This window comes from Hordeum vulgare, chromosome 3H (genome assembly GCF_904849725.1).
Source record: "Hordeum vulgare subsp. vulgare chromosome 3H, MorexV3_pseudomolecules_assembly, whole genome shotgun sequence".
NCBI lineage: Eukaryota > Viridiplantae > Streptophyta > Magnoliopsida > Poales > Poaceae > Hordeum > Hordeum vulgare.
Window position 1 is genome coordinate 617,184,527 of NC_058520.1, and position 71,807 is coordinate 617,256,333.

Genomic DNA, 71,807 nt, shown 5'->3' on the forward strand with positions numbered 1-71,807 from the left:
GAGTAATGTCGGTCCAAGCCGCTTCAATCCAACAATACTGCGGAATCAAGAAAAGACTAAGGAGGGCAGCAAGACGCACATCACCGCCCATAAAAACTTTTGCGTTCTACTCGAGATTACATCTACGCATGAACCTAGCTCATGATTCCACTGTTGGGGAACGTCGCATGGGAAACAAAAAAATTCTTACGTGCACGAAGACTTATCATGGTGATGTTCATCTACGAGAGGGGATTTCCGATCTACGTACCCTTGTAGATCGCACAGCAGAAGCGTTACTGAACGCGGTTGATGTAGTGGAACGTCCTCACGTCCCTCGATCCGCCCCGCGAACCGTCCCACGAACCGTCCCGCGATCCGTCCCACGATCTAGTGCCGAACGAACGGCACCTCCGCGTTCAGCACACGTATAGCACGACGATGATCTCGGCCTTCTTGATCCAGCAAGAGAGACGGAGAGGTAGATGAGTTCTCCGGCAGTGTGACGGTGCTCCGGAGGTTGGTGGTGATCTAATCTCGGCAGGGCTCCGCCCGAGCTCCACAGAAACGCGATCTAGAGGTAAAACCGTGGAGTCATGTGGTCGGGCTGCCTTGGAAAAGTTGTCTCAAATCAGCCCTAATTGTTCCATATATATATAGGAGGAGGGAGGGGAGGCTTGCCTTGAGGCTCAAGGAGCCCCAAGGGCTGCGCCACCAAGGGAGGAGGAGTCCTCCTCCAATCCTAGTCCAACTAGGATTGGAAAGTGGAGTCCTTCTCTCCTTTCCCACCTCCTTTTTTTCCCCTTTGATTATCTATATGGCGCATAGGGCCTTCTTGGGCTGTCCCACCAGCCCACCAAGGGCTGGTGCACCACCCCAAAGTCCTATGGGCTTCCCCGGGATGGGTTGCCCCCCCCCCCCCCCGGTGAACACCCGGAACCCATTCGTCATTCCCGGTACATTCCCGGTAACTCCGAAAACCTTCCAGTAATCAAATCAGGTCATCCTATATATCAATCTTCGTTTCCGGACCATTCTGGAAACCCTCGTGACGTCCGTGATCTCATCCGGGACTCCGAACAACATTCGGTAACCAACCATATAACTCAAATACGCATAAAACAACGTCGAACCTTAAGTGTGCAGACCCTGCGGGTTCGAGAACTATGTAGACATGACCCGAGTGACTTCTCGGTCAATATCCAATAGCGCGACCTGGATGCCCATATTGGATCCCACATATTCTACGAAGATCTTATCGTTTGAACCTTAGTGCCAAGGATTCATATAATCCCGTATGTCATTCCCTTTGTCCTTCGGTATGTTACTTGCCCGAGATTCGATCGTCAGTATCCGCAACCTATTTCAATCTCATTTACCGGCAAGTCTCTTTACTCGTTCCGTAATACAAGATCCCGCAACTTACACTAAGTTACATTGCTTGCAAGGCTTGTGTGTGATGTTGTATTACCGAGTGGGCCCCAAGATACCTCTCCGTCACACGGAGTGACAAATCCGAGTCTCGATCCATACTAACTCAATGAACACCTTCGGAGATACCTGTAGAGCATCTTTATAGTCACCCAGTTACGTTGCGACGTTTGATACACACAAAGCAGTCCTCCGGTGTCAGTGAGTTATATGATCTCATGGTCATAGGAACAAATACTTGACAGGCAGAAAACAGTAGCAACAAAATGACACGATCAACATGCTACGTCTATTAGTTTGGGTCTAGTCCATCACGTGATTCTCCTAATGACGTGATCCAGTTATCAAGCAACAACACCTTGTATATAATCAGAAGACCCTGACTATCTTTGATCAACTGGCTAGCCAACTAGAGGCTTGCTAGGGACAGTGTTTTGTCTATGTATCCACACATGTATATAAGTCTTCATTCAATACAATTATAGCATGGATACTAAACGATTATCTTGATACAGGAATTATAATAATAACTATATTTATTATTGCCTCTAGGGCATAATTCCAACAAAATCATGGCACTCGGGCCCTAGTGACAAGCATTAAGCATGGCAAAGTAGTAGCAACATCAATCTCAGAACATAGTGGATACTAGGGATCAATCCGCATCAAAACTAACTCGATTACTTGATAGATCTAATCCAACCCATCACCGTCCAGCAAGCCTACGATGAGATTACTCACGAACGATGAAGAGCATCATGGAATTGGCAATGAAGGAAGGTTGGTGATGACGATGGCGACGATCTCCCCTCTCCGGAGCCAAGAACGGACTCCAGATCTGCCCTCCAGAGGAAGAACAGGTGGTGGCGGCGCCTCCGTATCGTAAAACGCGATGAACTCTTCTCCTTGTTTTTTTTGGGCGAAAGGGACTAAATAGAGCTGGAGTTGGAGGCGGCGGAGCCCCGATGGCCCCACAAGCCTGCTAGGCGCGGCCAGGGGGCCGCGCCTCCCTGGCTTGTGGGCTCTTCGCTCCACGCCTCCGGTTGATTCTTGCGCCAGTATTTTTTATATATTTCACAAAAAATCCTCGTAAATTTCCAGGTCATTCCGAGAACATTTATTTCTGCGCAAAAACAACACCATGGCAATTCTGCTGAAAACAGCGTTACTCCGGGTTAGTTCCATTCAAATCATGCAAATTAGAGTCTAAAACAAGGGCAAAAGAGTTTGGAAAAGTAGATACGATGGAGACGTATCAGTGGGCTGGCCGAAGCCTCCCCTAAGGGCCCATGCGGCTGGAGTGGAGGGATAAGGCAAAAAGCCAAAAGGTGGAAAGAGTTTCCAAATTAGGAAGGAGCCCTAATAGGATTCCACCTCCCTTGTGGGAGCTGGATTCCTCCCTTGTTTGGTTCGGCCAAACCTCCTTGGAGTAGGGGCCAAGGCTGCCTCGTCTCCCCTTCCTCCTATATATATATTGAGGGATTTTGAGGGCAGTCCCTTACCCTAATTGCCACGTGCTCCCTCTACTTCATCTAGATATGTTTCTCCTCTAGTCTAGTTTAGCATTGCTTGGCGAAGCCCTGCTGGATTAGTTCACCACCACCACCACCACCACGCCGTCGTGTTGGATAACTCATCTACCTCTCCGCCCCTCTTGCTGGATCAAGAAGGCAGGGATCGTCATCGAGTTGTATGTGTGTTGAACGCGGAGGTGTCGTCTGTTCGGCACTAGATCGGGATGGATCGTGATGGGATCGTGGGACGGATCATGATGAGATCACGGGACGGGCTGCGATTTGGATCGCGAAGATGTTCCACTACATCAACCACATTATATATGCTTCCGCTTAGCGATCTAGAAGGGTATGTAGATTCACTCTCCCGTCTCGTAGATGATCATCACCATGGATAGGTATGGCGTGTGCGTAGGAAAAATTTTGTTTCCCATGCAACGTTCCCCAACAGAATGATGGTGTGTCCGAACGTCATAGCCGCACCCTATTGGATATGGTGCATACTATGATGTCTCTTATCGAATTACCACTATCGTTTTTGGGTTAGGCATTAGAGACAACCATATTCCCTTTAAATAGGGCACCACGTAATTCCATTGAGATGCCACCGTATGGACTATGGTTTGGAGAAACCTAAGCTCTCGTTTCTTAAAACTTTGGGTTGCGACGCTTATGTGAAAAAGTTTCAGCCTAATAAGCTCGAACACAAAGCGGATAAATGCACCTTCATAGTGTTGGAAATATGCCCTAGAGCCAATAATAAATTACTTATTATTATATTTCTTAGTTCATGATAATCGTTTATTATCCATGCTATAATTGTATTGATTGGAAACACAATACTTGTGTGGATACATAGACAAAACACTGTCCCTAGTAAGCCTCTAGTTGATTAGCTCGTTGATCAAAGATGGTCAAGGTTTCCTGGCCATAGGCAAGTGTTGTCACTTGATAACGGGATCACATCATTAGGAGAATCATGTGATGGACAAGACCCAAACTAATAGACGTAGCATGTTGATCGTGTCATTTTGTTGCTACTGTTTTCTGCGTGTCAAGTATTTGTTCCTATGACCATGAGATCATATAACTCACGGACACCGGAGGAATGCTTTGTGTGTATCAAACGTCGCAACATAACTGGGAGACTATAAAGATGGTCTACAGGTATCTCCGAAGGTGTTCGTTGAGTTAGTATGGATCGAGACTGGGATTTGTCACTCCGTGTGACGGAGAGGTATCTCGGGGCCCACTCGGTAATACAACATCACACACAAGCCTTGCAAGCAATGTAACTTAGTGTAAGTTGCGGGATCTTGTATTACGGAATGAGTAAAGAGACTTGCCGGTAAACGAGATTGAAATAGGTATACGGATACTGACGATCGAATCTCGGGCAAGTAACATACCGAAGGACAAAGGGAATGACATACGGGATTATATGAATCCTTGGCACTGAGGTTCAAACGATAAGATCTTCATAGAATATGTAGGATCCAATATGGACATCCAGGTCCCGCTATTGGATATTGACCGAGGAGTCTCTCGGGTCATGTCTACATAGTTCTCGAACCCGCAGGGTCTGCACACTTAAGGTTCGACGTTGTTTTATGCGTATTTGAGTTATATGGTTGGTTACCGAATGTTGTTCGGAGTCCCGGATGAGATCACGGACGTCACGAGGGTTTCCGGAATGGTCCGGAAACGAAGATTGACATATAAGATGACCTCATTTGATTGCCTGAAGGTTTTCGGAGTTACCGGGAATGTACCGGGAATGACGAATGGGTTCCGGGAGTTCACCGGGGGGGCAACCCACCCCGGGGAAGCCCATAGGCATTGGGGGTGGCGCACCAGCCCTTAGTGGGCTGGTAGGACAGCCCAAAAGAGCCCTATGCGCCGTAGGAAGAAAAATCAAAGAGAAAAGAAAAAAAAGAGGAGGTGGGAAAAGGGGGAAGGACTCCTCCTTCCAAACCTAGTTGGACTCGGTTTGGAAGGGGAGGGTTCCCCGCTTAGGTTCGGCCGACCCCCTTGGGAGTCCTTGGACCCCAAGGCAAGGCTCCCCCCTCCTCCGCCTGTATATACGGAGATTTTAGGGCTGATTTGACACAACTTTGCCACGGCAGCCCGACCACATATCTCCACGGTTTTACCTCTAGATCGCGTTTCTGCGGAGCTCGGGCGGAGCCCTGCTGAGACGAGATCATCACCAACCTCCGGAGCGCCGTCACGCTGCCGGAGAACTCTTCTACCTCTCCGTCTCTCTTGCTGGATCAAGAAGGCCGAGATCATCGTCGAGCTGTACGTGTGCTGAACGCGGAGGTGCCGTCCGTTCGGCACTAGATCGTGGGACTGATCGCGGGACGGTTCGCGGGGCGGATCGAGGGACGTGAGGACGTTCCACTACATCAACCGCGTTCACTAACGCTTCTGCTGTACGGTCTACAAGGGTACGTAGATCAACCATCCCCTCTCGTAGATGGACATCACCATGATAGGTCTTCGTGCGCGTAGGAAAATTTTTGTTTCCCATGCGATGTTCCCCAACACATAGGACACCCAAAACAGTTGGGTATACCTCCTATCTCAGATCCAAAAGCAAAGTGTTTATTTCTAGAAATGGGTCCTTTCTCGAGAAAAAATTCTCTTGAAAGAATTGAGTGGGAGGATGGTGGAAACTTGATGAGGTTATTGAACCGTCACATCAACCAATGAGTAGCAGGGCGCGGGAAGATGTTCCTGTGGCGCCTACACTAGTCGAAGTGGAAATCTTTTGATGGTGATCATGAAGCTTCGAATCAAGTCACTACCAAACCTCGTAGATTGACAAGGAAACGTACTGCTCCAGAGTAGTACGGTAATCCTGTCTTGGAGGTCATGTTGCTGGTCAACAATGAACCTACGAGCTATGGAGAAGTGATGGTGGGCCCGTATTCCGACGAATGGCTGAAGGTCATGAAATCCGAGATAGGATCCATGTATGAAAACAATGTTCGGACTTTGGAAGAACTACTTGATGGTCGTAAGGCTGTTAAGTAGAAGTGGATCTTTAAAAGGAAGACAGACGATGATGGTGAATGTCAACATTTAGAAAGCTCGACTTGTTGCAAAGAGATTTCCGACAAGTTAAAAGAGTTGACTACGATGGGACTTTCTCACTCGTAGCAATGCTAAAGTCTGTTGGAATTATGTTAGTAGTTGCTTCTTTTTTCAATTATGAAATCTGGCACATGGATGTCAAAACATCATTTCCGTGAGGAGAGGTGGTATGTGATACAACCAGAAGGTTTTGTCGATCCTAAGGATGCTAACAAGTATGCAAGCTCCAGCGACTTCTATGGACTGGAGCAAGCATCTCGGAGTTGGAATATACGCTTTGATGAGATAATCAAAGTTTTTGGGATTATACAAGGTTTATGAGAAACTTGTATTTCCAAGAAAGTGAGTGGGAGCACTATAGAATTTCTGATGACTATATGTGGTTGACATATTGTTGATCGGAAATGATGTAGAATTTCTGAAAAGCATATATGGTTGTTTGAAAAGTGTTATTCAAACAAAACCCTGAATTAAGCCTACTTGAACGTTGAGCATCAAGATCTATGGAGATACATCATGACGCTTGATAAAACTTTTGATGAATGCATACCTTGACAAGTTTTGAAGGAGTTCAAAGTAGATCGGTCAAAAAAAGGAGTTTTTGGTTGTGTTGTAAAGGTGTGAAATTGGAGTAAGACTCAAATCTCGACCACGACAGAAGAAAGAGAAAGGACGAAGGTCGTCCCCTATGCCTGATCCATAGGCTCTATAGTATGTCATGTTGTGTACGACACCTGCTGTGTGCCTTGCCATGAGTCAGTCAAGGGGTACAAGAGTGATCTAGGAATGGATCATTGGACAGCGGTCAAAGTTATCCTTAGTAACTAGTGGACTAAGGAATTTTTCATGATTATGGATGTGATAAAAGAGTTCTTCGTAAAGGGTTACGTTGATGCAAGCTTTGGCACTAATTCGGATAACTCTGAGTAGTAAACCGGATTCATATAATGGAGCAGTCATTTGGAACTGTTCCAAGCGAATCTTGGTAGAAGAATCTACAGTATGATAGAGAGTTTTGTAATGTACACACGGGTCTGAATGTTTCACGCCCGTTGACTAAAAACCTCTCTCACAAGTAAGACATGATCAAACCTCCGAACTGTATGGGTGTAAGATTCATTACAATCACATAGTGATGTGAACTAGATTATTGACTCTAGTGCAGGTGAGAGATTGTTGGGAATATGTCCTATAGGCAATAATAAATTGGTTATTATTATATTTCCTTGTTCATGATAATCATTTATTATCCATGCTAGAATTTTATTGATTGGAAACTCAAATACACGTGTGGATACATAGACAACACACTGTCCCTAGTGAGCCTCTGAAGGACTAGCTCGTTCATAAAAGATGGTCAAGGTTTCCTCGCCATAGACATAAGATGTCATTTGATTACGAGATCACATCATTGGGAGAATGATGTGATGGACAAGACCCAAACTATGAACGTAGCATATGGTCGTGTCAGTTTATTGCTATTGTTTTCTGTATGTCATTGTATCTGTTCCTATGACCATGAGATCATGCAACTCCCGGACACCACCCACTCAGTTGCCTCTCACCTTTTTTCATTGTTTTAAAGAATAGAAAAGGTGAGTTGATGTATGATGACGAAGGTTGGGGGTCAAAAAACAAATAAATGTGTTCTATTTATTCACTTTCTTTTTATTTGTTTGTGCATGTCAGACATAATACTCAATCATCTATATATGAGATCTTGCAACTCCCGGACACCGGAGGAATACCTTGTGTGTATCAAGCGTCACAACGTAACTAGATGACTATAAAGGTGCTCTACAGGTATCTCCCAAGTTGTCTGTTGGGTTGACATGGATCAAGACTGGGATTTGTCACTCCGTGTGATGGAGAGGTATCTCGGGGCCCACTCGGTAATACAACATCACAACAAGCCTTGCAAGCAATGTGAATAAGCAGTTAGTTAAGGGATCTTGTATTACGGAATGAGTAAAGAGACTTGCCGGTAACGTGATTGAACTAGGTATAGAGATACCGACGATCGAATCTCTGGTAAGTAACATGCCGAAGGACAAAGGGAACATCATACGGGTTTAACCGAATCCTTGACATAGAGGTTTGACCGATAAAAATCTTCATAGAATTTGTAGGAGCCCACATGGGCATCCAGGTCCCGCTATTGGTTATTGACCGGAGAGTGTCTCAGGTCATTACTACATAGTTCTTGAACCCGCAGGGTCTGCACACTTAAGGTTCGGTGATGTTTCGGTATAGTTGAGTTATGTATGTTGGTGACCAAAGGTTGTTTGGAGTCCCAGATAAGATCACGGACGTCATGAAGAGCTCCCGAATGGTCCGGAGGTAAATATTGGTATATAGGAAAGTGGTTTTTGAACTCCGGAAAAGTTTATCACATTTCCAGTAGAGTACCAGGAGTGACAAATGGGTTTCGGGGGTCCACCGGGTGGGCCCACCCACCCCAAAGGGTCTCATAGGCTGTGGGACGATGTGGACCAGACCCTAGTGGGCTGGCCGAACCCCCCACTAAAGCCCAATGCGGCTAGGAGGTGGGAAGGAAAGAAACAAGTGGGGAAGGGAGGAATCCTACTAGGAGTAGGATTGGAGGTGGACTCTTCCACCTCCTCCACTTTGGTTGAACCCTTTGAGGGTTTTGAGGCTCCCTCTTACCCTCCTTCTCTCCTATATATACTAGAGGATTTGAGGGCAGCCCTACCCTAATAAGCCACGTGTTTCCCTCTCTCTCTCTCTAGGTCGTTTTCTCCTCTAGATTAGTTTAGTAGAGCTTGGCGAAGCCCTGCTGGATTAGTTCACCACCACCACGCCGTCATGCTAGAGAACCCATCTAGCTCTCCGCCCCTCTTGCTGGATCAAGAAGGCAGAGATCATCATCGATCTGTACGTGTGCTGGACGTGGAGGTGTTGTCCGTTCGGCACTAGATCGGGATGGATCGTCATGGGATAGCGGGACGGATCATGATGAGATTGTGGGACGGGCTACGATTTGGATCGCAAAGATGTTCCACTACATCAACCGTGTTATATACACTTTCGCTTACGATCTACAAGGGTATGTAGATACACTCCCCCCTATATATTCCCAAATATTCCGCAAAAAATCAGAAGAGCCTCGAAAATACTTTTCCGCCGCCGCAAGCTTCCGTTTCCGCGAGATCTCATCTGGAGACCCTTCCTGGCACCCTGTCAGAGGGGACTTTGGAGGTGGAGGGCTTCTTCATCATCATCATCGCCCCTCCAATGACTCGTGAGTAGTTCACTTCAGACCTACGGGTCCGTAGTTAGTAGCTAGATGGCTTCTTCTCTCTCTTAGATCTTCAATACAAAGTTCTCCATGATCTTCATGGATATCTATCCGATGTAATCTTTTTTGGCGGTGTGTTTGTCGAGATCCGATGAATTGTGGACTTGTGATCAGATTATCTATGAAATATATTTGAGTCTTTGCTGATTTCTTATATGCATGATTTGATATCCTTGTAAGTCTCTCGGAGTCTTGGGTTTTGTTTGGCCAACTAGATCCATGATTCTTGCAATGGGAGAAGTGCTTGGTTTTGGGTTCTTCCATGTGGTGACCTTTCCCAGTGCAGTAGGGGCAGCAAGGCACACATCAAGCAGTTGCCATCAAGGGTAAAAAGATGGGGTTTTTATCATTGGTTTGAGATTATCCCTCTACGTCATCTCATCTTGCTTAAGGCGTTACTCTGTTCTTATGGACTTAATACACTAGATGCATGTTGGATAGCGGTCGACGTGTGGAGTAATAGTAGTAGATGCAGAAAGTATCGGTCTACTTGTTTCGGACGTGATGCCTATAGAAATAATCATTGCATAGATATTGTCACGACTCTGCATAGTTCTATCAATTGCTCGACAGTAATTTGTTCACCCACCGTCTACTTGCTTTCATGAGAGAAGCCACTAGTAAACACTACGGCCCCCGGGTCTATTCACATCCATCGTTTACATCTCCGCTTTTACTTTGCTTTGTTACTTTGTTGCTTTCAGTTCTCACTTGGCAAACAATCTATAAGGGATTGACAACCCCTTCATAGCGTTGGGTGCAAGCTTTTGTGTTTGTGCAGGATCTTGAGATACTCTTCCGCCGGATTGATACCTTGGTTCTCAAACTAAGGAAAATACTTACCGTCGCTGTGCTACATCACCCTTTCCGCTTCGAGGGAACACCAACGCAAGGCTCCAAGGCCACGGGGGAAATCCTTTGCATACTTGCCTAGGAAGTCCCTTAAGGCGTAGCCGTAGCTGAAGGATTCCTGGTGCCGCCGACACAACTACTTCCTGGCGCCGTTGCAAGGGATACACCGCAGAACAATCAGAAGTATTTCCGGCCCGCTGTCGGGGATCTTTTTGAGGTAGCAGTGTTGCACACGTTGCTGACGGAACAAAGGGGAGCTCGTGGTGCATGTCCAATGTGGCAAAGCGCACCGGATGCAGCGTCGTCCGTGTTGTGGGGCACTGTTGTTGCAGCATCCGCCGTACAGCAAGGTCTTGTATTCGCCTCCGCTGAGCTGGTCCCCATTGTTTCGCAGCAGCTCCATCCGACATCCAGGCAAGCCTCTGTCGCGTCACCATGTTTGCAGATCCGTTCCAGCATCTGTCGTGCTGCGATACAGCACTTGGGTGCAAGCCATACGGGACGGGAAAGCCAGTGTTGCGATGAAGCAATCGTCGATGACCGTCGGCGCTACAGAGCAACACTCGCCGGTGTTGCATGCAGGATGGGGCGGGAAGCCGGTGCTGCAGTGAAGCACTCGTCGACGGTCGAAGGTGCTCCGTCACGACACTCGTTGGTGCTGCGATGAAACACTCGTCGGCGGCCGGCACTGCTACGACAGAGACTCGCCGGTGCTGCATGCCGGATATGTGGGATGGTGCTGCGTTGAAGCACTCGGTGGCGGCCGTTGGCGCTACGGGCGGTGCAGTCGCCGGTGCTACATGTTGGATGTGTCGCGACGCCTAAGGCAACTGGTGTTGTGATGCAGCTTTCATCGGAGACCGTTGCTGCTGCGATGCAGCCCTTGCCAACATTGTTGCGGCGGCGGAGCTCCTCGCTAAGTCCACTGCGAATGAGCGACGAAGGCATGACGGGGTGCTACTTTGTGATGTTGCACTTTACTCAGGAGTAGGAGATGACGCGTTGAGTCAATCTAACGGTTGTACGTGATGGATCGAACGGCAACCGGGCGAAGCCACTTAATATTTGTTTTTTCGCATATATTTCCATCGTGTAGGAAAAGAAAGAAGAACAACAAAAATTTAATGGCCCATACAGGTCTCGAACGGGACGACACTCTAACCAGCTGAGCTAAAATTATACTAGGCCTTTCCATTTAAAAATCTTCTTTAGACTTATATATTAGGTATAATCACCACAAACGCTAGCGAAAATTAGTTTGTGCTAAAGTTATCTGATGGTTTGCGTGATTTTACTTGCATCGTGTTGTTCGATCCTCCTATGAACAGTCTTCCGTTATGCACAAGGATTACCCTATTAGCTCTATGGACGATCTTTCGTTAGGCCTTGTTCGATTGCACTGGATTTTAGGTGGATTAAAGGGGATTGTGAAGAATTACATCCCTTTTAAATCAAATTCGTCTTCAATCCCCTTCAAACCTCTCCAATCCTCTTGGAAAAAGAAGTAAATGAACAAGCCTTTATTGGTCTTTGCTCAAGCTCTCATTTTCCTTTTCTCTATAGTTTCATTGGCTGTGGTTTTTTTTTTAAATACCGAGTTCCGTACCAGACCATACCTTGTTTTGTGGATTATCCCTATTCATCTTGAGATATAGCTCATGAATTTATTTGCAAATGGTGGATCTCAACAAGACTCGATGGTGTGTGTATCTTGCAGGATTTATTGATCAGTCTCTATCCAGGGCCGGCCCTGGGCCAGGGCAGCAGGGGCGACGGTCTGGACCCAACCAAACTAGGGGCCCCGACTCAGCACATACAACCAGCCATAAATTTCTGCAGGCTCATTATTGATGCGAATATAAATGACCTGGGAGACCCATATAAGAGGCATGCGTGGCTGTATTTGCTGCGGATTCCTGTGACCCATCGTACATACATATCTGACCAAACGGGTCGGGCCGGCACGGCACGCCCGTGCTAAACGTGTCTGGCTCGGCACGGCCCGCCTAGGCACGTTTAGTAATCGGGCCGTGTCGTGTCAGCCCGTGGGCTGCGCCTTCAGGCCCAAGCACGGCCCGGTTACTAAACGGGCCGGCCTGTTGGCCCGATTAACACATTGGGCTGTATAATTTTAGCCTCATGGGCTTACTTTTAGGCATATTAGGCCATATATTATGTATATATATATTAAAAATATCTAAAAATATGTATAAAAAAAAATAGGTCGTGTCGTGTCGGTCCGCGTGCCCAGCCTCCTGTCGCGTGTCTGGCATGGCCCGTTTAAGTCGTGTCGGACCGGGCCCGTGTCGTGCTTGGCCTGCGGGTTGTCGGGCCGGCCCGACTAGCACGGCCCGTTTGGCCAGGTATGCATACATGCACCTTAGCACTTATTTGCGCGGTGTCGTGAAGGTTTTTTTTATCGCATCTTCAATTTCTTCTATCCAATCTAGCAACTCATACATACACACGTGTGATCAAAGGCCCCTGGATGATTCATTTGACCTCTTTTTTTCCGGAGGACGGAGCATATCAGTGTGGAGTTAATATGGCATATCGCTGCAGTTGTTGCTCTCAGTCTCAATGTTTTAACCTCAGTCTCAACCTGGTGAACTGCAATTAATTTTTATTCTTGTAAAAACAACACTTACAGCCTTGCAAGAGATAGTTGGTCGTCGGTCATGTAGTGTGAATTTGGATATATAGTTTGGAGATTGTTGCTGCTAATTTACTCCAATATTCAGTGTTGCCTCAGAAACACTTGTTTAGTTCCGAAAAAAGAGAGTAAATGAGCAGATCAATTAAATATCATTAATCTTATACTATTATTAATGATTTTTGCATCAAAAAGTGCATGAAAATTCATTGTGATATATTTGATCTAAAACATGGATGGATTTTGTTTGTCAAATATTATTTACATTTAGGGGGGCAAATTTACTAGGAAAATTTATTGTTGTTTATGATGGCTTTACAATAGAAAAAAAACTAACACCACTAGGCCCATTTATGGATTTTGCCCTAGGGCCGGCCCTGTCTCTATCTTATGCGTCTTATCACCTCAGTCTAACAACATGCATGGCGAATCCAAATTATTATTGCTTTTCCTTGACCGCAAAATGCAGCAATAAATCGTCATAATTTGACAGCCTATGTTTGCAGGTATTCGAGCCTGTTGGAATCTTCTTTCTATCACTGTTTCTCACTTTCTGTGATGTGATGTGTGCACAAATATTCCCACAGCAACTACACAATAGTAAAGCCATATACGCAGGCCGCCGAATAATGACAATGATATATTACTTCTTCATAATTATGGCTTGAGGATACTAATGTCTCTCCAACCATCCAACCACCCAAATGATAAGATGAGGATTGAGGGGGTTAAAACACCCAAATGTGTTCTATTTATTTATTTCGTATTTGTTTGCGCATGTCCTAAAAATCATAGGTTTCTGTAAGAATACTTAATACTCAATAATCAATATCAACAATAGGCATTGAGCTTTTCAAAGCATGAAAAACTCCGATCAGGTCAGCTGAAAATTAACGATACTGGAGGCTTCAAGATTTCTTATGATATCTTTGCTTCAAACTTCAAAGGAATCATATAGAAAATTTGAAGGATTCTATTTGTTAGAATATTCTCCTACGGGGCTGATAGGACTGGGAACCATAAGGACATTTTCTATGGCCTACTTGACATGTACTCCCTCCGTCCCAAAATAAGGGACTCGAGTTTGTACTAACTTACTAAAATTAGTATAAACTCGTTTGTACTAAATTTATACTAAAATTAGTATAAACTCGTGTGTACTAATTTTATACTAAAGTTAATACAAACTCGAGTCACTTATTTTTGAATAGAGGGAGTATTATTTTCCTATCCCCTTGACATGTATTCGTAAGGAAATTTTATGTCCGTCCAAATCTCGTGGAAATAAATTTGTTGGTTCAGTGACAACTATGTGCTTGCACCTAATACTTTAGAAAATTCTTCTGTTTTGTTTCTCGTGCAGTAAATGAACATACATATTGTACCCATTACTATATCTTCAATTCCCAGGATTCAACACAACATGACATGAAATTTTTATGTTGATTTTTTCAGTTCCCCGTGTTTTTAATATACTGCCAACTGGTGTGGAATGTAATCTTCAAAAATAGTGGGAGTGTGATAGTTATTGAATGCATGGCGGGTGGATGCTATGTTTTTTTGTAAAATTCAGCTTATAAAACTACAACTGAAAAGGTGCCAGACCTGTGGCAACAAAGAGCTGCCAAGATTTCTTAAATAAATAAAAAATTCGGTAACCTCCCCTTAAGAATACATAACTTTTTTTTCACTCTCTTGACATTCAAAAACAATGATTGAGGTTTAACTGCCGAATATATTCACTAAGGGCATGCGCAAAAGAGAGCTGTCTCTATTTATTTATTTTTGGCTAAGATATCAGAATTTAATTTGATTTTGATTTAATTTGAAATTCATAATTTACCAAGAAATGAAACTAGAAAGTCAAGCATCCCTAAACTTGGCCGTTATGGCTGCATTCTCTCCGTTTCAAGATACTCCCTCTGTCCAAAAATAATTGTCAGAAAAACAGATAAAATTAGATGTATCTAGAACTAAAATACGTGTAGATGCATCCATTTCTTCGACAAGTATTTTCGAACGAAGGGAGTACAAGGTGACTTTTTATACACAAAAAATTCCTATGCCAGATCAAATTTAGAATGAAACGTCTATATGTTTGGAAAATTTTGATATTTTTGTAAACTTGTTCAAACATAGAAATATTTGACTTTTGAAGAAAAAAATCAGTACGGCGTATATTTTGAAAAGGGAAGTTAGTTGGTACATCAACAATACGATATACCCACAAAATGCTGATGTAGTTCCTTTCGTAGTTCCTTTGATGTAAGAAAGATGCTACTAGAGAGAAAGGGAATCAAATTATGGGAGGAGGCGGCCCTATCCTTATTCCTCTTCCCCACGCGGTTGCTCCTGTCCATCCTTTTTCCAGAGTGCAGCATCTCTCATCTCCTTCTTTATCTTCTCCTCCTCCTCCTTCCTTGATGCTCACTCGCCTATAAATAACCCACGCTGCCTGCCATTGTTACTCAAGCCAGCAAGCAGGAAGCACACAGGAAGCTCCTAGCCAATACCAATCAAAGCCTCTAACCCCAATCCCAAGCAACCTCGAAGATGTCTTGCTGCGGAGGAAACTGTGGCTGCGGCAGCGCCTGCAAGTGCGGCAACGGCTGCGGCGGCTGCAACATGTACCCAGAGGTTGAGGCCACTGGCGCCACCCTCCTCGTCGCCGCCGCCGCCACCCACAAGGCGTACGTACCATCTCTTTCCTCATACATCATGCGCTCTCTCGCTATAATATGACTATGTGTTGATCTTGCTATGGATGGGGTACGTGCAGGAGCTCCGGCGGGATGGAGATGGCGGCGGAGAACGGCGGCTGCGGCTGCACCCAGTGCAAGTGCGGCACCAGCTGCGGCTGCTCCTGCTGCAGCTGCTAGATCGATCGTCGATCATGCATGCACCGTGCGTGCATGATATCTATGATCGACCTATCCATATACTACCATGTAACGCTACATGATCAAGGGTCTTTGTATGTATGTAAACACCAGCTGCCTGCATGAGCAGAGCGGGTGCCATGCCATGCATGTATAAACCCCTAAATAAAATCTCCTGTGGTTTAACCTATACATGTGTTTGTGTTATAGACTTATAGACCAGCTTGTGGCCCATGTTTACTACTCCCTCCGTTTTGGGCACTATCTAAAATGTCTACAACGCCTTATAAAACTGAAAAGAGGGAGTATCAACTTGCAGGTGCCTGGGGTTGTTAATAGACCAGCTGAATGGTCTCTTGAAGCAATCGTATGCACAGCTTGGAATCGGTATATCTTTATATATATATATGTATCTATTTTACAGGTGTGTATCATCGGCCACACCTGGCCAAAAAAAGATGGATGGAGAAGTGTAAATTTACAGCGGTACTGCTCTGTAAAACGAGAATCCAATCAAGGCCGTAAGGGCGATTGTTACATGTGAATATTATTGGCCGAAGTTGAGTATGAGATGAATATAATACTCCCTACGTTCTAAAAATAAATGTCGCAGATTTTATATTAAATTAGTATAAATTTTATACTAGATCATCGAGACTTATTTTAGGACGGATGGAATACAAACTTAACACTTATTATCGCGTCTTAGTTCACTGTACTATCTGCCATGGTTGACGTTGGGCGTGTTCCCCTTAGTAGTAGTACAACAGTGCCCTAGCTACGCCATCTATATCATGAACAATTAAAACTTCACGAAATAGGTGGCCTGGTGACTTATGCCTTGGTGCCTATAGTGTACGCTTGTTTGTGATGACGAAGAAACAAACATTATTGTTTTAGAGGTTACACATGGAGTGAATCTACAACACCATTAAAACAAAATTTAAGACATTGGATTTCCAGAAGATTTCCTTGATATAAATTTTGAGTTGTGCTCTACAACACCCCACCCAGAGATCCTATATATTTGGCATGCTAGCTTTGTGCTCTACAACAGCCCACCCGAAAGGTCCTACTCCCTCCGTTTCATAATATAAGTCTTTTTAAAGATTTCACTAGAGGACTACATACGGATATATATAGACATACTTTAAAGTGTAGATTCACTCATTTTGTTTCGTATGTAGACCCCTGGTGAAATCTTTAAAAAGACTTATATTTAAAAACAAAGGGAGTATTTGGCATGCTAGCTACTGGCCATCGAGCCAGTGTTCATCGCGCCCTTTTGGTCAGGCTCATGCGCGGAGCGAGACGTCCCATGTTTTCCATTTCGGTCTTCTGTTTTTTCCTGATTTTGTTTTATTTCTTACTTAAAATAATTCAGGATTTCAAAAAAGATCCAAAAAAATTTTAAAAAGAATTTTGGAAATTTGCTAAAGAAATCATAAAATGTGTGTGCATTCAAAAACAAAACAGTCGTTATTTCTAAAGACATGTTCGCATATTCAAAAAAAATGTTCATGAATTTGAATAAATTGTTCATGAATTCAAAAAAAAATTAGCAACTTTAAACAAATACAAGAATTGATTTTCAATTACAAAAAAGGTTCATCGGCTCAAAAAATGTTAACTGATTCGTAAAATGCATAGTAATTTCAAAAACTATTTGTCAACGTAATAATCTTCATGAATATAGAAAATTGATCACAAATTTAAAAATGTTAGTCCATTTAAAAATTATTCGCCGATTCAAATGTTCATGAGCTATAAAAAATGTCCATAATTTAATAAAACAAATGTGTAAGAATTCAAAAAATGTTCACGACTAAATAAAATGTTTACGAATTTTCTAACATATTCGTGAATTTTAAAACTATTCACAAATTTTTAAAACAATTTTCGTGAAATTGGAAAACTCTCACGATTTAAATAATGGTAAGATTTCCAAAAAAATCATGAATTTGAAAATAAGTTCAAGAAAAAGGAAAAATAAAAATAAAAACTAACATGAAAATAATAATAGTAACGAAAAACGAAAAAGAAAATAACTAACAAAAATGAAAACGTGGAACTAGACCGAAAGGGAAAGGAAAAACTAGTGTGGAAAGGTTCTAGAACCTTCCCAAAACTAAAATGGGTATGCGCTAGTGTCTTGCATGCCCCCCCCCCCCCCACCACCACCACCACACACACACACACAGCCCCTAAAAAGCTTCACTACTTTTAAGCAGATAAATTGTCTAGATTTAAATTTACTTGAGAAGGGTAATATAGAACATTCACATGATAAAAACACTTCGAAAAAAGATGGCAGGCCCTCGAGAAACCATGGCAGCATGCGGGACTCATGTCCGTCACCTTCCCAACCCTAATCATTACCCCAGTCGTCCAAGTATCTATCAGAATTGTTAGACTCCTCCACTTGATCTTACTCCTCACATTCTCATCATGCTACATAGTATAACGACATCTCACCCCCTTGTATTTGTATCGCACGGTGTTCCAACCAGGTTATTCATTGATGCACATGAATGATAATTATGATACAAATAAAAGGTAACTCATTGTCGCTTACAACTAATAGCAAAAGGCTACTAGGAGTAGAGTTTGACATAGGCCAGAGTAAGTGCATTATAGGCCTTAATGCTAGTCCTTACAATAACTAACTCAAACAAAATATACGCGAACAATCAGACATCGACTGACTCCACATGGTTTCCAAACAAAACTAACTAACAGATTAATAAATTGTTTATTCATTGCTCTCACTACGAGGTTATGCATGAAAGTACTACTCTTTCTATACCTAAATACTCATAGTTGGGGAAAACTAGACTAGTTCTTCCCAACTACATGTATTTAGGCACAAAGGGAGTACGTAACAAGTACTAGCTAGTATTTCGGTCTCTCCTAGCAAATGTTGCAATAGCAAACAGCCTTGATGGCGTTCTTCTTCTCACAGTGGTAGTCCTTGAGGCTGGCCTTCCTATCACGTGCAAATACCTCGCATGTGGCCTTGCATAGTGGCTTGGTGCAGAAAACCTCCCCGCCATCGTCAACAACCGTGCAATTCTCTGCATAACACCAAGAAAAAACTCCAAACCATTATATTAGAAGACTAGTGGTCAACACACACATGAGATTAGATTGTACTTGTTTGACGAACACAACTAAACACACCTGCAGAAATAGGAGTAGCCACAAGTGCTAGCACCACGAGGAAGCAAACAATTGCAACCCGTGTGTCCATCCCGAGGGTCCTTTCCATTTTTGAACCAGGAAGGGAAATATGTACGTGTTCTCTTTGTCTGTTTTAATTTGGCTATGGGACTAGTAATGTTTATGTCTTGGGGTGTGTGGAGTCTTGTCTTATATAGACTTATTGAGAGGGACAGAAATAAAAGCATTAAAACGCTTGCTAAACTTAGCAGAAGAGATAGAGGCGCGTCACACCCAAAAAATGGGACCAGTTAATGATGGGTGAGAAATTAAATGACAAAACGCAAAGAATGTGTCAGTAATGTTTATCCTATAGTTATGGGCTTTAGTTTATATCGGAAAAATGGAATCATCTTTTTGTCGGCGGTGACATAGATCAAATATGTTCTTTTTGATCTTGTTGAATGTGTAGGTTCGATCTGCTTGCTTCACAGACGATAGCCTTTGGTCTGACGTCTGGTTAAACGAGACAATAAGCTCCCCTTGCAGAGGTATGAGCAGCTCCCTTTCCAAATTAACTTTGTTCAACACTTCAGTTTACATGAATTATTACAGGATCATGAGGGTATGGCATGAATCATTATGTCTCTTTTTTAAAATTATTACGTCTGATTAGGTACACTTGAAGGCTCATCTGGCCCAAAACAATAGCACGCGCCCCAGCAAGCAACCTGGGCCTCGTAGCACAGCCCAGGCCCAGTCAGTCAGTCAGTGTCGCCTCGTGCCCTAGCGGAAAACAGCAGCAGCAGGTGTTCTGCATCTCAACCTACTCGCCGCCGCCGCCGCCGCCGGTAATCCCAACAACGTTCGTCCATTCGTCGACGGGAGAATAGAAGAGAAGAGAAGAGAAGAAAAGGGAAGGTAAGGGAAGGGAAGATATGAAGCCGGTGGTGGGTATCGTGGTGTCGAACAAGATGCAGAAGTCGGTGGTGGTGGCGGTGGACCGCCTCTTCCACAACAAGGTGTACAACCGCTACGTCAAGCGCACCTCCAAGTTCATGGCGCACGACGAGGCCGAGACCTGCAACATCGGCGACAGGGTACGTACCAACGTTTCCAGAGCTTCTTCCGCCTCTTAATGGTTCTGCAGTCTTTCTTGCCCAATTATTACGTCTGATTAGGTACACATGATCGACCTGTGTGGAGCAGACCAAGCTGGACTTTCTTTGTCGAGTCGAGTAGCAAATCCAGAGGGTTCAGAATAGGGATCCGGGATTATACTGTTCAAAGTGACTAGTGTAGTTTTCTACTTATTGAGTATGATGAAATTCAGAGTTCAGAGTAGGGATCCTGTCTGGTAATGATGTCAAGTGTGTATGAGATTTTATTATTTTAGACTTCAGAACAGAGAGCTCTGCCATCGTCTGTCTGGCCACAATGTTGTCGCCACGCATCTTCCCCGCCTATGCTCGACAGGTGAGTGAAAGGGATCAACATGGTAGAAACAGGGCGCAACTGCGTGAGGATGAGGACGAGCTCATCAGGATTCGGTGGGCACGATGGTGGTGAGAAGCGGGTGCAGAGACACACGATACACTGGTTGTGGTGGAATGTATGCGGGCAGCGTCGCACCAGTTTTGACCGTTACATCTACGAAAATCAACAACCATTCTTCTTTGGTTTTCCTCCTGCGTGCTCTCTTAGGTTTACATAATCAAATGTTGTCATTGTTTCGAGGCAACGTTTGGAGGGAAGCATGCGCTAATCCAAAGTTCAAAAATGGTGCACCATAGTAGTAGAGATACGTCAACCTATAGAAGCTAGCTACATTGAGCAGTTTATTTGTTAGCGTATTCTCTTAGCAGAACTTCAAATAAGATAGACCTGGTTGACTTTCTTAGGCTTGTAAGCTCAAGTTCCGTTAAGCTAGCTAGTTTATTGGAGAAACCAAATTATCATTTCGTTTGCCATCTTTAGAGTAAACAATCTTGCCTCTTGAACACTTGAGTGATGATGGTTGTTGTTGTAGCAATGGTGATATTTTTCTCCTTCCATCCTACATAATATTCTAGGATACCATGGTTTCATTTGAAAAGATTGCTTGGTCTTGGTGTTGTGTGCATGTCATTGTCATGTCAGTTAAGGCTGCAATTTGCTCATAATATGTTTTCTGCCGAACAAATTTTGCTTCCAGCACCGAAAGATCCACATTATGTAGGAGTGGTTTGATTTTATAAAGAAGCTCGTGTGACTCTGAATATAAAAGGTTATACGGTTGCTCTATCGAATATATTAACGAGCTTGCCTTGTTTTGTCCTGTGGTATAATCTATTTATCGACTTACTTGCTGGAGTGGAGACTAGTGTTTGTTTTGCAGTATGATTCAATCATTCACTCTAGGTGTAACATAACATAAACTAGAACAGTTTTCTCCTTCTTGTCAATGATGGTTGCATCAATGCCTCTCCAGGTTAGGCTGGATCCTTCTAGGCCGTTGAGCAAAAACAAGCATTGGATTGTTGCCGAGGTTCTTCGCAGAGCTAAGATGTATGTTGCACAGCCACCTGCAGCAAAAGCTTCTGGTGCGACAACTCAACAAACTAGCCCCAAGTCATCTGCCTGAAGATCCCCAGAGCCCAACACATACATGTCTTTAAGAATGTCTCTTCTTTACTGACTGACAGCATGTCCGGAGAACCATATCACTGAATAAACAACGGCTGGTACAAACTGGTGGTCTTTGTGGTTCTCGTCATGTTCAGCTTATCAGTTTATTTGCTTGCAATCCGAAACATGGTGATTGGGAATTATGTTGGACCCTATAGCTTCGAGTTTGCCCCAGCAAAATCATTGGTGCAACTTAACCATTTCCTCATAATAGTTATCCATACATGGTGGAGGGCATGGTGACATTCATGCCGGAGCTGGGGCCATTCGATGTCAGTGGTAGCTAGCTAGTGTGTTCATTGTGGCTGCTGGATTATTGCCGTCGACCGGTGACATTAAATACTCCTAGTTCTTTTGTCCTTGTGAAACATTTGTTCCATGTACCGCGCTCGAATGTATGATCTTGGTTAGATCTATCATCATGATGTAATCCCGGATTTTATGCGGGTGTGCTGATGATTCTATCTGAATAATATATTGGTTGTGCATGGCAAAATGTTTGATTACATCCGGGCTTTTACGAAAAAGAGGAGCTATTCGTACCGAAAAATAGTTCATCTCTGACAATTGGGAGAATTAGTTTGGAATAACAGCTCAGTGCCTCGGTCAGTTGTGTTGAGCCAACTATTATAGGGAGTAGCATATAATTTTCTGGTTGGGCTGTGAACCTAATCTTTCTTCACATGGTTTCTTTTTTTCTCTTGTGGATCAGTATAAGCTGTATGATTTTCCAGCTGATACAAATTGCTTCAACTAGTGTTTTTTGTTCTGACATTACTGGATATTTCTGTCTTATAAAATGCCGTTTGGGCAGCTCAGTCAACAAAGGTTTCGTGGTGTAGTTGGTTATCACGTCAGTCTAACACACTGAAGGTCTCCGGTTCGAACCCGGGCGAAGCCATTTTATATTTCTTTGTCGCATGTTTTTCCATCGCGTAGAAAAAATAAAAAAAAGAATTAAAAGTGGCCCATACACGTCTCGAACCTGTGACCTTCGCGTTATTAGCACGACGCTCTAACCAGCTGAGCTAATAGGCCTTGTTGGTTTCTATCTTTTTTAAGTTTCCTATATATTTACTCGTAATAAATCTTTAGTCTCGGTTCATAACACAAACCGGGACTAAATGTGAGCTAATAGGCCTTGTTGGTATCTGTCCTTTTTTATGTTTGCTATATATTTACTCGTAATAAACCTTTAGTCACGGTTCATAACACAAACCGGGACTAAATGTGAGTTTTTAGTACCGATTCGTGCCACGAACCAAGACTAAAGGTGCTAGTGGAGCCCCAGCCTGTCACCACCCCTTTAGTCCCGGTTCGTGTCACGAACCGGTACTAGAGGTTCAACGCGAACCAGGACTAATGATGCCCTCCCTCCTATCCGTTGGAACGGACACTAATGGTCACATTAGTGTCCGTTCGTTTACAAATCGGGACTAATGTATCTCACGTAAAGTAGTTTTTCTACTAGTGATCTCACCTTTTTGCATTACTTTCATCCGTAATTAACTCGAAGTGACTTCATCTGTGATGTGTGCTCAAATTTTAATTTGTGATCTATTTATTGACACATTTTTCTTATTTGATTGCACATGCCATGAAAAAACAAAATGCCTATAATCATAATAATACTCAATCAAGTATAATAGGATTGGTTTTGAGTTTTTTCAAACCATGCCAAATAAAGAAAAAAAATTCCAATGAGGCTAATGAACACGAGGCCGGCTAGAATTTATCAGTACCAAAGGCTTGAATAATCTATATCTAAGGAAAAGAATGTCGGGACTTCCGACCAATCATGTCTTCTTTGGTTCAAAGGATTGTACAAAACTCTTGTGGGGTTCTATTTGTTAGATTGTTTTCCGATGGGACTTGTTTGATCTTGTAGGGCTGGACACGATAAAAATATATCATATGACCTACTTTGCAATAGTGCATACGCCGGCAAGTCATGCATAGAGTACATGTACCACACATGCATTTTGAAGTTTTTTTTCTAGCGGCATCGTATGTCTTGACCCCATTATCCCAAGCTTCTTCCAATTCATCCTTAAGCGGCTGCAGGTACGCATTCATATTCTTCTCTGGATAATTGGGCCCTGGAATTATCAACATCAGAAATATGTTCTTTCTTTGCATAATCTGTCCGGGGGAGATTGAGTGAAATGACAAATACAGGCCAACAACTATATTTGGTTGACGTCATGTCGAAGGGATTAAAACCATCTGTGGCGATGCAGACTCGAGGATTCATTGGATCTGCCGCTTTATCCTGATGCAATCCATCGAAATGTTTTCACGCTTCCCCATCCGATGTGTGTACCACCATCTTATTCCCATCCGCATCTAGTTCGGTTCTTTTGACCAATTTGTGCCATGTCATCTGTCTGGCTGTCTCTTCGACCATGAAAAGATGTTGAAGTCTTGATACGATTGGCATATACCGAAGAACACTAACTGCGATTTTGGTCTGTCTCTTCTCACCCATACCGTTGTCTACCACGAGATACCTGCAAGACTCGCAATTGGGACAATAGTCCAAGTGTGCATACTCCTTCCTAAATAAGACGCATCCTTTCTCACATGCATCTATCTTCTCATAGGGCATCTTAAGTACACGAAGTATTTTGTCCGACTGGTACAGGTTTGCAGGCATGACATGACCTTTGGGTAGGAAGCGTCCAAATAGTGTCATCATCGCGTCGTAGCATTCTCTTCCCAAGTTGAACTGAGCCTTCAGAGCCATTACTTGTGCAATTGCATCCAGCTGACAGAGCTCATTGTGCTCATGGAGAGGACGTTTTGAAGACTCCAACATTTCATAAAGCCTTTGCAGATTCCTCCATCTCATCTTCCGAATCCCGAGCATCATCAAAGTCTTGCACCATGTCTTTGATCCCGGTACCATGCTCGTCGGTGCGACGACGGACCACCTCAGCTCTTGTGCGTTGTATAGACTCACCATGAAATGTCAACACCGTATAATTAGGCTTAAAACCCCTCCTCTGCAGGTGTTTAATCATTACAGCCTCTGTCGTCTTTTTATAGTTGTCGCATCCAGGACAGGGGCAATAGTTTCTTTCCTGGCCATTTGCGAATGCGGCTTTCACAAATTTCTTTGTTTTTACAAACCATTCTTTCGTCATCTCTTTCTGACTAGGGTGACCGGTATACATCCACGCACGATCACTCATCTTGCCTAGCTACTAAAGACAGAAGAAATATATTTATATATAATTTAGCATTTATATTCATTGAATAATCAGGTTCACCATTTTTATTACGTCCAGGCAACCTACACGCTAATAGGTAAAGATAGGTCCTAATCCCACCCGAGTATGTGTAGATTGGGTTCGTTTTCCCATGCTCTGCTCCGGATCCAACGCAAAATTTCGGCAGCACCTCCCCGCTGTTCTCCTGATACACGTCTCCGCAATAAACAGAGAGGATGTGCATCCGGAGAACAACAGGGAGGCACTGATGAAATTCCGCATCGGATCCAGAGCACAACATACGGGAAAATGAACCCAATCTACACATACTTGGGCTGTCCACGGATAATGTTGGACAATTCGAAAGGATCGCGGTTATAAATATGCAAAGACATGCATATTTATAGATGTCGCCCTTTCGAACGGGAGACACATACTGGTCACGCATACTGATAAATTAATTTAATTACCTAAATCTAGAAACTTTCATCCGGAAACCGAGCCACAGTAAATGAAGGGGCGAGGAGGAGATGAAATTTGTACTGACCCACGAATGCAGGGGCGGAGCTCGTACAACGCACGGCGAGGTCTTCGCACAGCAGACCTCACATCGACGAGACAACTATCACATGTAAATCCACCTAATCAACACAAATATTCTAATTATGTCTAATTATGTCATTTTTTAGGAAAATAAACTAAGAATATAATATTCATGAGCTAACCAAGGTTTTTAGCTTATTATGTCATTTTGGAGGATAATTAGCTAAACAAGCTAAAAAATAAGGAGGAGAGAAGAAGGAGAAGAAGGAGGGCTCCTTCTCCTCCTCCTCCTTCTCCTTCTTCTTCTCTTCTTCTTCTTTTCATTTTTCCTCTTTCTTCTCCTCTTCTCCTCCTCTTCTTCTTCTTCTTCCTCTTATTTCTATTTCTATTTTTCTTTATCCTCTTCTTCTACTTAATCTTTTTTTTTCTCTTCTTCTCCTTCTTATTTTTTTTCTTCTTCTCTTCTTCCCTTCTTCTCTTCTTATCTTCTTCTCTTCTTCTTCCTCTTCTTTCTATTAAGCTAACTAACTAGTGGCAGATGGTCTTTATATGAAAAGCTAAGAATATAGGGCTCATCAACCGGTACACCGACTACTACAACAACTACAATAATTCAACAACAACTACAATAACAACAACAACTACAACAACTACAATAACAAGAACAACTACTACAACAACAATAAAAAATCAACTTTGTAGTTATAATCTAATTCCAAAAAACTAAATACCAAACAATAAAAAATCAACTTTCCCGTGCGGGGGGGGGGGGGGGGCTCACCGGGAGGGGCGGCTGTGGCGTCGTGGGTGGCGGGGCCGGGGGTGTTGGGGGTGGCGGGGCGGCGGCGCGACGGTGGTGGCTCAGGTGGGCGTCGGGGAGAGGTGGGGCAGCTGCGCCAGGGGGCTGTGGGGCACCGGGGCGGCGACGAGGGCGGTGGGGCGGCGGGGGGGGGGGGCTGTGAGGCACCAGGGCGGCGGCGCGACGGTGGTGGCGGCGGTGGGCGTCGGGGAGAGGGGCGGGGTGTGGAGCCGTTACACAGTGGGTGAGAGAGAGAGGGGCGGGGTGGAGCCGTTACAGACGGAGTTAGCTCTTTGTCGTCTGCCTCCGGACTCTTTGTCGTCCGCTAGCAGACGGCAAAGAAGGGACTCCAATTTGACCTAACGTCCCCGCGGTCAGGTGGACGCCACCTATATATTTGCCGTCTGTTGTGCGACTCTTTACCGTCTGCGGCTGATGGCAAAGACGTGACTGATGGCAAAGACACTTGATGCCATCAGCCAGTTCTGTATCGTCTGCTTTGTGGCAGCTGACGGCAAAGACACTCTTTGCCATCAGCTAGCAGGCGACAAAGATATGGCAGACGGCAAAAAACTGATTTCCAGTAGTGTGGTTCTAAATTTGTACAAGAGTTGAGGTTCAGGTCATTTAAACTTCGGGATTTCACATACAAAGTCTGCCATGTATGAAATTAGTAGTGCATACAAGACCATAGTGAAATTGAAGTGCATCTTTGTTATACTTTGATACCAACAAAAAATAGATCTAACATTAAATAGTTTTGGAATCCTCATAGCTATTATGATGATATGCCAACATGATTGGAGATAATTCTGCGTTTGGTAGTGCAAAATTTCTAAGCAAGCACAAACTGCACATGTGGTGTGTCAGAATGACAGGAGGAAAAACTCACCGATGGTTAGGGTCACCTAGCCACCAAGGCGCATCTACTCTTCCCTTGAACAACCTCCAGTGTCGTTGTTACAACAACCTCGGCAACATCGGTGTCCTTCTCCACCACCTCACCTGCATCCTTCACATGCTTCAGCGCAACTGACCAAGACCAGCTCCTCTCTTTCCTAACATCGGACGCCTGGCCAAGGAGTGAGTACATGTAGAATATTGAGGAGCAAGGCACACTGAGCAAACAAGGTTATATAGATTGCAAATTTAATATCTATCATACTACCTCTTATATTTCTGAAGCAAGGAATTACACACAAAAATGTATAGATGATCTTTGGCAAAAATAAGATCAGTGAAGCAACGTAACCCACTAAAATATCTCTGATTATTGTTGTCCAGAATCTAGAAGAAACAATAATTATTTTAGGCGAAAAATGAACCAACTCACAACAACCTCCACAAATTCACTAAACATTTCCAAAGGCTGCTTCTAGATGAAGTAATTGGTAGTAAAAAAGTGTCACTAAAATACCTTCTAGATAAGTGAAGCATGCTCGGTCCTTATACAAGAAAAATGGAGATAATATATTTTTTACAATGTTTCTGTAAGAGAAAATCAACAATATGCTTGCATTAGACAGGTTGAGACAAAGCACCTTCAGGCAAGGGTAGTTATCACTTCTCCACTTTCTCTATACACACATTGTTTTGCAAAAACCAAATATATCTTTTGTTAGGAAGAAACTTATTTTGCAACATTGAGTTGTAACATACAACCACCAAGGAAAGCAAATCAACATGGGAGATCAACCTGTGATATGGTTCATAAGTAGGTAACTTGTATTGTGGTGCCATTGTGGAGGTACCAGTTTAGCATAGTTACATTTACCATTGTTGCAGAGCACATAGGAACATACATTTTGGTTGTTCATATCGACACCACATGACATTAATACCACCACACTAATCACATTTCATTTTCTATACTCTTATCAAGGTGTTGTACCATATAAAAATTTGAATCATCTCACTTCACTAACTTAGCACTAATGATTGATTTAATTGTTTCTTCTCAAGAGGGTAGTAGGGTGTGTATCACTCACTACCGTTCCTTATAAGTCTCAAGCCTAAATGCCATGTGTTTTACCAGAAGAAGCAAATTTAGTGAGAGATAGAGCATATGTTATAACATGGACGTACACCATGCTATAAGATGAACACTTCCCAAGATTCACATATAAGCAAGAAATTGTGGAAACCATATATCATTATAATTATAATTTCATTACAGGGAGCTAACGTACTCAAACCCCATATTCCATGGTAAAACCTCCAAATTACGAAACACAAAGAATTCTAATGGACAACAACTCTATTATTATGGAAGAACAATACAAGCACAGGAACATACCATATTCTGTTATTATGCAGTAGTGACAATAATGTATCAACAACTCAAAGCACCACTTCTTTTCAAATATGTTCATACTGTAAGTGGTGAGAAGGAAAGTGTGATATTAGAAGAGAAAAGAAGGCTGGAAATTAGGTGAAAAATAAGAAAACAAGTTACATGCAATCGACACATCACATTCTCCACATTTATCAAGAATGCTATATATATTTCGGTGCTACTTCAAGCAAGCTTCAGTAAACAACATGTTTTGGCCATGAAACCTTTGTGTTACATATAAATTGGCAAACCTCGAGGACTTCCAGAAGCTCCTCAAAAATACATCACGAGTTCACGACCACATACACTTTCTGTTGAAGGTCAATTCACTCTTCACTGTACCATCAGAAACAGGACAACTTCGTGAAACACAATTTTAGATATGCACAACAAACTAACTCATGACAATGCTTCTAGCATGAAATTAGTTGAAAGCGGACGAACCTTCATCTTTTCCTCAATGATGTAGTTATCTGGAGATTCACGAACCAATTCCAAGAGTTCTTCCTATGGTAACAAGAATAAGATTCACGAAAGGTAGCAATATGGTATGATGGATGATATGTAACATTCATCTAACTTGAGCATCTATTTGAATAGTAATGTGTGAACCAAATTTATGGCCTCCCACATGGAAAAAAATGAAGACTTCATGGTAAGAGAACTTATGTCTCAAAAGAGCAGAAATCATAAGGCACAAATTATTGATTACAATTCACGGTGATATTCATTTATCATCTGCCAACATCAGAGTACTTTTCATTGTGTAATGCTGAATACAACATCTAAGAAATTAATATCTATTAAAAGAATAAACAAACACAAAATGACTCGGGCAGTAAACAAGCTTACTGGAAATGTTTGAGAATTTAATTCACAAATATCATGTGATAGTCAATTGGCAAACAAAGAAAGAACAATAGGCACGTCACCTCCCAGGTTTGTCCGCCTTCAACTAATTTCATGCCAATTGACTATGTGACTATTTGATTATCACTTTTGTCGAGCCAGTTGTTGTATCTTTCTTTATGTGCCGATTGGAATGTCTGAGCAGTAGAGAGAGGAAGTCACCATGAAATGATATCATCTGGGAAGTTTCCTCGATCACTCATGAACAAAACAGAAAAATGTTACCAGGTAGGCGGTGTCCCCGTTCCGGTCCTTCCAGACAGCCCGCCACGAGGCGAGCACGGAGGGGGACGTGGCAGCGCGGACCTCGTCGGCGATGGCGGGGCAGACGGCGAGGATGCAACGCAGCATGAGCGCGTGCGAGGCGGCGGTGAAGGTGTAGAACTGCGAGGAGATGTGCGGCGTCGGGTCGACGGGCGGCAGCGTGAGCGAGGAGGCGACCGCGCCCCCCGGGCTAGGGTTCGCGCCGCCGGGGGTTTGGATCAGGGCCTCGTCATCGGCGTCGACATGGAGGAGGTAGCTGCAGGGGCTGGGGTTCGGGGAACCGGGGTTCGGCGGGTGGTGGGATTTGAGGTAGGAGGAGGAAGGGGGAGGAGGGGATTCATGAGGGAGACGGTGGGGGAAGGCGGCGCAGGTGGAGGGGTTGGCGGAGGGGTGAGCGTCAGGGCCGAGCGGCACGTCCGATAGAGGGGCGGGCGCGGCTCCGAGCAGCGAGGGCGGAGGGGGTTGGCGGAGGGGCGAGTGTCGCGGGCGTGGGCAGCGTGGGCGGTTGAGACGAAGCGGGATTATTAGACGAAGCTGCATTTCGTTAGCAAACCTGTTTCGTTAACGATGGTTTATGACCATTAGATTACTAATCTAACGACTAATATGCCTAGTTGGATCTGTCTTCTCGTGCTTTTAATAGTACAGATATATATCACTCACTACCCCTTTTCAGAACAATTTTGTCATGAACCACAAAACTATTCTTAATTCCAAGGATGATATGATATTCCCCCACAAAAGAAAAAGGATGATATGGTAATAATGAGAAATAGTAAAAAGAAAACAAAACAATCTAAATTTTTTCAATAAACTTTTTTGTTGTTCCACATGCATGGAAAGTTCCATGAAGAAAAAACATAATGCTCTAGGCCAAAAAAAAGGATGTTTCAAAAAGGTTGTTTTAGAAAGCATTTTTGGAGCCCTAGCTCTGTTCTTTTCTTTTCGTCCAGGCCAACATCAATGCCATTAACCTTGCATGTAGGTAGTCCACTAAGCAATATTTGTTGACAAAAATATTGGACTATATTGCCTTTTTTGTTAATTTTTTAGATTTTACTGTTCATGACAATAGCGTATGAGCTCATGTGTAGACTGATAGTTTCGTGAGGATTACTAGCAGATACTCCCTCCGTTCCTAAATATAAGTCTTTAAAGAGGTTTCATTAATAAACTACATACGGATGTATATAGACATACTTTAGAGTATAGATTCACTCATATTGTTCTGTATGTAGACCCTTAATGAAATATCTTAAAAGACTTATATTTAGGAACGGAGGGAGTAGAATGTAATTCAAGTTAATGAAAGAAGAAATTTAAAAACTTGCCCCTATACATGGTTAAACTTAATGATGCTTGACTAAGAACAAACCTATAACGTCAAATATTTTGAAACGGAAAGTAAGTTAAAAGTTCAGGAAGATGCTGCAGAATGGTATATTCGAATCAGCACAAACAAAACTGTTTTTGTTGACCCTATACATGTACACTTAGCCCAGGGTAAAAAGTTAAGGATCCGAAGAGAGTTATCGGGTCAGGAAGTTCACTGTCAAGATTACTTCAAGATAGCAATTACACTAGGAACACAAACATCTATCCCTCTGTTACTTACGACGGGAAAGGCGAGCACAAATCAAAACACACATACAAACTACCATTATTGAACCGAGCATTCTCGCAAAAAAAAAGTTGCGCCGGTCGGCTCAATCTCAACGCTGCATTAGAAAATTGCAGCTGTCATGCTTATCAACACCATCTCATCCTAACTCATCAGCTCCATCTCGTCTTGCAAATGACAATGACCGAACCCCCAGATGGAATATTGATTCAGATCTAATAAAGAATAAAGAAATTCAGAAGCACGGCAGCCAGGTAATTTACATGGTCCACTCAAACATCTGCAAAATTGACAAAATCTGTTAATGTCCATGAAGTAGAGAAAGAAAGAACAGGGTGCAGAGCAGGCGAGTGAAGATTGGGGATATGATGAAATTCAACAGCACACACCTTTTCATCGTTTGGAGCAAAAGAATTCAGATACGGATTCTTCCGCAACAAACATGATCGATAGCACCAGTTCTCACTGAAAGCTTTGTACATTGAAATGTCAAACCAGGGTGATCATTGAACTCCTAGATCATTTGATAACTGCAATATTCCGCGCATTTGAAGGTATGGGTTCTCCAGAAGTTTTTCATTGTTACACTGGATTCAACGCAAATAAATGTCAGTACCAACTTAATCTAGAGACCGGATGCATGTGTGGAAAGAAATTTAATGTGAGACATGTACTGCCTGAATGTGTTAGCAGGAACTAATCTGATAAAAGGTACTCCCTCTGTCCCATAATATAAGATGTTTTTTGACACTACAGTGTCAAAAATGTCTTATATTACGGGACAGAGGGAGTACATGAGAACAATATTCCTGTGATATTTCAAATCTCAGACCAACAAGATGAGATAGGAAAAGTGCATCAACCTGTTGAGCTTTTGAAATGAGGCTTTGAAGCATCCTTTGGTAAGCATCTGGTTCCTCTGTCATCATCCGCTGTACAACCAAAAACTTTATTAGGGCCAAGTGCAACAGGCATGTCAGTGAGCAGTCAACATACTGTGACAAGCATACCTTCAAGAGAAAGGCAGCAGAATAATATGCCACCCTTGAGTCTGTATCGTCTAGAAGGCCCCTGTTGGTGTCGAGTGGAGAAGGGACAAACATCAAGTATTAGCTATATACACCAACTTCAAACAAAGAAGATATGCAGCTTACAAAAGATTACCTGAAGAACGCATTGCCTTCTACTTCTGAAAGTGCTTCTGGATCAGCTGTGCATTTACCAATCAAAAGCAAAAGAAGCGCTGCTCTAATATCTGATGTAGCACCAGGGATATTGCCTCTTCCTGTGCTACCAACAGCAATACCCAATGCAATATCATCACTGGCAGCACCTTCAAGTTGCATCAATGGCCAGAAAAATAATGAAGTTGGTACAAGGGCTACGAGCTGCATCGGAGCAATCGCAAGACCTTTCAGAAGTAGTGCTGCCATTGATGTTTCACAGAGCAGAGCGGATTGAGTGGATTGATTCATGCTTGTATCTTGCAATGTCTCATTCCTGCAGAGGCTCTTTGTTCCTACAATTTTGTGTGATGCAAGGGTTTCCAAAGTGCACTCGATGTTCTTAGTTGTGCAACCAAAAAGTTGACCAAGGGATTGAAGACCGCCCAGTTGCATCACATTTGTGGATGGAAGCCTCAGACATAATTGTGAAAACAACATGTCACACATCTATATGAGGAAACTTCGAATTAGAGGATAAATCATATAACTTAAGAATACTAATGGTTGATTTAGACAAGCATTAAACAGGAGATCTACGAGGTAATCAACTATGTTTAGAAATTAATTCGCTGCAGATCATTTATAATCTGCATTCAGGAACTATCTATTACCTTCAGAAATTACATTTTGTAAATAGTTCATTGTCAGTATTAACTTTTAAGAAAGCAACTTTAATATTCAAAGATAGTGCTAGCTTGCAGTGCAAAGGCGAAATGCCTGCATTTGGGTGAAAGAAAATCACCTTTAAGATGTTGATATGGTCTGTCTCATTATTTTGAACCACGAGTAGCAAAGCAGTACTCATAATATCTATAACCGCAAAAGCTTTGTCCAGACGGTTTTTGCTATGATAAGCAACTGAGTGCTCCTGCATGTCACTGTCATCCAATAATAATTTGCAGCGCATCAGAAATTTCTCTAAAACATATAGAAATCCCCATCTGATGTAGTTGTGTTTTGATTTCAGAAGCCCGCATAGCAAACAAACGGGCAGTGAAACTTCTGGACACGAGGTGTCGTGGCTTCCAGCATCTTTAATTTCCTCCTGGAGGTTTTGGATTTTAGACCAAACAGAGCCATCTGTTTCTTCACTGACTTCCGAGAGGAGCAATTCAACTAACCAAATATATCCATGGTGCCTGTATGATGAAATTTGTGAGTGAAGAAGCGAGTGCAAAGTAGCCCAGCAAAGCCTTGCCCTAGATGCAACGTCGCCATCTTCAGATCCATCTTTGATGCTGCTGAAACACTTCAAGGATTTTGTTACTTGGATCATATAAGCAAACTCGTTGTCAATCCTTGAAAATGTGCTCACAGTTCCATCAAGCTTCCTGATGACCTTGTCCAGAAGCTACAAATATTGAGATTTTGATCAGGACCAATACAGTAAATGGTATTTCAAAAATAAAATTCAGAATTATGTACTTCTTTATAAGGGAGAATCTTGACATATATTGCAGAGTGTTTCACCATCAAACAAAATCAGACAAATAAACGTGAATAGGAGCATGTTGCAGGGAACTCCGCCTATTTTTTCTCAACATAGCCGGTCCCAAGCCCGGGTAAAGGAGGAGGGTTGTGATAGGCTTGGCGAGCCAACATCAAAACTCAGCCACTCTTATGGAGATGAAACCCAAAAGATTTTCATTGGGGCATAACCATCTCAGCGACGCGCCACATCGGAACCCGGGTGTGGTGGAAAATGGGCAAGGGCCGGGCCGTCAACCCCAGGTGGCGCGCCGTATCGTGATCTGGATACGGTCGCAAGTGAGCAAGGATCGGGTCATCGCATCCTTAGTGGCGCGCTACATCGGCGTCCGGGTGTAGTGGAAAATGAGCAAGGGTCTTCGCATTTGACTCGACGAGTGCGAAGGGTAAGGAAGCTAGCCGAGCCTAGGAGGATTCGCTTAGGTAGCTGGAACGTAGGGTCCCTGACAGGTAAGCTTCGGGAGGTAGTTGATACAACGGTGAGGAGAGGCGTTGATATCCTTTGCGTCCAAGAGACCAAATGGAGGGGACAGAAGGCAAAGGAGGTGGAGGGTACCGGCTTCAAGCTGTGGTACACGGGGACGGTTGCAAACAGAAATGGAGTAGGCAACTTGATCAGCAAGAGCCTCAAGTATGGAGTGGTAGACGTCAAGAGACGTGGGACCGGATTATCCTGGTCAAGCTGGTAGTTGGGGACTTAGTTCTCAATGTTATCAATGCGTATGCCCCGCAAGTAGGCCACAATGAGAACACCAAGAGGGAGTTCTGAGAAGGCTTGGAGGACATGGTTAGGAGTGTACCGATTGGCGAGAGACTCTTCATAGGAGGAGACCTCAATGGCCACGTGGGCACATCTAACACAAGTTTTGAAGGGGTGCATGGGGGATTTAGCTATGGCATCAAGAATCAAGGAGGACGTCTTAAGCTTTGCGCTAGCCTACAACATGATCATAGCTAACACCCTCTTTAAGAAAAGAGAATCACATCTGGTGACTTAAAGTAGTGGGCAACACTCTAGCCAGATTGATTTCATCCTCTCGAGAAGAGAAGACAGGCGTGCATGCCTAGACTGTAAGATGATACCTGGAGAGAGTGTTGCCACTCAGCATAAGCTTGTGGTTGCTAACTTCCGCTTTCGGATTCGTGTCCAGCGAGACAAGCGTGCCAAAGCCGCAAGAACGAAGTGGTGGAAGCTCAAGGGGGAGGTAGCTCAGGCGTTTAAGGAGAGGGTCATTAAGGAGGGCCCTTGGGAGGAAGGAGGTGATGTAGACAACATGTGGATGAAGATGGCGACTTGCATTCGTAAGGTGGCCTCAGAGGAGTTTGGAGTGTCCAAGGGAAGTAGAAGAGAAGCTAAAGATACCTGATGGTGGAACGATGATGTCCAGAAGACAATTAAGGAGAAGAAAGATTGTTTTAGACGCACATATCTAGATAGGAGTGTAGACAACATAGAGAAGTACAAGATGGCAAAGAAGGTCGCAAAGCAAGTTGTGAGTGAAGCAAGGGGTCGGTCGTATGAGGACCTCTACCAACGGTTTGATACGAAGGAAGGCGAAAGGGACATCTATAAGATGGCCAAGATCCGAGAGAGGAAGACGAGGGATGTTGACCAAATCAAGTGCATCAAGCACGGAGCAGAGCAACTCCTGGTGTAGAACAAGGAGATTAAGCATAGATGGCGGGAGTACATTGACAAGTTGTTCAATGGGGAGAGTGAGAGCGCTACCATTGATCTGGACGACTCCTTTGATGATACTAGCAGGCGTTTTGTGCGGCGAATCCAAGAGTCGGAGGTCAAGGAGGCTTTAAAGAGGATGAAAGGAGGCAAGGCGATGGGCCCTGATTGTATCCCCACTGAGGTGTGGAGAGGCCTCCGAGACATAGCGACAGTATGGCTAACCAAACTTTTCAACCTCATTTTTCGAGCAAACAAGATGCCAGAAGAATGGAGACGGAGTATATTAGTACCAATCTTCAAGAACAAGGGGGGTGTTCAAGAGTTGTACTAATTATCGTGGAATTAAATTGATGAGCCATACAATGAAGCTATGGGAGAGAGCCATTGAGCACTGCTTAAGAAGAATGACAAGCGTGACCAAAAATCAGTTTGGTTTCATGCCTGGGAGGTCGGCCATGGAAGCCATTTTCTTGATACGACAACTTATGGAGAGATATAGGGAGCAAAAGAAGGACTTGCATATGGTGTTCATTGACTTGGAGAAGGCCTATGATAAGATACCGCGGAATGTTATGTGGTGGGCCTTGGAGAAACACAAAGTCCCAACAAAGTATATTACCCTCATCAAGGACATGTACAATAATGTTGTGACAAGTGTTCGAACAAATGATGGCGACACTGATGACTTCCCGATTAAGATAGGACTGCATCAGGGGTCAGCTTTAAGCCCTTATCTTTTTGCCTTGGTGATGGATGAGGTCACAAGGGATATACAAGGAGATATCCCATGGTGTATGCTCTTTGTGGACGATGTGGTGCTAGTCGATGATAGTCGGACGGGGGTCAACAGGAAGTTGGAGGTATGGAGGCAAACCTTGGAATCGAAAGGTTTTAGACTTAGTAGGACTAAGACCGAGTACATGAGGTGTGCTTTCACTACTAATAAGCACGAGGAGGAGGGGGGTGTTAGCCTTGATGTGCGCTTTCAGCACTACTAAGCACGAGGAGGAGGGGGATGTTAGCCTTGATGGGCAGGTGGTACCTCAGAAGGACACCTTTCGTTATTTGGGGTCAATGTTGCAGAAGGATGGGGATAACGATGAAGATGTGAACCATCGAATTAAAGTCGGATGGATGAAGTGGCGCCAAGCTTCTGGCATTCTCTGTGATAAGAGGGTGCCACAAAAGCTAAAAGGCAAGTTCTATAGGACAACGGTTCGACCCGCAATGTTGTATGGCGTTGAGTGTTGGCCGACTAAAAGGCGACATGTGCAACAGCTAGGTGTAGCGGAGATGCGCATGTTGAGATGGATGTGTGGCCACACAAGGACCGAATCCGGAATGATGATATACGAGATAGAGTTGGGGTAGCGCCAATTGAAGAGAAGCTTGTCCAACATCGTCTAAGATGGTTTTGGCATATTCAGCGCAGGCCTCCAGAAGCCCCAGTGCATAGCGGACGGCTAAAGCATGCTGATAATGTCACGAGAGGTCGGGGTAGACCGAACTTGACATGGGAAGAGTCCGTAAAGAGAGACCTAAAGGATTGGAGCATCACCAAAGAACTAGACATGGACAGGGGTGCGTGGAAGCTTGCTATCCATGTGCCAGAACCATGAGTTGGTCACGGGATCTTATGGGTTTCACCTCTAGCCAACCCCAACTTGTTTGGGACTAAAGGCTTTGTTGTTGTTGTTGTTGTAGGACTATGTTGCAGGACCCAACGATTATAATTAAGAAAAGAAATGTGGATTCTTGGTCATGACTACTCCCTACTTATGTGAACGTGTGCAGACCATCACATAACATAGACACTAGAGTTGATTGTAGGGGCCCTCAATGTTGTGGATACAACTTACTTTGCGAACTTCGAACATGACGTTTTACATGCGTAGAGCAATTTAACAAATCATCAACAACTGTACTAAGTACTAACTACTGGCTTAGTCTCTAACACTGTCTACTCTCATGTAAAAAAACATTGTCGACTCTTAGCATTGTAAGAAGACTAGAAGAAATAGCGGTCCTTGTTGGGAAGACTAGGGGGAAGGAGATGTTACCACGTTTAATTGCTCGTATTCTGCTGATTGTGATAATGCCGCAGATATAGCTTTTGTCAGCATATCCCCAACACCTTCAACACCATGCTTGACAGATATATAGAAGGCCTCCGGAGCATCAGCAGATGCAAGAAGGGAAGCAAGGGGTTGAGCATCATCATAAGTATATGTTGAAAGACCACCAGCCAAGCATGTTTCGTTTATTTGATGCACTACATAGTCAAAAAGAACAAAAAACAAATCTCGCTTCTCTTCCTTCGAGTTGGCTCGTGAATACTGTAAATGGAAAGGTAACTTTGATTAAGACAAAGAAAAAAATACTCTTTCTTCGAATTGGCTCGTGAATACTGTAAATGAAAAGGTAACTTTGATTAAGACAAAGGAAAAATACCATCATGAATAGTAGAAACAGAAATGGATTAGGTTGCATGATAATAATTCTGATTTTAAGGACCATCAGTTATCTCATGAAATTTGTAGGTTTGAGATAGTATAGTAGTGACCATTGGTGCAGATTTTATGGATCTATGATTGACCGAACTTTTCTCTCAAGTAAATGACACAGCACCTCACCAGTTTTTCTTGGTTACCATCTTGCCAACCACACATGGGACACTAGGCGCAGTAAAAACAGTTTTAAGCATAAGAAGTCCTATTTATGTTCAGATATATTCCTGGCGTTCAGTGTGAACCTACGAGGAAAGAAAATTCCGCATATGATTACAGTTGCCATTCGCCACTCAGTACCAACTAGCCAGTCCCCTTCATTCCAGACGATATTGACCAGTATTTACAATTTTGAGACCAAATGAATTGGTGACTTTGATATCCAAAGGTATTCAATGGAATGGGATATTCCAGCCAGTATCAGAATCGAATAGGTAAGATTAACTTCAGATGGAAAGAACCAACATAACTAAAGCACTGGTGGGTTTACTTGCCTACGGAGCAGGTGTTTATTCGATTATCTTCTGGCGTATTATTGTTTACTTGTACTTTGTGCAGAACTGAGATACTACGATAATAATATATTGCAGTCGAATAGACATAAAGCTCAGTTGTAAACAGACATCAATAGCCATGCATGAAACAGCATAGTTCTATCTAAACATAAGAGTGACACTAACCTCAAGACAGATATAGTCAACTCCACCAAGAAGATCTATCCGCTCAGGAACAAAATGTGTATCAAGTGCACCACTCCCATCTGGTACTTGGTACAGCATATTTGTCAGCATGCAAATGAGCTTGCTGTGCACTACTTTTGCCCACGAGTGTTCCACACTAATCTCAAGAAGAGTCTTAACAACCTGTTCAGGATTTAAAAAATGCACACTTGGTTCTCAAACCCTTCTTTGACAGCAAGAAATAGCACAATTTACATAAATTGCTGTAAACTACTGCTTCCGTTTCAAAATATAAGATGTTTTGGCAGTTTGAATTGAACTGCCAAAACGTCTTATATTTAGGAACCGAGGGTGTAGTAAACAGACTATATGCTACTCCCTCCGACCAAAATAAGTTGAACTAGAACCACAACATTTATTTTGGATCGGGGTGATACATTTTTGGAAACTTATGACAGATGAAGGTCAAACAGGCTCATACATCAAATATATGAGAAAAATGCATGACCACATACATAAAAGAAGAAGTCCAAGTGCATTTCATAGCCTGCTATCAAAGGAAAATCTTGTGCTGGAATAGCATTCCACACCAACCCATACATTCCGAACACATCAACACCAGTAATAATATACTCAAACCCATAGATTCAATTAGTTTCAGTACCGCTGCTATTGGTTATTTTTATTTTCCACCTTCCATTTGTCAATACAAAATATCAATAAAAATATGCACATCTTGCCATGTAAGCAGAAATCCATACTACATGCTCAACTGATGCTCCCTCCGTTCCTAAATACAAGTCTTCTTAGAGATTCCACTAGGGACTACATACGGAGCAAAATGAGTGAATCTACACTCTAAAATATGTCTATATACATCCGTATGTAGTCTTCTAGTAGAACTTCTAAAAAGACTTATATTTAGGGACGGAGGGAGTATATGTTTAGCATTAATGGGACATAAAGGTTTACAGTTTCAACTACAACTCCAATCTTCTACTCCCTCCGTTCCTAAATATAAGTCTTTTAAGAGGTTTCACTAGAGGGACTACATACGAATGTATATAGACATACTTTAGAGTATATATTCATTCATTTTGCTCCGTATGTATCCCTTTAGTAAAATCTCTAAAAAGACTTATATTTAGGAACGGAGGGAGTATATATGCATGGCTAGCCCTCACTAATCTATTTCTCTCAACATGCAAGCATGCCACCTCAGCATGCACCATGCATTGGAAAAGACCCGCCACAAGATGCAATCATGCATAGAAAAAACCCACCTCAACATGCAAATATGCATGCAAATGTCCATGCTATTATGCTATTGTATTTTAAAAATATTTTACAAATATACAATAATCAAACACAATAAGTCATACTTCCTCCATCCAGAAATACTTGGCGGAGAAATGGATAAAAATGGATGTATCTAAAACTAAAACACATCTAGATACATCCATTCCTCGGACAAGTAATTCTGGACGGAGGGAGTATGTATTTACAGTTTTAGTTCTCATATTATTACTCCAAATATTCATGTCCCGTATAATCAAATATCACTGAAATATATTGCAAAACATTCCCACAACAACGTGCCGGGTATCATCTAGTTTGAAGTGAAATGTTCGACACTGTTAGTCCAAAGGCACGCAAATAACAAAAACTGACAAAATGTTACAAATAGGGTCCAAGCACACAACTCAAAGAATGAATACATGAAAAAACATGTGTTTCCTTACCCTTATGTCCAAACCTCCAAGTCTGCTCCTGATGATTTTTCCTCCATCACAAACAAAGTAAATTAGACAACTTAAAGCTGATGCCCACACGATTTCCTGCCGCTCCTCCATCTACGAAACAAAAAGTAACAAATAAAGCTATTGTATGTACCAGCCTAGCATAAAATGGAGCAATCTACATGGTGTAGTGTAAACATGCTAGCACGTACACATAGATGAATATAATGTACACTCCCTTGGGCTTAAGAGGAGAGTCAATATGACTACCAAAATGCATAGAAGTTCAATATTCTAAAAGTAACAACCACCTGAACCAAGAGAAGAAGAACTTCAAATAGTATTTTGAGAAGCCATGACTCAAACTGATCAATAGCAGGACTAATCCTTTGCTCTTCTTCAGGTTCCGCTGGCCTCTGTTCATCCATATTGGGTCCGTACTCATTGTTCAGATAAGAGCTGCTTGTAGTTTCACCTTTTTCAATAAGTGGTGCATCTTCAACTATCATAGGCTCCAGCAGGTGTGCATGAATCCCAAGGTTTAGAATCAGATCGAAAGCCTTTGTTCTGGCAGGTGATTTCTGAGAGCTTAACATGCCCTGAAACATAAATAAATGTTAGAAATATTTCACATGATCTGTTTTGGGATACAGTTGTGCACAGTATAACACCTCAAGCATATAAAGTGTCAGAGGAGCGGCAGCTTCAGAGTCCATCATATACCTGAACCAAAGAAAAGAAACAAAATTATCAAAACCCTAAATGAGTGTAGTTCTATGGTTGCAAAGGTAGCTTTAACACCAAGCCTAAATAAATGTAGCTCTATGACATTCTGAGATAAATATTTGCTCACATCTTGCAACCATTATTCTTTGATGCATGCATTCGTTACTCATACTACTAATTTGACAACAGAAATATAGCAAACATGGAAATCTTTAGCACATGTCATGCGTGCATCAGCCTAGAAGTACATTTATAGAAGCAAAGCGTACAGCCTGCTGACAACCCAACTAAAACAGAGACTTATACAAGAAAAAAGTAGCATAACAATACGCAGTTCAGATCAATGATCACATAGATATTCATGTAGTAAAAATACTTTGCATTAGATTAGAGCATATGTTTTGCACTTGAAATGCATCCATGGTAAAGAAAATATACTGTCGGTTAACAATAAGTTGTTCAGGCCTGATATCAGCAGTAATATTAGGTATAAAAGTACAAGAATCATGCTGTCACCATAATAGCAATAATCGAGCCAGCAGTAGCAAAAAACTAGATATGCAAACACGATGTGTGAACTGGAGGTAAAAAGAATGAAAAGATAAAGGTGTGACGTCATATACATGTCAATAACAAGTTTAATGAGGACACTAAATGCCACATCCGCTGAAGGTTGCCGATTCTGGGTGGTCAATCTTGAAGGAGCATTCAATTGATTTGCATTTGAAGTTGTTTCTGAACAAACTTCAGCTATGACTTCAGAAATTTCAGCAGGATTCAATCGTAAGGGTTGCTGCTCACTGTTGAAAGAGGGTACCACAAAGAGCAACAGATGCATGTGAGCACATTGTTAGGCATGATGCAACACATTCAAAAGACATGTGAAATTCAAGCTGAAACACAGTATTCTTGAGCTATATGGTCTACACAGGAGTATTATAGCTATGATATAGTACTATAAATAAGCAAATGTTTAACATAGAGGCAAATGAGAGTTATCTGACAAAATACAACTTGGAATCTCTACATGGTTTTGTTAATTAAGTAAAGATTTTAGTTAGCATCCCAAAATTGTATGTCTCGCTATTTCCATCTTGTTTTTCTACAGTATGCACATGGAGGTAGAAACTTCAGACGCAATCAACCTACGGTATTTCTATTACATTGATGCAACAGCGACCTTATAAAAGTACGCATACACTTCAACATATACATTCCTATACAAAATACTATGCTAAAGCATACACAGAGTAAATAAAACTAGAAGGGAATACCTGTAGTGCCTATACTGAAAAAGGGGGCGTGCTCGAGGCTGGAATGTGTTTGCAGGTACATTCACCCTGCAGAAAAAGTAAGCGTTGCCACACTTAATACCATCTTGACTAATTATTGATATCAATAATTTAAACAAAAAAATCTACAAGTAAATATGATTCAACTACTGGCTTTGCGATAATGAGTTGGTTCGTAATGAAGTATAAAATGTCAGCACAGATACAGAAAGCTGTTTCTCAAAATACCCAGCTCAGCGAAACTGGAAAGGAAATGGGGCAGGGAGAGAAGGAGAATGTGTTTTACGTGAAATACTAAAAGGATGCATGAAAGGAAATATATGGTTTCACCACAATGTAGCACTGATATGAATGATAACCTAAAGAAGAAGAAAAGGCCTACCAAACTTGGCTCGGTCCCGATTTCATGCGTTTTGAGGCAGTTATTGCTTTCAGATGACCCTGCGATGACGCAAAAGTGCTAGCTGTCGAAGTTGAAGGTTGCAACAAATCAATATCAGGAAATTCCTGGATAACAGAATATTTCCATTGTTGATCATTAATCTTTGCCTCCATATCCCCTACTAGAAGAGCTGCAGCACCAACTTCAAGAAAACCATGTGTATGAAAATCTTGAAGGCCTGCAAGATCGTTGCTGGTGATAAATGAAACAAACAATGCAGTTAGTGTTTGCACGACCATCAGCATTATACTTTTAAACACCATTCATTACGGCTAGAATGACTGGGATGCTCCAGTGTGACAAAAAGCAGGTACATAACACATTGTGTCTTGTACTGACAAGACATTCAGGTCTACCAAAGCAAACTGACAGTAAAAAATAAGCACAAGAGAAATACCTTTCCTTGGCAGAACTTGATGTTTGACGTTCACCGTATATATGCCATCGCCAATTTAGAATGTCGAAGGATATATACTTGATATCATATCCATGCTCTCCACCATCGACCTTTTCACTTGCTGATGATGTTAAATCGGGTGCAGTTTGCAATTCCTTTGATTCAAGATGTTCTCTGTTGGTAACAGCTTCTGGATTCAACTGTAAGGACCTATTCAAAAATGATGAAAGTGAAGGAAGCGACTGTTTTGTAGAGGTTGATGCCAGAGACTGAGTAATTGGTTGGAATGATAACTTCCTTGGAATATGCCTGGCAACTAATGAGCGAACATAGTTTAAAGATTTCACAAGAGATGCTGAAGCAAAGTTCGATATTGGTGGGGCAGCAAGAGAGGAATTTGGCAAAGCTGCAGATGATCCAATGTTCTGGCCAAATGATGATGCTCTGTGACCTGCCACTGGGTCATACTTTGCCATGGTATTTGCACAAAAGATGTCGATTTGACGTAGCGTTTGCATCCTTGGAATATACCTTACCATGCAAAGTTGTACAGTGTATTAGTGTAAGTGCAAGCAAGTTTCAAGAATAAGCATGAGACGCTGACAATTGACACTCAGCTTACCGGATAAGATATCTCTTTAATAATGCCACGCATCTTGGGACAACTGCTGGGCTGGTTGAAAAGATTGTCCACGTTAGGAAACATAATATTCAATTTTGAGGGGCATTATTTTCTTATAGATACAGCGGCTCAAAAAATCGAAATGCGGCAAGGAAATTGTGAAGAATTTCAAGTATTCCAGATCCTTATCGTTACTTGATTAATTATTGTATGCCGTACAGAAACAAGCTAAGGAGTTGTAGCTTATGAGACAGGAGCTAGATAAGTTCGTCAAGAAAAACATAAGACACACGAGCACATTATGCTGAATCTTTACCCCTTGTAATGTGGAATGGGGAAAGAGCTAGAAAAGGCGAAATGAAAGCCAAAAGCATACCTCCGATCCCTTTCTGCAAGAGCATGGTCAATCAGGACATTATAAGCCATATCGATGGTTGATGGATTAGCTATATAATCCTGCCAGCATAAGATCACTCATCAGGAAATGGCATATATGTGCACAAGTTGATAACAGAGTTAAAAAAAAAAAACTCATGCTGCATTACAAAACTTTGTTTGCCATCAATAGCCCAACATACCAACAGTGGTAACAGAGAAAGCAGATAACCAAAATATGCTGGCCAGTGATGAACCATGATGGATATACCAAATAATTTAACAAACAAAGCAAATAACCAAACAGTCAAAAGGATTCAACAATTTTCTATATTTTTTACCTGCCAAAAAACTCCACATTAGATTATGTGCATGCAATTATATATAGCAACTGACAGATAACATGTCCGAATATAACATTCATGTATCTTGCAAGTCATAATGTGCAAAAAAACAGTAATCAGGTTTTGTCTTTGGCAAACACCTTGAACGTATGTCATATAGGGGAGCTTGTAAACAGACCAAGCCAGTGTGTTTATGTTTCATGTGCAAAAGGCAACACCGGCGCCCTTCCATTTTGAACGGTGGTCGGTGGTCTTAGGCGACACGTGTTCCGTTCATTAATCATGAAACAATACAAAACCAGGATATGATCTCATAAAACCATTACAAACTACGCGGTTATGTCATTCGTGGACATGAATCGTTTCTCGGCGTCATTTGAAATAAGTGGGCGGCACATTCCAATTCCAATCAACACTACAGGCACCAATTTTGTATGTCATTCAATGCATCGCGGCATGCAGAATTATCATGACATACAAGGTGACAAGCAAACCAAATATAAGCTGCTGGTTTCTCTGCAACTGTGTCTTAGAACAGCAGGTCGTGCCGAACGCGTCATTACCGAATCCCATTCGCAAGAGAGAAAGCAGAGAAGCTAAATATGGTGGGCAGTGATGAATCATGACGGATATACGCAACAATTAACAAATCAAGCAATCAAAGAGCAAATGCAACAGATGGTCAAAAGGAGAAAGAACTTCATATTAGATGATGTGCTTTTAATTGTATATACGAACTGACAGATAACATGTCAGAATATAATACTATTCACATAGATTGCAAGTCATAATTTGTCAAAACAGTAATTATTGCCTCATTGGCAAACACCTTGAAAATGTGTCATATAGGGGGTCTCGTAAACAGACCTAGTCAACGTGGTTGTACTTTAAACGCAAGGCGGAAGCGCCCTTTAATTCCAAACAGTGGTCGGTGGCCAAGCGACACGTGTTCTACTCATTAATTGCAACGATACATACCAGAATATGATCAAATACTATCATGACAAACTACGCGGTGACGTCATTCATGGACATGAATCGTTTCTCAGCGTCACTGGAAATAAGCTGGTGGCGCATTCCAATTAATACTATAAGCGCCAACTTTATGCATCATTCAATGCATTGCGCAACGCCAGTGGTGTCGCTACATACAAGACGACAACCGAACCAAATACAAGCTGATGCTTCCTCTGCAACTGGACTGGGGTTCAGAGCAGCAGCCAGCGCCCATTGTGCACGCCATTACCAAATCTAGGCATTCGCAAGTTGCTTAGCGCGAACGTGGACATGAGTCGTTCCTAACAAGCGGGTGGCACGTTTCAATTAAAACTACAGGCCCAAATTTTGCGCATCGTTTTGCATGCATTGCGCAAAGCTAGTCATAGCGCGGCATACAAGACGACAATCGAACTAAATATGAGCTCCTGGCTACTCTGGAACCGGGGGTTCAGAGCAGCAAGCAGTGCCGAGTGAGCGCGCCATTACCTAATCTGGCCACAGGCGAGTAGCTTGGCGCTTGAGCGGCAAATCGACGTGGTTCCTTGCTACAAGCACAAGCACGCGAAGGACCGACTAGTGCGCACATGTAGGGCAAGCGACCGAGGAGGCGCTGAGAGACTTATGATGAAGGGGGACGGATCGAGCGGAGGGACTGACCCGGAGGGTGCGGGAGGCCTCGGCGGCGGCGGAGGCGGCGGCGGCGGCGGGGCCGTGGGTGTGCGGCGCGGGCGGGGAGAGGCAGTCGGCGACGGCGCGGCGGAGCGGCTCGGGCGGCTTCCGCGCGGGCGACGCGGCGGAGGCCCCGGAGAAGGAGGGCGCGGCGGACATGGCCCGCGGCGGGGGCATCCCCACGGCCGCCGCCGCGGCCACGCGCCCGCTCCCGGCCGCCCGCTTGGACGGCGCGTCGTGGAGCCGCATCCCGCGCGAGATCTCCCCGATGCGCGCGCGCGGGGGGGCTGGAGAGGCGAGCTAACCCTAGGCGCTCGCGGTCGTCGGCAGCATCCGGCGGGCTCGGTTCCCTCCGCCGGTGAGGGGATTGGAATCGCGAGGTCTGGTTGGGGGTTCAGTTTCAGTCTGGAGTCTGGTCTGGTCTCAAGAGGAAGACGAAGAGGAAGACGACGACCCTCAACCTGATGGGACCAGGCTAGCTGGCACCAACACAACACTCACTTGTACTCCATACTGTACAACTAATGAATGAAAGAAATGTTTGCACTATCTATTACTCCCCTTTTCTAAATATAATTCTTTCTAGATATTCAACTAATAAAGTACATACGGATGTATATAAACATATTTTAGAATATAGATTCATTCATTTTGTTCCGTATGTAGACACCTAGTGAAACATCTTAAAACACTTATATTTAGATACGGAGGGAGTACTTATCTCTGTATCAGTTGGCTATCTAGATACAGGGGACTATTTTTTCCAATTTTCAGTTAGTCAAGCAATATAAATTTTTATTTACATCACGAGTACCTCGATAATTCATTTTACACATTTCCGTTGTCTCAATTTATTTTCTAATTCGGTGGACGAACTAAAATGCCATTTTTTTTCCTCTAGCATGTATGGGGAAAATCTAGATGCCGTCTTCGATTTCTTATTCGTTTTCGTGTGCGTTTCCGACTGGTTTTCTGCTTGGGCTTTTGGAGGAAGAGAAACCTTGTTCATGTGCGGCAACGGATCCGCGTGACCCTCCACCTCTCGAGCTTGGTCGAGGAACATTGTCCTGATGAAACATCGTCTAGCAACATGGTACACTAGCATACATGGCGCGGCCCATGGTTATCTTTTCCGTGAATGCGTAAAGTTTGCGTAGCATTCTATGTGTTTCATTGATACGAGGAATTTGAACAAGTACAATGAAATGGTACAACACGTGATACATACACTAGAAGGCGTACCAAAGCAGAAGGCTAGAGGGGTGTTGAGCCTGAAAAGATAGAGGTCCATGTCTCAAGCAATAGATAAACCATTTTATTAGCGCTGCTTTGGCCCACAAGTACCCTTCATCTTGGCTTCCTGCAGCAGTCGCTAGATGGATGGTCATTTAGTATCCAAAAAATGCAAGCACTACCGTAGCACGAGATGAACCACGTCGTGAGCATAAATGATGGAGGAGAGGGTCCGATGATAGATTTGTGGGGCACTGGAGCACAGATCTTCCCACTAATCAAAGAAGCGTAACACCGAGCCTGGTAACGATGTCGTTTATCGGCACCAAGATAGCACCTCGTGTCACACTTGCTGAGAAAAAGAGTAATCAGCAAGTAAAGTGTTGTAGATCTTCAGGAACTTAGTCACACAAGATGTATCGATCGTAAAAAACTTGTTCTGGACGTCAAACTAGCCGTGGTTATATGTCTTTTGCCAAAGGGAATACCCCCCCCTCATCCTGACTGATAGTACCAAAGACATCGAGGAGAGAGGGAAAATAAAAGAAATTGCAAGATATTCATCTCCTTGCATAATGAAAAGGAATTGTAGAAAACGGCTTATGATTTTGCGATGCAAAATCATGATGACCCCTCTCACGCGGCAGATGCATACGTGCAGACATCCAAAACAATAAGCTACGGCCTATCCACGTAGGCAGGGTGGCACTGTGCAGCCGTGTGTTTCGCTGACCTGTGGGCCTGGTTAGAAAAAGACAGAAGAGCTCGCTGGACCACGCTTTAACCCTCCCGGCGCACGCAACCTCTCCTTCCCCCTGCTCGAATCCTCGTTCCTCTCTGCCGCCGCCTCTCGCTCCTCTCTTGAGCCCTTACCCTCGACCCGCAAAGCGTCATGGCCGTTGCCGGGATAGGGCCGGGTAGTGTAGGCGAGGAAGAGAGGGTTGGCTGCGTTTGGCGTCCCTGAAGTATCAGGGGAGGGCGGGACGCCGGGCGAGGGTGGCGTGGAGTTCCGTGGCCATGGTGGTGGGAGGGGTGGCTCCTTGTTCTCGTGCAACCACAATATCCGACGGCATCCCACGGTGCTCCGTCGGCCTGGGCTGCCCCGCAAGGTTCTTCTCCGGCGACAACGTGATAGAGTTCGGCTGTAACAAGGTCCTCTCACGCCCCTCTTCTTCTCCCATTGGTTCGATTAGATCTGGATGCTGCCTTATTGTTTCTCACGCTGGTTCAGCTGTCAACAACAGTTGGAAAGTTGATGCTTGCCCAAGCCCTATGTATTAGTCGATGCGGCATGATTTGCGCACTTCTCGGGCTCTATTCAGATGAGCTTCATATTTGTGGCGATCCAGCCGTTGTCCCTATTATTCAACGAGCTACTGATGATGTGGTTACAGTAATTTTACCAAAACTCACGATAAATCCTGATGATGTGGTGACCACCTATTGATTTTCCCCCATATGGAAAGTGAATTTAATAATTTGTAAAGAAGAGTAAGACAATGCACCTACTCAATATAGTTAGGATTAAACCGTAGTAAATACCATGCCACATATTTCCAAATTGTCTCCCAGTTCAAGCAGACACTGATTTTCTAAACTGATCATATACTCGAGATTCCAACTGCGGTGCGCATGTAGGATTCCAAACCATAGTATTACTTCCCTACACATGTGATGCTCCAGAATCCAAACCGTAGTATCACTCCCATACACATGAGATGCTTCCGATTCAGCTGGTTCATTCAAATTGGTGTCTTTCCAGATCCCAACTGCGCATGTGGGATGGTTGTCCTCGGCCAGAGCTGGCATCCTCAACGGGCGATTTGCTCCCGGACGTGGTCGTCGTCGGCAGCATCCGGCGGGCTCGGCTCCCTCCGCCGGTGAGGGGATTCCAATCGCGAGGTCTGGTTGGGGGTTCAGTCTGGAGTCTGGTGTCTGGCCCACTGTCAGGTCTGAAGAGGAAGTCGACGACCCTCAATCTGATGGCAGGCTAGCTGGCACCAACACAACACTCACTTGTGCTGTACCATTAATGAATGAAAGAAGGGAAAATTTAAGTAACGACGCCGTACCTCTTCCTTCCCATACGGCGGGCGCGATGCGATCCGAGCAGGCATCGTACGCCCTGTGTTAGCATGCAGTGCGACGGAGTCTTTTAATGTTGAATTTTCAAAAAGTTTTATCTCGGAATAAGTCGAGCCTGCAGTTGAGACTAGTCGTGGCTCGAGTTGCTAGTTTGTTCTACTTCAATGGTAATTATTTTTGAATTTTTATTTGTTTGTAAAGAAACATGGCAAATTTTTAGTAATGCGTATAATTTGTTTCGAATGAATCCTTGAAAAAAAAAGAGCTAGCAGCAAACAAATCATGAGGCGCACCTATGCAAAGAGTCCGCTGGATAAGTATTTGTGTTCGTTTCGTGCTAATTTTTTTCAAATAATGTACTCCTTCCGTTCCTAAATATAAGACATTTTAAGGATTACACTATAGACTAGATACGAAGCAAAATAAATGAATCTACAACCTAAAATATGACTACATACATCCGTATGTAGTTCATAGTGGAATCTCTAGAAAGTCTTATATTTAAGAATGGAGGGAGTATTTTTTATTCTTTTCAAAAAATAATGCTTAAATTTGATTATTTTTTTTAAATATACCTGCCTCGGCTTAGTCGTGGCCGACAGGGACTAATTGGCCTAGCCAAGACCAATTAGTCCCACTCGGCCTTGGCTAGGCCGATAGGCCTATCAACCTGCATATGGGTGCATGACAGGGACTAATCGGCTTTGGCTAGGTCAATTAGTTTCTGTCGGCCTAGCCAAAATCAATAAGTCCCTGACAGGACTAATTGGTCTTGACTAAGCCAATAGATGCATGGGATTATTTTTTTTCAACCTTAGCTATTATTTTTTTTTAGCTCGTTTCGTATCGTAGTTGGAGTGACGTTGCTTTTCCTGTGACTTGGAAGGCATGGCACGGACGTGCACAGGGCAAGCCAAGTTCAATCCGGGCCGCCGATTCCTCATCGAGTAGGTCGACCAATCGATCCATGGCATCGTCGAGTCCGCCATGGTCTGACCTCCCACGTGACATCATAGGCCTCGTCATCGACCGCCTCCCGTAAGTCGTCGCCGCAGCTCCTGGTCGGCGGCGTGTTCTTGGATGCTACGATCGCTCCTAGCTAGACAGCTTTCCGGTGGCAGACTCCGACGACCGCGCTCACTTCCGCACAGCATATCGTTCCTGGAGCACTATCGCCCTGTGAGCGATATCACTTCTTGATTCCACATGGTAATATAAATGGGAAATGTTTCTGTACGACACGCCGGCCGAGTGATTTGGCCGGTTACATGTTGGGCGTTGGATTAAACACGATTTAACCAATCATTTGTTTTTTCTGCCACATATTTTTCTCATCTGAACCTTATCTCTTCCGCAGTGCTCCGCCTCGGCTTCTCCGCCATAGCCTTAGCAGCTTCGAGCAGTCCTTCCTTCGCACCTTGCGCCGCACCTCCTCCATGGGACGCTGCTCCCATGGATCGTCACCCCGAGGCACTGCTACGACATGGCGCCATGGCCTTTGAGCTCATAGGTCAAGGCCGCCACGGCTTACGAGCTCGGGGCGAACAGAGACGGAGGACAGCTACGAGCTGCTGTGGGTGCCATGGCCTATAAGCTTGGGGTGGACGACGACATGGATGACTATGAGCTGCTATTGACGACATCGTCGAGCATTTTGCTACGGGGAGAATCTCATCGGAGCTGGGAGCACAACCGACACCTCCCATGTTACAACCGGTGTTCCAAAAAGCTGCCACAGGCACCGCAAGAAGCTGCAACCAACGACGTCAAATGCTGGAACCGACCAGCATCATAGCAAAAAGCTACAACCGGCTTTCAAAAAAGCTTCAACCGGCGTCCCAAAAAGCTTCAACGATGACGACAAATGCCAGGGCTGGTTACTGTTAATACCAAAAATGATGCAACCGCATTGCAAAAAGTTACAACCGGCATCGCAAAAAGCTTCAACCAGCAATGAAGGAAATCATGGCCGAACGTTGATGAAAGCTGCAAGCGACCAAAAAAAAGCTTCAACGACGAACGAGGGAGCTTCATCCACGATCAGGAGATGCTACAACCATGGTTGGCATTACTGGAGCGGTTGCGGAGATGCTTCAATCATGGATGGTCTTTGCTGGATGTCCAGCGTTGCAGGAGGGAGAAAGGAAGGAGGAAGACGCTGGGAAGAGGGACGGCGTGCAGCAACAGTGAGCCAACGAGCGGCGCGACGGGAGCTGCAAGTGGGAGGTCATGCGGGGGCGACTAGCAAGCAGGCGCCGTGTGAGAAGAAGAAGACGCCTTGCAAAATTAATCGTACGGTTACGGACGTTCGGATCGTGCGGCTGCCAGACGGCCGGCAAAAAGTTTTGGACCAGCGTGTCGGCACAGAGTACTCGTCAATATAAATTGATTCACAAGGAAACTAATGCAAGGCCACACAATAGGTATGTTGCAAGAACTGTGTACGACTTGAGCTTTGATAACAAGTAGCAAAGGTGTACCACGTCACATATTACGGGTGCGCAATTACGAGGTAGTTAAGATATTTTCTCTGAGAGGTTTGTTTAAATATGTACGAAATCAATACCAAAGAATATCATTCCTTTTAATGCAAGGTAGACTCCTGCTTTTCGTTATCATTTCCCCTTCTTATCTCTGTTATTTCTTTCAATGATTTTCTACAAAACCATTTTAATTGCTTCACCTTTTATTGACTTGTCAAATAAAAATATGTTTTCTATGGTAAACCAATAAATTCTTAAAATTGCATTAATATGGAAGCATAAATCACAGTCTAGCATACTAGAATATTGCAAACTTAACGTAACTCAGATGGTTAGATTTCTTGTTGTGGAACGAACCCACCAAGGCTCAAGTCCCTTTTGTGGTCGCATTTTCTTGAATTTATTTCAGGTTTTTCGATAATGTGCGTTTGGTGGGAGAAGAAGTTTATGTCGACTACAAAGGCGTCCATGGCGACTATACGCTGGCTCAATTTCTTAAAGGTGTCCACATAGATAGGTTATGCGTGTCTGCGTTCATAGCGGTGAGTGTATGTGCTTAAGTATGAGCGTATGCATTTGTACCATGTTAAAAATACATACTAGAATATTTATATTCTGTTGTAACGCACCGATAGTTACCTAGTTAAGACAAAATGAAAGTGTCATTTTTGTTATAAGCAAAAGGAAGAGTAAATAAAGAATGCATATAATCCCAATATCAGGCGCGCATCATAAATGAAAAAAAAGGTAAGTCATCATGCATGGATATAGAAGAAAAAACAAAGAAATGGCTCAAATTAGGGACAAAAGACAGTATTATCAGTAAAGGTATGGCACATCCATAAATCTATTATAGTTTCCTCACATAAAAATCATGTTATGACTAGTTTTTATTTGTTTATGCGTGCAGTTCCATGGAAGAAGCAGGGGGACACTCGGGGTGACAGGTGGGGCATTTGTTCCTGCACTCATCCTCCGAACTGAAGCACTTTTTGTCCGGCAGAATGTCACAGCAGAAGCAGGTTTTCCAAAGGCCATCAGCATGACTACATCCCGCCTTGATGCAGAATTTTATGGAAAGCTTGCTCTCGTCTAGTGACGATGTCGTGTTGACCATAGTAGCTGCTCCGGCGGCACGATCCTCTAGGTAGGAGCTCCTTGTTCCAGCATCAAAACGACCTGTTAATTTGCATCAAATATCACATATGTGTATACATACTTCCATGGCTGAGAACTGCCCCTCCGTTCCATAATATAAGACCCTTTTGTAAACTATCATGTTGATGTATATGCTGCTTACACTGTGCTGTGACTGCAAGGTATCCGATGAACAGGAGGATTGCCACCGCGTAAACCAAGCCGCCGCCTCTCATGTTGGGTATTTGTTTACGGCCGCCGGGGCGCCAAGTGACCTAGCAAGATGAGAGTTGGACTGCGAGCGAGTTAATGGCAGCGGTGTAGCCTCGTGCTTGAATATATATAGATATCAGGATCGATTGTGAGATGCATAGCGATAGCATGGTAATTAATATTTTAGTTTTTTTTTTGGCAGTGGAGCAGGGTAATTGATATGTAGATCATATTAGTTTCACGACAACGAAATAAATTTGAGATCGATCGCACAATCAGCATATCTCTACTACTAAAAATGAGTTCGTAGCCATTTCGTTCATTTTGCACGCAACCATTAATGTCCAAAAAATATCTCAGTTATCTTTTGCTTAATCTTTGCCTCGCGCCCACAGCCTAATGGAATTAATTGTCTAATTAATTACACATGTTATTTAGCTGGACATTAATTTATGAAAAAGATTACAGTGCATTGTACGAGAAGATCACGTTAATTATGAAAAGTATATATTTTAAATGAAAGGGTCACATTATTTATGAAAAGGATCATGAAACATGGAAGAATTACATTAATTATGAAAAGTATCTTTCTTTAAAGGAAGAATCACATTAATTATGAAAAGTATTATTCTTTAAACGGACGCATCACATTTACTATGACGTTAATTATGAAAATTATCATCGAGCGTTGAATGAAAGAATCAATAAAATATTATAGCCTCTATTGCAAGAGCAATGCTACATCTACGTAAAGATTACGTACATTTACGGGCTAGTTTGACTTCGCAATGTTTGATTGTGTTTAGAATCAAAAGTGATTCGGTACATGCATATGCGATTACAGGTTGCCTTTTATACTATGTAGAGAGACATGGCGCTTTGGACAAGCGTCGGTTCGAGAAGGGATGCATCCGTGCGGGAGGCAACCACACGGCGGTTGGGAAAGGGGAGATTCCCCCTAATTACATTTGTTAATTAGTCTTAACACCCCCCCTAATCTACGCTTGACCATGTAGAATCATCTCACCATTGTGAGGGTAGTGCTATCATCTCAAAAGGGCTCTCTTCTAAAAAGTTCTTCGTGAAAATTTGATGAGAACCTGAAACATAAACTCACAAAAGGTAGCATAATGTGATCCCATTAAACAAGGATATCTCAAGAAGAGACTTCCCCTGATGCCTACAAGTCTCTAAGTAGTCGCATACCAATTCCATGAAAATATTTCTGGAATGTTGAATTTGGTAGAGACTTAGTAAATAGATAAGCAAGGCTGTCGCATGTTTTGACTTGCAAGGTGCTTATTTCCCCCTTTTTCTAAAGATTATGGGGGAAAACAATTAGGAGAAATATGCTTAGTGATATTACTCTTGACTGTTTGCATCTCGGCAACACATGCCGCATTATCCTCATAGATAACCGTGGGTGATTCTATCGAACCAATTTCACATGATTGTTGTATGTGGTTTATCATTCTGCGAAGCCATACATATTCACATGATGCTTCAAATAATGAAATTGTTTCAGAATGATTTGTAGATGTTGCCACCAGAGTCTGTTTTGAAGAATTCCATGATATAGCAGTACCACCATGTAGGAAGACAAAGCCGGTCTGTGATCTGGCATTATGGGGATCAGACAAGTAGCCGACATCTGCATACCCAATCACATCAGCGTCCAGATTTTGCTGGAACTGGAAAAATAAGCCAAGATCCTTTATGACTTGGAGATATCAAAATATATTCTTCACTCCAGACCAATGACGTTTGGTGGGAGTTGCACTGTGTCTAGCAAGTAGATTCACTTCAAATGCAATATCAGGTCTTGTGCAATTTGCAAGATACATAAGTGCTCCAACGATGCTTAGGTATGGAACTTCAGGTCCCAACACCTCTTCTCCATCATCCCTTGGCCTGAACGGATCTTTCTCTACGTCTAGAGATCGAACCACTATAGGAGTTTTAGATGGATAGGATTTGTCCATATGGAATTTCTCCAATATTTCCTGGATATAGGCAGCTTGGTGTACCATGATTCCCGAGGGAAGGTGCTCAAGTTGAATACCTAAGCAAAATTTGGTTTTACCCAAATCCTTAATCTCAAATTCCATCTTTAGGTGATTGCATGCTTCATCAATGTCTGGTGTGCTACCGATGATGTTGAGATCAAAAACATACACATGAATGATGCAAAATCCTGTAGAAGACTTCTTGATGAAGACACATGGGCAATCATCACTATTGGAGTAACCTTTCTGAAGAAGGAACTCACTTAGTCGGTTGTACCACATCCGTTACGACTGTCTTAAGCCATATAATGACTTATTCAGCTTTACACAATACATGTTGCATTTTGCACTGTTATTCGAGACAGAGATTCCGTCAGGAACGTTCATATATATATATGTCCGAATCTAGTGATCCGAAATTATTGAGGTTCTTGTTCGTCGGGGAGGCGGTTTGGGTCCAAAGCTACGACCACCGCCTCCACGCCTGCCGTGTTGTCAAAACAAGGAACTCGTAGCTCCCTCTACGAAATCCCCCATCGGAGGAGTAAAGTTCATGTGCCAGTGATTTGCACCGTAACCCCGACCACCTCCATTGAACTACTACCCATTTCCCAATCCTCCTCTGTCGTCACCCTAGTGCCAATTTGGTCTATTTCCGCGGTAAGCAAAGTCATCGGTGTCGCGGCTAGTCCCGAAACCACCTTGACCATTGGCATGAGCACAAGTTCTTCCACCACGACCTTGGACTTCACCGCAGCCGCAACCGGCGTTCGTACGCCCAGCACCAGCAGCTCCCCTCGCCTCCATAGGCAGACCCTGCGGTTTGGGTTGATTTTGAGCCCCATCTCCCCGTCCCACCATGATTGCTGGTGGAGCAGCACAGTAATCCCCAAAAAAGAGACTAATGATAGCTAAGCTAATCCGGCTCCGGAGGTGGAGGAGGCAGCGGTGTTGGTGGGGAGGACATGCGGGCGGCGACGAGTATCAATGTTGTGATAACTGTGTCAATGGAGTCCCGGTCGTTGCGCCGAGTAAGCGGCCGCCATACTGGAGCAAGCCACACAATTTGAAAACTGCATCAGTCGCATAGAGAGGAATAACATGCTCGATCACAAACTTATTACGAATATTCCATAGAGTCCACAGGAGGGCACCGATGGTAACCCAGAGGGTCGGTCTCACAGTGGCGCTGTGTGAACCAAGCACCTCGGTAAACATCTTGGGAAGGTTGTCATGGCACCAACTGCCCCCAACCGCCTCCCCAGCTCGACATGAACCTAGCGGCCGGGCAAATGAAAAATATATGGTTGCAATCCTCTGGAATCCTACACAGAAGACACAACCCGTCGGAGGGGCCGTGCCATTTCAGCACCTTCGTCCCGGATGGGACACGACCACGCACCAGTTGCCATAGAAATATTATAATCTTCAGCGGCAACTTGAATTCTCACAGGACAGTCCGGTCGGTCCCAGAGTTGGCAAGATCGTTTGGTATAGAGATTTGGTGGAGAACCATCCGTTAGGCTCTAGTTGCCACTGGATTACATCCCCATCAAGGGTCAGAGAGTGTAGAGAGATACAATGAACTAACTCATCCTAGAGGTCCCGCTCAGCGGGGCGAAGGACCTCCTAAAGGCGATACCCGCTAGGTCGGGTAGAGCGCTTTCTATAGAGATGAATTGTTGGGCGTAAATGCAGAAAAGAGGCTGGAAGCGAGTGGCAAAGGCGTGGGGTCCACACCATCTGTCAAGCCAAAATAAAGTGGAATTGCCCCGTCCCACTTCGATAGAGGAGCCTAGCCAAAGAACTGGCATGAGCTGAACAATGGACTTCCAGAATTGCCATCCCCCAGATCTAGAGGCGCACACCAGTGGATCGCTACGAAAGTATTTTGCCCAAATAATATCTAACCATAGACCTCCGTCGCTGGAGGTGATCCTCCATAGCCATTTAGAAAGGAGGGAGATATTCATCCGCTTGGATGAGATAATCCCAAGACCACTCTGGTCCTCGGGTTTACATGTCTAGATGATACTAAGATTCTAGACATGATCAACCAATGCAAACAGTAGTATCGAATTCAAGGGAGTGGAATGACGACTGAGATGTGTTTCCAGAAGCACCTAGCTGGAATGTGAACATGGTGACGACCATGTTGCTGCTTGGATGTTGGACGTGTTTAGATAATGTTTGAATGTCGATCTGATGTTTGAAGCAGATAAGTTCTCTGTTTGTCAAACTGGAGTTTTTTTGTTCTTCTATTGGAGTTTTTTTGTGTTTGACATGATCGATGGAGTAAATATATCAGATGGGAAATTACTCGTTATAGGATAAAGTGTTCAATGATACGTCTCCAACGTATCTATAATTTTTTTATGGTTTCATGCTATTATCTTGTCAAACTTTGGATGTTTTGTATGTCTTTTATTTATTTTTTGAGACTAACTTATTAACTCAGTGCCAAGTGCGAGTTCCTGTTTTTTCCATGTTTTTAACCCCTATCAGAGGAGGATTTTGAGCAGAGTCCAAATGGAATGAAACTGCCAAAAAGATTTTTTCCGGAACAGAAAAAGATCGGAAAGCCGGAGAATCAGGGCAGGGGCCCACCAGGGACCCCACAAGCCCTCATGGCGCGGCCAGGGGGGACCGCGGCCCCCTGGCTTGTGGGCTCCCTGAGTCTCCTTTGCCCTAGGTATCCCCGGCAACGGCGCCAGAAATACTTCTGATGTTTGCTGTGTATCCCTTGCAACGGCGCCAGGAAATAGTTGTGTCGACGGCACCAGGAATCCTTCAGCTACGGCTATGCCTTAAGGGACTTCCTAGGCAAGTATGAAAAGGATTTCCCCCGTGGCCTTGGAGCCTTGCGTTGGTGTTCCCTCGAAGTGGAAAGGGTGATGTAGCACAGTGACGTTAAGTATTTCCCTCAATTTGAGAACCAAGGTATCAATCCGGCGGAAGAGTATCTCAAGATCCTGCACAGACACAAAAGCTTGCACCCAACGCTATGAAGGGGTTGTCAATCCCTTATAGATTGTTTGCCAAGTGAGAACTGAAAGCAACAAACTAACAAAGCAAAGTAAAAGCGGAGGTGTAAACGATGGATGTGAATAGACCCGGGTCCGTAGTGTTTACTAGTGGCTTCTCTCATGAAAGCAAGTATACGGTGGGTGAACAAATTACTGTCGAGCAATTGATAGAATCACGCAAAGTCGTGACGATATCTATGCAATGATTGTTTCTATAGGCATCACGTCCGAAACAAGTAGACCGATACTTTCTACATCTACTACTATTGCTCCACACCTCGACCGCTATCCAGCATGCATCTAGTGTATTAAGTCCATAAGAACAGAGTAACGCCTTAAGAAGATGACATGATGTAGAGGGATAATCTCAAACCAATGATAAAACCCCCATCTTTTTACCCTTGATGGCAACTACTTGATGTGTGCCTTGCTGCTCGTACTATCACTGGGAAAGGTCACCACATGGTAGAACCCAAAACCAAGCACTTCGCCCATTGTAAGAATCATAGATCTAGTTGGCCAAAAAAAACCCAAGACTCGGAGAGACTTACAAGGATATCAAATCATGCATATAAGAAATCAGCAAAGACTCAAATATATATCATAGATAATCTGATCACAAATCCACAATTCATCTTATCACAAATACACAATTCATCATAAATCCACAATTCGTCAGATCATGCATATAAGAAGATTACATCGTATAGATCTGAGTGAAGATCATGGAGAACTTTGTATTGAAGATCCAAGAGAGAGAAGAAGCCATCTAGCTACTAACTACGGACCCGTAGGTATGAAGTGAACTACTCACAAGTCATTGGAGGGGCGATGATGATGATGAAGAAGCCCTCCAACTCCAAATTCCCCTCCGGCAGGGTGCCGGGAAGGGTCTCCAGATGAGATCTCGCGGAAACGGAAGTTTGCAGTGGCGGAAAAGTATTTTCGAGGCTCCCCTGATTTTTTGCGGAATATTTGGGAATTTATAGGCAAAAGATCTAGGTCAGGGGGCGGCCAGGGAGCCCACAAGCCTGCCCACCGCCGCCTCCCCCTGGTGGCGGAGTGTGCAATTCTCAATGCAATTTCTCAAAAGGTAATCGATCGAGAAAGTCTATCAGGGTTACAGATTGATGTGGTCCAATGTCTGGTCAGCTTTGAGTTGTTGTTCCCGCCATCCTTCTTCAATATAATGACACACCTCCTAGTTCACCTAGTCGAAGAGATTATAATTCTCGGTCATGTGTTTCTACACAATATGTTCCCCTTCGAGAGGTTCATGGGAGTCTTAAAGAAATATGTTCGTAACCGTGCTAGGCGAGAAGGAAGCATCTCCAAGGGCTATGGAACAGAGGAGGTCATTGAGTTTTGTGTGGACTTTCTTCCTGACCTTAAGCCGATTGGTGTTCCTGAATCTCGGTATGAGGGTAGGCTGACAGGAAAAGGCACACTAGGAAGGAAAGCAAAAGTATGTATGGACGGGCATTCTTTCTCTCAAGCACACTACACTGTTCTACACAATTCCACCGTGGTGGCTCCGTATATCGTGAGACACAAGAATATTCTACGCTCCGAAAACCCGGGGAGGCTGACTCTTGGATTAAAGGGGAACACGAGAAGACTTTCGGCAGTTGGTTGCACACACATCTCATGAATGACGACACCGTTGGAGATGAGCTGTACTGTTTGGCCAGGCCACCATCTTCGACTATATGTACTTTCCAAGGGTATGAGATAAATGGGAATACATTTTACACGGTTGCCCAAGATAAAAAGAGCACCAACCAAAATAGTGGTGTCCGCTTTGATGCAACATACGAGAATGGGCACTGTTTGGAAACATATTACGGGTACATAGAGGAGATATGGGAACTTGACTATGGACCTACTTTTATGATCCCTTTATTTCGGTGCAAATGGGTGAAGCTGACAGGAGGCGGGTTAGTTGTAGACCAAAAGTACGGCATGACAACAGTGGATCTTAGCAACCTTGCGTACATGGACGAACCATTTGTCCTAGCCAATGATGTTGCTCAGGTTTTCTATGTGAAGGACATGTCTACATTAACGAGAAAAAGAAATCAGCAAAAGAAGATATCATCCGATGAGCCAAAAAGCCACATAGTTCTTTCAGGGAAAAGAAACATCGTGGGAGTAGATGACAAGACAGACATGTCAGAAGATTATAATAAGTTTCATGAAATTCCGCCCTTCAAAGTGAAAACTGACCCAAGCATCCTACCGAATGATGAAGATTCTCCATGGCTACGACCCAGAAGAAAACAGAAATAATAGATAGGAATATTGGTGCAATAATGTAATAATGTATTAAACCTTTTATGTAATGCATATATGGAACGTACTAAATTTCAAACACTTTTCATTTTCATATTATCCATGTAAGAGATGAGTTCTCGTTCGAAACCCTGATACTTCGAGAGAGATTGTCCGTTTTGTACACGAAGTGCATCCAGTTTTTGTCGTAGGCCTCTCAACTTTTTAACACATGCTATGTGGGTGAAATGATGATAGCATGCCAACTTTCAACATTTTCAGAGTTCATTTGTAGTGCTTTTCAATTTCAGGGTCAACTAGCTAAAAAAAAAGTAAATCCACGAAATATACCAAATGAAGTCAGAAATTGTTGAAATTTTGTGCTGTACCTTTGAATGGTGCATTTTGAACACACAAAAAGTATGGAGTTGAAATAAGTTCACAAAAATGAAATCCGTTTGTAAGAGATGAGTTCTCGTTCGAAACCCTGATACTTCGAGAGAGATTGTCCGTTTTGTACACGAAGTGCATCCAGTTTTTGTCGTAACCCTCTCAGCTTTTTAGCACATGCTATGTGGGTGAAATGATGATAGCATGCCAACTTTCAACATTTTCAGAGTTCATTTGTAGTGCTTTTCAATTTCAGGGTCAACTAGCTCAAAAAAAAAAGTAAATCCACGAAATATACCAAATGAAGTCAGAAATTGTTGAAATTTTGTGTTGTGCCTTTGAATGGTGCATTTTGAACACACAAAAAGTATGGAGTTCAAATAAGTTCACAAACATGAAATCCCTTTGTAAGAGATGAGTTCTCGTTCGAAACTCTGATACTTCGAGAGAGATTGTCCGTTTTGTACACGAAGTGCATCCAGTTTTTGTCGTAACCCTCTCAACTTTTTAGCACATGCTATGTGGGTGAAATGATGATAGCATGCCAACTTTCAACATTTTCAGAGTTCATTTGTAGTGCTTTTCAATTTCAGGGTCAACTAGCTCAAAAAAAAGTAAATCCACGAAATATACCAAATGAAGTTAGAAATTGTTGAAATTTTGTGTTGTGCCTTTGAATTGTGCATTTTGAACACACAAAAAGTATGGAGTTCAAATAAGTTCACAAAAATGAAATCTCTTTGTAAGAGATGAGTTCTCGTTCGAAACCCTGATACTTCGAGAGAGATTGTCCGTTTTGTACACGAAGTGCATCCAGTTTTTGTCGTAGCCCTCTCAACTTTTTAACACATGCTATGTGGGTGAAATGATGATAGCATGCCAACTTTCAACATTTTCAGAATTCGTTTGTAGTGCTTTTCAATTTCAGGGTCAACTAGCTCAAAAAAAATAAGTAAATCCACGAAATATACCAAATGAAGTCAGAAATTGTTGAAATTTTGTGTTGTGCCTTTGAATGGTGCATTTTGAACACACAAAAAGTATGGAGTTCAAATAAGTTCATAAAAATGAAATCCCTTTGTAAGAGATGAGTTCTCGTTCGAAACCCTCATACTTCGAGAGAGATTGTCCGTTTTGTACACGAAGTGCATCCAGTTTTTGTCGTAGCCCTCTCAACTTTTGAACACATGCTATGTGAGTGCAATGATGATATCATGCCAACTTTCAACATTTTCAGAGTTCATTTGTAATGCTTTTCAATTTCAGGGTCAACTAGCTCAAAAAAAAAAGTAAATCCATGAAATATATCAAATGAAGTCAAAAAGTATGGAGTTCAAAAAACCATATTATGAAATTAAATATTATCATTGACGATTCATCTCTATTATGAAATCAAATATATCAAAAAACCATTGCAGAACATATGACCAAATTAATACAAGTTCATCATCACATTAAAGCCAAAGAACAATAGTGATCAAATGTTATTATTGCAAAAAATAAATACATAAAGTTCTCTCATAAAACAACATACAACTATGTAAAGCATTTAAATGCAACAACAAACGCGATCAAAATCGCAACTAAGGTAACAATTGACCCAACAGCATAATGATACCAAGCCTCTTTATCAATGGCATATTTTCTAATATTCCTAATCTTCAAGCACATTTCATCCATCTTCAAGCGCATTGCATCCATCTTCAACCGCATCGCATCGATCTTCATCTTGCGATCATCGATGACATCGGCGACATGCAACTCCAGTTCCATATTCTTATCCTTAATTATTTTCAGTTTTTCTTCAAGTATTTGTTTTCTTTTTCAACCAAATTTAACTTATCGACAAGAATTTTTATGTGGGTTGGAATTTCCGGTTCACATACCTCCTAGATTAAAAAAAATATATGTCACATTGGTCGTCATAATTGTCATAAACACTAAATAAAACAAATAATTATAAAAGATAATATATACCACATCCGAATCATAGACAGGACGAGGACCGACGGAGGCGGATACCAAAACCATCGCACTATATAATAACAAAAAATAATGGAAGTGAGTAATTTATACAAGTATGTATGTAAATCATACAAGTAAGTTTTTTTAATTTTAAAAAGAAGATAAGAACAAGAGGCTCACCATGGTGGTGCTCGCAGTTGGTGTTGGAAATTATGCCCTAGAGGCAATAATAATTAGTTATTATTATATTTCTTTGTTCATGATAATCGTTTATTATCCATGCTATAATTGTATTGATTGAAAACACAATACTTGTGTGGATACATAGACAAAACACTGTCCCTAGTAAGCCTCTAGTTGACTAGCTTGTTGATCAAAGAGGGTCAAGGTTTCCTGGCCATAGGCAAGTGTTGTCACTTGATAACGGGATCACATCATTAGGAGAATCATGTGATGGACTAGACCCAAACTAATAGACGTAGCATGTTGATCGTGTCATTTTGTTGCTACTGTTTTCTGCGTGTCAAGTATTTATTCCTATGACCATGAGATCATATAACTTACTAACACCGGAGGAATACTTTGTGTGTATCAAACGTCGCAACGTAACTGGGTGACTATAAAGATGCTCTACAGGTATCTCCGAAGGTGTTCGTTGAGTTAGTATGGATCGAGACTGGGATTTGTCACTCCGTATGACGGAGAGGTATCTCGGGGCCCACTCGGTAATACAACATCACACACAAGCCTTGCAAGCAATGTGACTTAGTGTAAGTTGCGGGATCTTGTATTACGGAACGAGTAAAGAGACTTGCTGGTAAACGAGATTGAAATAGGTATACGGATGCTGACGATCGAATCTCGGGCAAGTAACATACCAAAGGACAAAGGGAATGACATACGGGATTATATGAATCCTTGGCACTGAGGTTCAAACGATAAGATCTTCGTAGAATATGTAGGATCCAATATGGGCATCCAGGTCCCGCTATTGGATATTGACCGAGGAGTCTCTCGGGTCATGTCTACATAGTTCTCGAACCCGCAGGGTCTGCACACTTAAGGTTCGACGTTGTTTTATGCGTATTTGAGTTATATGGTTGGTTACCGAATGTTGTTCGGAGTCCCGGATGAGATCCAGGACGTCACGAGGAGCTTCCGAATGGTCCGGAGGTAAAGATTGATATATAGGAAGTCCTGTTTTGGTCATTGGAAAAGTTTCGGGCTCATCGGTAGTGTACCGGGAGTGCCGGGAGGGGTGCCGGGGACCATCGGGAGGGGTGTCACGCCCCAAGGGGTCTCATGGGCTATGGGAAGAGATAAACCAGCCCCTAGTGGGCTGGAATAAGTTCCCACTAAGGCCCATAAGGTTTGAGAAGGAAAAAAATACAAGGTGGAAAGAGTTTCCAAGTGGGAAGGTGGAATCCTACTCCAAGTAGGATTGGAGTAGGACTCCTCCACCTCCAATTTTGGCCAAACCTTGAGGGTTTGAGGCTGCCTCTTCCCTCCCCTCCCTCCTATATATACTAAGGTATTAGGGCTGATTTGAGACAACTTTTGCCACGGCAGCCCGACCACATACCTCCACGGTTTTACCTCTAGATCACGTTTCTGCGGAGCTCGGGCGGAGCCCTGCTGAGATTAGATCACCACCAACCTACGGAGCGCCGTCACGCTGCCGGAGAACTCATCTACCTCTCCGTCTCTCTTGCTGGATCAAGAAGGCCGAGATCATCGTCGAGCTGTACGTGTGCGGAACGCGGAGGTGCCGTCCGTTCGGTACTAGATCGTGGGACTGTTCGCGGGATAGTTCGCGGGGCGGATCGAGGGACGTGAGGACGTTCCACTACATCAACCGCGTTCACTAACGCTTCTGCTGTACGGTCTACAAGGGTATGTAGATCACACATCCCCTCTCGTAGATGGACATCACCATGATAGGTCTTCGTGCGCGTAGGAAAATTTTTGTTTCCCATGCGACGTTCCCCTACAGTGGCATCATGAGCTAGGTTCATGCGTAGATGTCTTCTCGAGTAGAACACAAAAGTTTTTGTGGGCGGTGATGTGCGTTTTGCTGCCCTCCTTAGTCTTTTCTTGATTCCGCGGTATTGTTGGATTGAAGCGGCTTGGACCGACATTACTCGTACGCTTACGAGAGACTGGTTTCATCGCTATGAGTAACCCCGTTGCTCAAAGATGACTGGCAAGTGTCGGTTTCTCCAACTTTAGTTGAATCGGATTTGACCGAGGAGGTCCTTGGATGAGGTTAAATAGCAACTCATATATCTCCGTTGTGGTGTTTGCGTAAGTAAGATGCGATCCTACTAGATACCCATGGTCACCACGTAAAACATGCAACAACAAAATTAGAGGACGTCTAACTTGTTTTTGCAGGGTATGCTTGTGATGTGATATGGCCAACGATGTGATGTGATATATTGGATGTATGAGATGATCATGTTGTAATAGATAATATCGACTTGCACGTCGATGGTACGGCAACCGGCAGGAGCCATAGGGTTGTCTTTAAACTAACGTTTGTGCTTGCAGATGCGTTTACTATTTTGCTAGGATGTAGCTTTAGTAGTAATAGCATGAGTAGCACGACAACCCCGATGGCGACACGTTGATGGAGATCATGATGATGGAGATCATGGTGTGACGCCGGTGACAAGAAGATCGTGCCGGTGCTTTGGTGATGGAGATCAAGAAGCGCGTGATGATGGCCATATCATGTCACTTATGAATTGCATGTGATGTTAATCCTTTTATGCACCTTATTTTGCTTAGAACGACGGTAGCATTATGAGGTGATCTCTCACTAAAATTTCAAGACGAAATTGTGTTCTCCCCGACTGTGCACCGTTGCTACAGTTCGTCGTTTCGAGACACCACGTGATGATCGGGTGTGATAGACTCAACGTTCACATACAACGGGTGCAAAACAGTTGCGCACGCGGAACACTCGGGTTAAGCTTGACGAGCCTAGCATGTGCAGACATGGCCTCGGAACACATGAGACCGAAAGGTCAAGCATGAATTGTATAGTTGATATGATTAGCATAGAGATGCTTACCACTGAAACTATTCTCGACTCACGTGATGATCGGACTTGAGATAGTGGATTTGGATCATGTACCACTCAAATGACTAGAGAGATGTACTTTTTGAGTGGGAGTTCTTAAGTAATATGATTAATTGAACTAATTGTCATGAACATAGTCTAATGGTCTTTGTGAATTACGATGTAGCTTGCGCTATAGCTCTACTGTTTTATATGTTCCTAGAGAAAATTTAGTTGAAAATTGATAGTAGCAAACTTTGCAGACTAAGTGTGTAAAACCGAGGATTGTCCTCGTTGCTGCGCAGAAGGCTTATGTCCTTAATGCACCACTCAGTGTGTTGCACCTCGAGCGTCGTCTGTGGATGCTATGAACATCCGACATACACGTTTCTGATGACTACACGATAGTTCAGTGCAAAATACTTAATGGCTTAGAAGCAAGGCGCCGAAAACGTTGTAAAACGTCACATAACATAAGTGATGTTCTAAAGAGATGAAATTGTGATTTCATACCTGTGCCCTTGTCAAGAGGTACGAGACCTCCAACAAGATTCTTTGTCCACAAAGTAAAGGAGAAAAGCTCAATCGTTGAGCGTGTGCTCAGATTGTCTGAGTACGACAATCACTTGAATCAAGTGGGAGTTAATCTTCCAGATGAGATAGTGATGGTTCTCCAAAAGTCACTGCCACCAAGCTTTGAGAGCTTAGTGATGAACTATAACATATCAAGGATAGATACAATGATCCTTGAGCGATTCGCGATGTTTGACACTGCGAAAGTAGAAATCAAGAAGGAGCATCAATAGTTGATGGTTTGTAAAACCACTAAGTTTCAAGAAGGCAAGGGCTAGAAGGGATACTTCGTGAAACGGCAAAGCAGTTGCTGCACTAATGAAGAGACCCAAGATTAAACCCAAACCCGAGACTAAGTGCTTCTGTAATGAAGGGAACAGTCACTGAGGCGGAGCAACTCTAGATACTTGGTAGATAAGAAGGCTGGCAAAAGTCGAAAGAAGTGTATTTGATATACATGATGTTGATGTGTACTTTACTAGTACTCCTAGTAGCATGAGGGTATTAGATACCGGTTCGGTTGCTAAGTGATTAGTAACACGAAATGAAAGCTACGGCATAAACGGAGACTAGCTAAAGGCGAGGTGACGATACGTGTTGGAAGTGTTTCCAAGGTTGATATGATCAAACGCCGCACACTCCCTCTACCATCGGGATTGGTGTTAAACCTAAATAATTGTTATTTGGTGCTTGCGTTAAGCATGAACATGATTGGATCGTGTTTATTGCAATACGATTATTCATTTAAAGAGAATAATGGTTACTCTATTTTCTTGAATATTCACCTTCAATGGTTTATTGAATCTCGATCGTAGTGTTACACATGTTCATGATATTGGTGCCAAAAGATACGAGTTAATGATGATAGTACCACTTACTTGTGGCACTGCCGCTTGAGTCATGTTAGTATAAATTGCATGAAGAGGCTCCATGCTGATGGATCTTTGTACTCACCTGATTTCGAATCACTAGTGACATGCAAATCATACCACATGAGCAAGGCCTTGTTTTCATTGAGATGAAATAAGAAAGTAACTTGTTGGAAGTGATACATTTTGATGTATGCAGTCCAATGGGTGCTGAGGCACGCAGTGGATATCATTATGTTCTTATTTCACTGACGATTTGAGTAGATACAGGGGTATTTACTTAATGAATCACAAGTCTGAAATGTTGAAAAGTTCAATTCTGTTTCAGAGTGAAGTTCGTCGTAACAAGAGGATAAACTGTCTACGATATGATCATGGAGATGAATATCTGAGTTACGAGTTTTGGTACGCAGTTAATACAATGTGGAAATTGTTTCACAGTTCATGCCACCTGGAACATCATAGTGTGATGATGTGTCTGAACGTCATAGCCACACACTATTTGGTATGGTGCATACTATGATGTCTCTTATCGAATTACCACTATCGTTTATGGGTTATGCATTAGAGACAACCGCACTCACTTTAAATAGGGCACCGCGTATTTCCGTTGAGATGACACAGTATAGACTGAGGTTTAGAGAAATCTAAACTGTCGTTTCTTGAAAGTTTGGGGCTTCGACACTTATGTGAAAAAGTTTCAGTCTGATAAGCTCGAACCCAAAGCGGATAAATGCATCTTCATAGGATATCCAAGACAGTTGGGTACATCTCCTATCTCAGATCCGAAAGCAAAGCGTTTGTTTCTAGAAACGGATCCTTTCTCGAGGAAAAGTTTCTCTCGAAAGAATTGAGTGGGAGGGTGGTAGAACTTGATGAGGTTATTGAACCATCACTTCAACCAGTGTGTAGCAGGGCGCAGGAAGTTGTTCCTGTGGCGCCTACACCAATTGAAGTGAAAGCTGATGATGGTGATCATCGAGCATCGGATCAAGTTACTACAAGCCTCGTAGGTTGACAAGGTCGCGTACTACTACAGAGTGGTACGGTAACCCTGTCTTGGAGGTCATGTTGTTGAGAAACAGTGAACCTACGAGTTATGAAGAAGCAATGGTGGGCCCGGATTCCGACAAATGGCTTAAGGCCATGAAATCCGAGAGAGGATCCATGTATGAAAACAAAGTGTAGACTTTGGAAGAACTACTTGATGGTCATAGGACTATTGAGTAAAAATGGATCTTTAAAGGAAGACAGACGATGATGGTGATAAGTCACTGTTAAGAAAAGCTCGACTTGTCGCAAAGATGTTTTCGACAAGATCAAACAGTTGACTATGATGATACTTTCTCACTCGTAGCGATGCTAAAAGTCTGTTAGAATTATGTTAGTAGTTGATGCATTATTTATGAAATATTGCATGTAGGATGTCAAAACATTGTTTCCTCGACGGTTTCCTTGAGCAAACATTGTATGTGATACAACCAGAAGGTTTTGTCGATCCTAAAGATACTAGCAAGTATGCAAGCTCCAGCGATCCTTCAATGGACTGGTGCAAGCATCTCGGAGTTGGAATATACACTTTGATGAGATGATCAAAGATTTTGGGTTTGTACAAGGTTTATGAGAAACTTGTATTTCCAAAGAAGTGAGTGGGAGCAGTGTAGAATTTCTGATAAGTGTATGTGGTAGACATATTGTTGATCAGAAGTAATCTAGAATTTCCGTAAAGCATGTAAGGTTGTTTGAAAGGAGTTTTCAAAGGAATACCTGGATTGAGCTACTTGAACGTTGAGCATCAAAGATCTATGGAGATAGATCGAAAGTGCTTAATGGAAGTTTCGACAAGATACATGCCTTGACAAGTTTTTTAAGGAGTTCAAAATAGATCAGCAAAGAAGGAGTTCTTGGTTGCGTTGTGAGGTGTGAATTTGAGTAAGACTCAAAACCCGACCCCGGCAGAATAAAGAGAATAGACGAAGGTCGTCTTCTATGCCTTAGCCGTAGAATCTAAAGTATGCCATGCTGTGTACCGCACCTGATGTGTGCCTTGACTCAAAGTATGTTGAGAGGTACAAAGAGTGATCCATGATTGAATCACTAGCAGCGGTCAAAATTTATCCTTAGTAACTAATGGACTAAGGAATTTTTCTCGATTATGGAGGTGGTTAAAGAGTTCGTCATAAAGGGTTACGTCGATGCAAGCTTTGACACTAATCCGATTGACTATGAGTAGTGAAACGGATTCATATAGTAGAGTAGATATTTGGAGCATTTCCGAATAGCACGTAGTAGCAGCATCTATAAGATGACATAAAGATTTGTAAAGAACGCACGGATCTGAAAGTTTCAGAACCGTTGACTAAAACCTCTCTCACGAGCAAGACGTGACCAGACCCAGAACTATATGGGTGTTGGATTCGTTGGAATCACATGGTGATGTGAACTAGATTATTGACTCTAGTGCAAGTGGGAGACTGTTGGAAATATGCCCTAGAGGCAATAATAATTAGTTATTATTATATTTATTTGTTCATGATAATCGTTTATTATCCATGCTATAATTGTATTGATTGGAAACACAATACTTGTGTGGATACATAGACAAAACACTGTCCCTAGTAAGCCTCTAGTTGACTAGCTTGTTGATCAAAGAGGGTCAAGGTTTCCTGGCCATAGGCAAGTGTTGTCACTTGATAACGGGATCACATCATTAGGAGAATCATGTGATGGACTAGACCCAAACTAATAGACGTAGCATGTTGATCGTGTCATTTTGTTGCTACTGTTTTCTGCGTGTCAAGTATTTATTCCTATGACCATGAGATCATATAACTTACTAACACCGGAGGAATACTTTGTGTGTATCAAACGTCGCAACGTAACTGGGTGACTATAAAGATGCTCTACAGGTATCTCCGAAGGTGTTCGTTGAGTTAGTATGGATCGAGACTGGGATTTGTCACTCCGTATGACGGAGAGGTATCTCGGGGCCCACTCGGTAATACAACATCACACACAAGCCTTGCAAGCAATGTGACTTAGTGTAAGTTGCGGGATCTTGTATTACGGAACGAGTAAAGAGACTTGCTGGTAAACGAGATTGAAATAGGTATACGGATGCTGACGATCGAATCTCGGGCAAGTAACATACCAAAGGACAAAGGGAATGACATACGGGATTATATGAATCCTTGGCACTGAGGTTCAAACGATAAGATCTTCGTAGAATATGTAGGATCCAATATGGGCATCCAGGTCCCGCTATTGGATATTGACCGAGGAGTCTCTCGGGTCATGTCTACATAGTTCTCGAACCCGCAGGGTCTGCACACTTAAGGTTCGACGTTGTTTTATGCGTATTTGAGTTATATGGTTGGTTACCGAATGTTGTTCGGAGTCCCGGATGAGATCCAGGACGTCACGAGGAGCTCCCGAATGGTCCGGAGGTAAAGATTGATATATAGGAAGTCCTGTTTTGGTCACCGGAAAAGTTTCGGGCTCATCGGTAGTGTACCGGGAGTGCCGGGAGGGGTGCCGGGGACCATCGGGAGGGGTGTCACGCCCCAAGGGGTCTCATGGGCTATGGGAAGAGATAAACCAGCCCCTAGTGGGCTGGAATAAGTTCCCACTAAGGCCCATAAGGTTTGAGAAGGAAAAAAATACAAGGTGGAAAGAGTTTCCAAGTGGGAAGGTGGAATCCTACTCCAAGTAGGATTGGAGTAGGACTCCTCCACCTCCAATTTCGGCCAAACCTTGAGGGTTTGAGGCTGCCTCTTCCCTCCCCCTCCCTCCTATATATACTAAGGTATTAGGGCTGATTTGAGACAACTTTTGCCACGGCAGCCCGACCACATACCTCCACGGTTTTACCTCTAGATCACGTTTCTGCGGAGCTCGGGCGGAGCCTTGCTGAGATTAGATCACCACCAACCTACGGAGCGCCGTCACGCTGCCGGAGAACTCATCTACCTCTCCGTCTCTCTTGCTGGATCAAGAAGGCCGAGATCATCGTCGAGCTGTACGTGTGCGGAACGCGGAGGTGCCGTCCGTTCGGTACTAGATCGTGGGAC

At 43.2% G+C, this 71,807-nt stretch overlaps 5 protein-coding genes and 2 non-coding genes across 10 annotated transcripts; 4 read left to right on the forward strand and 3 right to left on the reverse strand.

The window, feature by feature from the left end:
• The first annotated feature begins 15,294 nt into the window (after window positions 1–15,294).
• On the forward strand, window positions 15,295–15,916 carry LOC123441190 (metallothionein-like protein 2C). Its single transcript, XM_045117691.1, has 2 exons — window positions 15,295–15,537; window positions 15,627–15,916. The coding sequence occupies exons 1-2, from the start codon at window positions 15,401–15,403 to the stop codon at window positions 15,724–15,726; spliced, it is 237 nt and encodes a 78-aa protein (XP_044973626.1). The 5' UTR covers window positions 15,295–15,400; the 3' UTR covers window positions 15,727–15,916.
• A 3,733-nt stretch (window positions 15,917–19,649) lies between these two features.
• LOC123441191 (30S ribosomal protein S17-like) lies at window positions 19,650–22,058 on the forward strand. The gene is made up of 2 exons (XM_045117692.1): window positions 19,650–19,985; window positions 21,356–22,058. The coding sequence occupies exons 1-2, from the start codon at window positions 19,824–19,826 to the stop codon at window positions 21,506–21,508; spliced, it is 315 nt and encodes a 104-aa protein (XP_044973627.1). The 5' UTR covers window positions 19,650–19,823; the 3' UTR covers window positions 21,509–22,058.
• A 321-nt stretch (window positions 22,059–22,379) lies between these two features.
• TRNAV-AAC lies at window positions 22,380–22,453 on the forward strand. Its single transcript has one exon. It is a non-coding gene; the product is annotated as a tRNA-Val (tRNA).
• Window positions 22,454–22,516: 63 nt separating this feature from the next.
• On the reverse strand, window positions 22,517–22,590 carry TRNAI-AAU. Its single transcript has one exon. It is a non-coding gene; the product is annotated as a tRNA-Ile (tRNA).
• A 9,889-nt stretch (window positions 22,591–32,479) lies between these two features.
• On the reverse strand, window positions 32,480–46,472 carry LOC123445714. The gene is given in 15 exon segments (XM_045122740.1): window positions 32,480–32,618; window positions 32,621–32,908; window positions 33,204–33,812; window positions 37,691–37,966; window positions 38,818–39,000; window positions 40,560–40,670; window positions 40,868–41,155; window positions 41,228–41,279; window positions 41,906–42,082; window positions 42,557–42,622; window positions 42,957–43,208; window positions 43,414–43,944; window positions 44,036–44,086; window positions 44,412–44,491; window positions 46,411–46,472. Coding segments are annotated over 14 exon segments (2,982 nt in total). The 5' UTR covers window positions 44,462–44,491; window positions 46,411–46,472; the 3' UTR covers window positions 32,480–32,570.
• Window positions 46,473–48,434: 1,962 nt separating this feature from the next.
• Window positions 48,435–53,398, forward strand: LOC123445715. 4 transcript variants are annotated; one of them, XR_006631144.1, is made up of 3 exons: window positions 48,435–48,807; window positions 50,627–52,163; window positions 52,633–53,398. XR_006631144.1 is itself a non-coding variant. In XM_045122741.1 (2 exons), exons 1-2 carry the CDS (start codon window positions 48,673–48,675, stop codon window positions 49,787–49,789), a joined length of 507 nt encoding a protein of 168 aa, XP_044978676.1. In that variant the 5' UTR covers window positions 48,435–48,672; the 3' UTR covers window positions 49,790–50,144. The 4 variants fall into 4 exon arrangements, 1 of the variants encoding a protein (XP_044978676.1); XR_006631145.1 differs by lacking the exon at window positions 52,633–53,398 and having other exon boundaries at window positions 50,627–50,949; window positions 51,098–52,626; XM_045122741.1 differs by lacking the exons at window positions 50,627–52,163; window positions 52,633–53,398 and adding an exon at window positions 49,418–50,144.
• Window positions 53,021–53,680, reverse strand: LOC123445716. Its single transcript, XM_045122742.1, has 2 exons — window positions 53,524–53,680; window positions 53,021–53,402 (listed from the first exon to the last, which is right to left on the reverse strand). Exons 1-2 carry the CDS (start codon window positions 53,594–53,596, stop codon window positions 53,122–53,124), a joined length of 354 nt encoding a protein of 117 aa, XP_044978677.1. The 5' UTR covers window positions 53,597–53,680; the 3' UTR covers window positions 53,021–53,121.
• Window positions 53,681–71,807: the final 18,127 nt, after the last annotated feature.

Bases quoted from the DNA above. Each gene is read 5' to 3' on its own strand.
- LOC123441191 (XM_045117692.1), top strand. From the start codon at position 19,824: ATGAAGCCGGTGGTGGGTATCGTGGTGTCGAACAAGATGCAGAAGTCG. The intron at 19,986-21,355 runs GTACGTACCAAC...ATGCCTCTCCAG, and splicing joins CCTGCAACATCGGCGACAGG to GTTAGGCTGGATCCTTCTAG.
- LOC123445715 (XM_045122741.1), top strand. From the start codon at position 48,673: ATGGTGGTGGGAGGGGTGGCTCCTTGTTCTCGTGCAACCACAATATCC. The intron at 48,808-49,417 runs GTCCTCTCACGC...GTGTCTTTCCAG, and splicing joins TAGAGTTCGGCTGTAACAAG to ATCCCAACTGCGCATGTGGG.
- LOC123441190 (XM_045117691.1), top strand. From the start codon at position 15,401: ATGTCTTGCTGCGGAGGAAACTGTGGCTGCGGCAGCGCCTGCAAGTGC. The intron at 15,538-15,626 runs GTACGTACCATC...GGGTACGTGCAG, and splicing joins GCCGCCGCCACCCACAAGGC to GAGCTCCGGCGGGATGGAGA.
- LOC123445716 (XM_045122742.1), bottom strand. From the start codon at position 53,596: ATGAGAGGCGGCGGCTTGGTTTACGCGGTGGCAATCCTCCTGTTCATC. The intron at 53,403-53,523 runs GTAAGCAGCATA...GCAAATTAACAG, and splicing joins CCTTGCAGTCACAGCACAGT to GTCGTTTTGATGCTGGAACA.